This window comes from Convolutriloba macropyga, chromosome 3 (assembly GCF_964194025.1).
Source record: "Convolutriloba macropyga chromosome 3, txConMacr16.3, whole genome shotgun sequence".
Lineage (NCBI taxonomy): Eukaryota > Metazoa > Xenacoelomorpha > Acoela > Convolutidae > Convolutriloba > Convolutriloba macropyga.
Genome location: NC_134470.1, coordinates 9,597,133 through 9,669,221, shown reverse-complemented (window position 1 = coordinate 9,669,221; position 72,089 = coordinate 9,597,133). Strand labels below are relative to the sequence as shown.

The following is a 72,089-nucleotide window of genomic DNA, read 5'->3' as shown; positions in this document are numbered from 1 at the left end:
TTTGGTTATTAAATTGTTACTTCTAGGCTTTGATTTTGTACCTTTAGCGCAATAGAGCAGCAAAAATGGCCTTTTCTGCGTTCCAAAAATAGGTAGTTGAGGCTAAAATTCAAAACATTTCTTGTTTTGAGTGCCAGTGGTTGTTTAACCTACACAAAAAAAAACAAATTTTCAGAGAAATTCGTCTCGACAATTTTTTTTACAGAAGCTTCCTTAAGTTAAACTACATACGCATGGATGCAATTTGAACGAAATTACTCATTCTTTTGACTCATACGATCCATTTTTTGGAGTACAAAACCAGATCTAGAGCACAAATCAATTCGTAAATTGGTCATAAACCAGAAATATCGTCTTCGTAATGGTTACTACTAAAACTAGATTAACAGTAGATAGAAAAAGTAGATTAGCAGAGACTGAATAGAGTAATTTTAAGCTACAAAGGGCAGAAGTGAATACCAAAGATAGCCATAACTGATTGTGATGTAATATAACTCAGAACTAACGGTGACAAGACCTGCTTCTCCCCCCCCCCCCCGACTCAGATTTTTCCTTTGAAAAATGGCGGTTTCGATTGGATCATTTAAAGATTAAAACACACCACAACAATTTATGCTGACAACTTAAAATTATCAGTTATAAATTAGTAATTTTTCTCCGATTGTTTTCTGAGGAGCTGGGAAAAGGAAGCAGTCACTTTTGGGATCTATTCTGCCCCCCCCCCCCCCAGTGTTTTTTATTACCCCCAGTTACAAATTATATGTTGTTATATAGCACGTTACTATGTAAGAAAATAGCACGTGCGCCTGGGGGTCATAAAAAATTTATGCTCACTAAGCTGGGGGGAGGGGGGCCGAAACAGAATAGATCCCACTTTTGATTAAAAACAGTTCACATTACTCGGAATTCTTTAAAGATATATGATGATATTGATTATTTCAGGCAATTCTGTTCAGCATCAGTTCAGACTAGCTTGTAGTTGTTTCCATAGCAGCGGTTCTGTCTCCCACAATGCCGACGTACATTAGCATCTCGAGCACATAAGGGGGGAAGTAAACACAGAATGTGTAAAGTGACATTAACAACATGCAGAATAGAATGCAGTTGAACATTCGTACCTCCCATGGCTCCAACATGTACAGACCGAAGTTGATAGAGTAGGTGAAGTACAGGTGATTGAGAAAGCCTTCTAGTCCTGGCTTTCGTAGCTTTTCACATGAGTGTGTCGAATCAGTTCCTGAGGGATTAGCCATTTTAAACCTAGAAAAAACCGCCATTCAAATTTCGAATGAAACCAGAACTGACAAAATGAGAACCGCGCAGGCTTTCAGATGATCAACAGAAAGGATTGTTACAAAAAATAAACGCATGTTCTCCGTTTGTAACCCCCCCCCCCCCCTCCCAGCTTAGTGGGTGCATAATATTTGCACTCTTCAGACGCACGTGGCATATGTTTACGTAATGACATACTATAAACCGACACCTGCTCTGTAACTGGGGGGAGGGGTTTCTAAATTAACTGGTTTGAAATTTTAACAATACCACCTTATGCATCAAGTGTAATATTTATCCATCTCATTTTAAAATTTACTAAAATTCAAATTCCGAAGTGTTCTCTTTGTCATGCTTCAAAAAATCCGAGTAATTAGGAAATCACGTTACCAGTTAGCAAAAAATGCAAGAAAATTTTGGTATTTATACACCACTTTGACTTGACATCAACTTCAAAAAATTGTAAAAAAAATCATTCTTTCAAAAAATTAAAGTGTTTACGGATTAAACTTAAAACTAATGTCTTATTTTTATCAACTGCCTATTCTGTTACCCTAGATGACACAGCGATACCTTCTCAGTGAACAAACGTCCATAGTTATCGCGCCGAGAAGCTACCAGGCTAGGCTATGGGGGCGGGTCTAGGAAAAAAACTTTGAATTTTTTCATGATAAACTCTTTTGTTGTGATAGTTTTACAACAAGTCCCACGGGCTCGTTACAGGTCAATTGGGGTTTAATTCCGTTGGGGTTTATTTCCTATCTAAAAATATGTTGTAGGTTTTTCGGTGGCTTTTTCCGAAACCGCATCGGAGCGGCTGATTCTTGGAAATATGTATTGTACGATGACAAATACTCACAAAAACACTGGGGGACCAAAACAGAATAGATAGCTCCGAATATTGTTTGTCCTCTCTAGTGTTGCTATGATGGGCGGTGTATTCAAAAAACAACACTGAAATCCGAACCATACTAAGGAGTATACAACTGATGTTAGTCCGGCAGTGCGGATGTTCACATTTTCGTCTAGATAATGCTGACCTGAATGCCCAGTTTAACTGTTATTCCAAGGATATTGATATTAATAGAATCAGCTCAATTGCGTGAATGAAAACTGCTCAGTAGTGCAAATGACTTAAAGAAGTGCATTAAAGACGAGCCTTTATCATTTAAAAACTATCCCGATCGACAGTCAATTGTTTTGATTTTGGAGTTAACAATTTGTCTGCTAACGTGATAATTTATTGTCATTTCTGAAGAAAAACTTCTTAAGTGGAGCGTTTTTTTGTGAGTGCTGCCAAAAAACTTGACAAAAACTTGTAGCATAGAATCCGAGTTGATATAAAACGAGTTTGTGCCAGTTTTGTTGTTCAAGGCAGCTTTCAAAATCAAGTACACCATAGTTTTCAGAGTAAAATGTTTTAAGTGACCATTTTCTACAATGCTATCCTAAATTATATTGTCGTTTATAAGTCAGTATTCAGTAATAATGTTATCGATGAGGCTTTCACTGTTGTTCGCCCGGCTCAAACGAGTAAGAATGGTATTGTTCTTGACATGCAAGCCATACTGAAGTATTACTGTTTCGAGCTAATATTTTTCCAAGTTATCTAAATAGTTAATGTTATCACCCGGAAGTATTATCTTTCAATTTTTTATAATTGCATTATCAATGTTATTTGCTAGTTGTTCCAAAAATTCATTGCCATTTTGTTTATTGGGAATCTTGGTTACATGCAATAATACAGAATTGTCCGTAATCGAATTTATCCGTAAAGAGATTCAAATCATTTCGAACTTTTGGAGGAAAAATCTTTGCCTTCAGCCTCGTGACTCCAACAACTTTTTTTTGGTTTTCACTCCGACCGAGGAGATACGGTCAGTTCTAGAACAACAGTATTCTTCTTTGTCAGGATTCAAAACTTTTCTAACCAGAAGATGAATTATAATAACAAACAACTCAACCTATAAAGAGTAACCTTGTTTGTGGAAGGCACATTAAAGCGTTGTCGAAGCCTTTGATAAACGTTTTTTTTTTTGTTTTCAGGCAGCATAATTGCCACTATTGACGCGGTTATATTTGGAGCCAACAGTAGCAAACCTGAATAAAACATTTTGATTATTGCGTTGACTAAGAAAATGCTCAATGTCATTTATTATAAACAATTGCAACAACAGTTATCAAAATCATAAGTATTACAAGAATGTGTTATTGGAATGGGGGTCTTTTGCTAGGATTGGGCATAATAATTGGAAGCAACTCTATAGTTTAGCGCAGAAAATGTTTGATTTACAGGCTGATAATTATCATTGGAGGTCATGAAACATTTCTTGCCTGTTTAGGGGTTGTTATATGGTTTATTCCGAAAGATGCAACTGTAATTTTATGAAGGAGCTTTATTAAGCTTTTGCTTTGGTAGAGTCCCTTGGGACTGATGCTACCATTTGATGTTAAAAGAAGATGAGAAAGCAACCTTTAGAAATGAAATCTTGGAGGAGGGTTTATTGGAATAGTACAAATTAATAAGATTTTTAATTAATAAAATTAATAAAATTAATAATTTCGTCGATTTTTCTATTTTTCCCCTATACTGCAATGTATTTCAGCGGTGGTATTTCACAAACAACACAAACATCTGGATTTAATTTTTTAATGCATAAATTATTCAGTTTCTTGTGTTCCAAGAAATGGCAAGAAGCACAAACGTTCTCTTGTTTCTAGGTATCATAATTTCCACTATTGATGCGGTTATTGTGCCCGTTGTTGGTACAGTCTTGAATCACTTAAAGCTCATTCTTTTGGGTCATATTTGTTCCAAACATCAATTTTCTCGTTGATAGTGGACCCTCGAAAAGCATCGATTGCGCCGTCGATAGCAATGGATTTGTCAATTTCAAGCTTGCCTATCATGCTACTGTCAATCACGAGATTTTCTCATTCTGGTGCCAGTTCTTTTTTTGGGAATTCTTGAACCAATTCGTTTGCCTCTGTCATGGTGCCTATTGTTTTGCATTCTTTTTGAATTGTAACACCAACCCTTTACCTTCTCACCACTACCGGTCGGCCATTAGCCATATACAAACCGGACTCCATCATCTTCTTAAAATTTGTTAATTGTTTTCCCTATAAGTTTCTCCTTTAACTACAAGTTTTTGTAAGTTTTAACAAAGAGTTGGTAATCATCTTGCTTGACAGAGCCAGGTTTCTGTGATACAAAATGCAGCTTGGTCCCAGATCGTGTACTAGAGTGAGTAGTTCTTTATTGTTGAGAATGCTGACTACATTTCGATGATACAAAGCATCAATTGCGCGTAATTTTTCAGATGATAAATGGTCAGCATAAGGGCTTTCGATTGCGTTGATAGTAAATATCCCTTCTTATTGTGAAAATATTAGCCTCGATGCTGACCCGAGTACAATAGCACATCTTACTTCAGTTAATCAGTGCAAAATCGTAAACTTTTAACAACAGAGCCCCCTTATGTATCTATAATTTTTGCTCATCCATTTAAACGAAACGGATTTTCTAACAGAACAAATTTTCTTAAATTTCCTCGAAATGGTAACGAATCAAGTCCAACAAAATCAACAGACCCCACCCAATGAATGACATGAAAATCCATCAATTCGGATCCTATTCTCACATACTGCAATTAATTGCTGTTTACATAGGAAAACAAAACGTAGGCAAGTTCGCAATCTATCAGCTGAGCCAACACGTCAATCCATCATTTTTGAATTGCTTAACGCAATTTGCAAGGAAAAACTGGCCAAAAACATTTACTCGGCAATTGTCTTCTGGCAGCTATACTGTTTATATCAACTCGTACTATAACTTTCAAAAAGCGAATCAGACTAACAACTTTTGCCAAAATTAAACTTCAGTCTTTCTCTACAAAACACAAATTTTAATCTATTAGAAAAACGGGGAAAATAATATTCTGCCGATTAACGTTTATTATAAACGAATGATCAGGCTTCTTAGTGTGGACTCATATTTTTCTGAGATTAAGAGATATTTTTTATTCATCTGAATGAAAACATAGACAAGTACTTTTTTGTCTAAGAAGTTCTTAACAATCAGTCAAGAAAATTGTCCAAAAACTGCTTTAAATTCCGCCTTATTACTGCAAAAAAATAAAAGCAAGTAAACTACAGTAACTTTCACCAACACCAGCTAATCCAACCAGCCAGAGATCTCTTTTCCGGAAAACCAAAGAAATGCAAATATGATAAACGTTTTCTTTCAAAAAGTCGACATTGTAACTTTTACATTTGCACCTTGTAACATCCTGCATCTCAAAAATTGTCTGATATTATTTGAGAGGAAAACCATATTTCCAAAATTCAATATGGTTTTAACTAAAAAATATCTCACAGACGCCTCATGTATTATACAGAATCAATTCTCGTAAAACCGATAAAAACTTACTTTACTGAGAATTCACTTATATTATCCAAGACTTCGATTTACGATCGAATTATAAAAGAAAAACATCAATCTGCAGGTTTTATTCAGCCTCGAGAGGTTCATTAATTAGAATTTCTTTCACAGAGGCAGCAGCGAGTCAAACTAGGTGATACCAAATCAGATCATAAAGAACTATTTAGAGGTGTTCCCACAGAACGGTGCTTGTACATTTTCCTTTGTGTTTTTGTTGTAGCTGTCGCACACAATTGCAATTCTCAAGTAATTTTGGCGTGCTATCGGCTCTTATTGCCGTTTTTAACTGGTACCCTAGTTACATTTGTATCATAATAAAAATAGATATATTAGTGGTAGTCTGTGACTGCCTATACACATCTTGCTTCTGGTGCGGCGACCTTCTTGAATCTACGCCATGGTGAATGACATGCGGTCCCCGGGTTAGGGGGTCAGGAGGGTCATCGTTAACATCTGGGGAAAGAGGTAAGGAAGGCGGACTATTCTGAGCAGTGTGGTCGTCTTGGACTAATGGTATTAAGTCCAGACAGTTGGCTACCTCTACTGGTCTTTCCCACGGGTCAATCACTTTCAGGTACGTGGTGTTCTTACTGGAGCAGTTGAAATGTGATTTACTTCATGTGGTGCTACATCCCATTTGGGACAGCGGTTATCAGCGTGATCACAGATCTTACTCAGGTAAGAGTTCAGCAGCGGATAGTATCTAGTTCTCAGTTGTGCCAATCGGATACGTGCAATTCGTGGCAGCGTTTGTTCACCTTCTGCGATCTTTGATGGAGGATTACCTAGTTGTTTGCTGTCTTTGTTCAATTGAGTATGGAACGTGTGTCGATGGATACTTTTGAGCGCATTTTTGTATTCTTTGCAATTTAATTGCTGTTTATTGTTTGTGTGTTGTTTCGAGCGGTCCCTATAAGTATCATTTAGAGTCAGCATTTCAGCCTCACTGTGTAAGTCGACAGGCAGATTATCACACTCATTGTGTACCTCATTGATGTCAGACATTTTTACACAACCAGTAATTGTGCGAGGAGCAATGTTGTTGCGTTTGCAGGTGGTTCGTTTGTTTTGCTGATTGCGGAAGCCCAAATGCGAGCACCATAGTTAAAGACGCTCCGACCGATAGCTTTGTAAGTCACTGTGAGTGTCTCTTTTGCGCAGCCCCAGTCGCTACCCGCAATCTTTTTAAGTATGTTATTGCGCCTTTGTAATTTTTCTTTGTTGCTTCTTACCTGTTCTCCAAAATTGAGCATATTATCATAGGTAACACCTAGTAAATTGACTTCGGACATTACTGGTATTGTTGAATTGTTGACAGTGAGAACAACTTCAAACATAAAATATTGAGTTCCAATCCAGAATACTTTTCCTCCGAAAGGCACTGATTGACTGCTTTAAATTCCGCCTTATTACTGCAAAAAAATAAAAGCAAGTAAACCACAGTAACTTTCACCAACACCAGATAATCCAACCAGCCAGAATTTTCTATTCCGGAAAACCTAAGAAATGCAAATATGATTAACGTTTTCTTTCAAAAAGTCGACATTTTAACTTTTACATTTGCACCTTGTAACTTCCTGCATCTCAAAAATTGTCTGATATTAATTGAGAGGAAAACCATATTTCCAAAATTCAATATGGTTTTAACTACAAAATATCTCACAGACGCCTCATGTATTATACAGAATCAATTCTCGTAAAACCGATAAAAACTTACTTTACTGAGGATTCACTTATATTATCCAAGGCTTCGATTTACGATCGAATTATAAAAGAAAAAACATCAATCTGTAGGTTTTATTCACATCTTGCTTGTGGTGCGGCGACCTTTCTGAATCTACGCCATGGCTGTGGAAGCCCAAATGCGAGCACCGTAGTTAAAGACGCTCAGACCGATTGCTTTGTAAGTCACTGTGAGTGTCTCTTTTGCGCAGCCCGTCGCTACCAGCAATCTTTCTAAGTATGTTATTGCGCTTTTCTAATTTTTCTTTGTTGCTTCTTACATGTTCTCCAAAATTGAGCATTATATCATAGGTAACACCTAGTACTTTGACTTCGGACTTCACTGTTATTGTTGATAGTGAGGTGTGGGTCAAACTTGGCCTCCTTGCTACAGGTTTTAAACACAAGTTATACTTGATTTCTCGGCTGATAACTTTAGTTTTCTTGAATCTGGCCAGTCACGTTTCCTTCAATTTTATTCGGGGAAGTCAAAAGACTGATGAACACGGACATTAAGCTGGACCATATCACTATCCTGCGCAAGAAACCAAGAAACACTTGGGTCTCCACATGGACAGGTCAATTAACTTCTAATCAGAAGCAAAGCACATTTTGAAGAAGTGAAAAAAACAATATGGAATTAGATGTTGCACTCACTCCCAATAAACTGGGGCAATTAATTCTCAAGTCTCTGGTGCTAAGTCATGTCTTCTATTCGGCCGCTATTATCCAGTCTCCAATTTAAAGTCGTCCTCTAGCCATAAAATACTAAATTGTACAGTGAAGGCGAGCGAGTTTCTTCAGAAAAAGTTTATCGAACAACTTCAAACAAAAAATATTGAGTTCCAATCCAGAACACTTTTTCTCCGAAAGGCACTGATTGACTGGAACTCACTGCCCAATGCATAAAAAAACACTAAGCAATATCTTAGCTTCAAAGTTTAAATTATAAGAAACAACTTTTGGGGTTAAATCGACTAAACGTATTTTTTGTGTACACATAAGCTTTTATTTGTATGCTGTGGTATAAAAATTTGCACTGCCAAATTGATCTGTACATAGCTCGCTAATCATCAAACAGATTAATAAGAGAAATCAAAATTGCGCAATCAAGATTTAGGCTAATTTATGCCGTTTTGTAATAAATGATAATTTCTATTAATAATGCAGTTCAAGTTCTACTTTTGGTAAAGATGTTTTCAGAATTTTTTTCAACTGCCTTCAATGAAAGCTAACCTGAGCTCATCTGATCTCAAAAACCCGAATGAGAACAAATACAAAACAACCAAAATCAAATCGGAGAGGTAAATGGCCACTAGAAAACTTAACACTATGAAATGAAAATGAAATTTAATGTGTTCAATTAGCAGTGAACTGCTAATTGCGATTTCTCAGGTAGTAGTTTACACCACCTTTTAAACCGCGCTTTCAATTTGGTTTTCATCCGGTTTTGGTATTTTCGTTGGTTTCTTGTGGTTTATATTGGGTTCCTGTCTGGAGGAGGGAGGCAGGGAGGTTGGTTTGGATCGAATGCTTGGTTGAGGAGTGGAAGAACGGAGGGGGCGGGGGTGACAGCAAGGGTGTTTTAGAGGGAGTTTGGGAGAGGGAGTCGGGGAGAGAGTGAAGGAGTAGGGTCTTTAGAGAAGTGGATCGAAGGAAAAGACAGTGGATCGAAGGAAAAGAAAAAGAGTAAAGAAAAAGGAAAGAAGAGAGGCACCCCCAGTGCACCCCCGGCAGCCAGTCCCCCCTTTCAGGGAACCGGCAACCGGCTTGTGCGCTGGGAGTACGGTGACTTGTCATTGGTTTTGATGTTTATAGTGAGAAAGAGAGGCACTCTCAGTGCACAACCGGCAGCCAGCCCTCCCTTTCAGAGGACGAGCAGCCGGCACGTGCACTGAGAGTACAAAGGCTTGTAGTTTATACCTCTTATTGAGGCGGTTATTTTCGCCCTTGCGGGGGTGAGTGGTTGTTCCCAAGCGGTATCAAGGCCAGTATCAAGGCCTCAGCATGATTCCCGCGATCATGCTGCCCTCCCTTACTGGTGCCCTGGAGTTAGAGTGTGGGGCCAGCATCAAGGCCTCAGCATGATTCCCACGATCATGCTTACCTCCCTTACTGGTACCCTGGAGTAAGAGTTAGATCAGCTTCAAGACCTAGACTGATTCCCGTGATCAGTCTAGTCTCCCACACTGATCAGTCATCAGCAGTTTCGGTCCCTTCTTTCTGCTGTCTGTGGGGGTGTGCTGAACTAAAATAAGAACGAGAAAAGAAAAGAAGAAATGAGAAAAAAATAATAATAATAATAATAACATTTATAAATATAAAAATATATACATACATATATATTCAAAAAAAATAAATACATATATATATATATATATATATATATATATCCAAAAAAAGACTCTTGGGTGGTGTGGTTAGTGGTGTGGTTAGAACAATTCTAGTGAGAGTTACTTTATTTGATTGGTTGCTTTTGATCTTTATTTGTTACTTTATTTGTTTGGTTACTTTTATTTGTTTGGTTGTCACTTTTTCTATAATTTCGATGTAGCATCGTTTATTCTATATATACTTTTTCCGTTGTGTCATTTATTCTATATTTTGAGTTGTAGTGTTTTTTATTCGAAATAATAATAAAAAAAGAGAACCATGTTCGGTGCGAGGTGTTGTTAGAGTGTGGGTCAATATCGGGGTCACAGCATAATTCCCGTGATCATGCTGCCCTCCCTTACTGGTACCTTGGGGTTAGATCAGCTTCAAGACCTAGACTGATTCCCATGATCAGTCTAGTCTCCCACACTGATCTTTCTTGATGCCATGTCCATCAGTTCTTTACATATTAGGCATCTAGGTACACATTCATATATGTAAGCAAAAAAAAGGAAAACCTAACCAGAGTTTAGTCCGGGCAGTGTGTTTTTTTGAATTTTGCCCTAGGTTTGTTTTTATTCTTTTTCATTTTGAATGGCTTCAGCTAACGCCTCGAGTCATACCCCAAGACATCCGCATCCACCTTTGATTTGAAGTTTGTCCAAATTTTGTTTGTTTTTGTCCTTTTTCACTTTGGTTGGCTTCAGCTAACGCCTCGAGTCATACCCCAAGACATCCGCATCGACCTTTGTTTTGAATTTTGCCCTAATTTTGTTTGTTTTAATTCTTTTTCACTTTTAGTGGCTTCAGCTAACGCCTCGAGTCATACATACCCCAAGACATCCGCATCCACCTTTTGTTTTGAATTTTGTACAAATTTCGTTTGTTCTTGTTCTTTTTCACTTTGGTTGGCTTCAACTAACGCCTCGAGTCATACCCCAAGACATCCGCATCCACCTTTGTTTTGAATTTTGCCTTATTTTTGTTTGTTTTAATTTTTTTTTTGCTGTTGGTTTGTAGAAAGTCGATTTCGACACCCGAATCGCCAGCTAACTAGGGCGGCTCACTATATTTTCTCGCAATGTGATTGGTTGAGAGCTGATACCTTCAAAAACCCCTATTTCAACTTAAAACGAGCCATAGTGATACCTTTCAAGAACCCATATTTCGCTCGGCCAATCAGAGAGCGAGAAAATCAAGAACGCATAGAACAAGCGTTTCTGCAGCTAGGGAGCTTCCGAAGGCCGAGGTAACCTACTCGTACATTATTCAGACTCCGAGGTAGCTTGCTCGTACCTTACAGCTGCTAGAAGCTGCATAAACACCCATTCTACTCACTCCCGACCCCCCCCCCCCCGCCCCCCGATTGGCCGAATTAAATATGGGTTTTAGAAAATGTTGGGATACCTCAACTCAAGCTCAAAATAAGAGCTATAAGCTGTTTTGAGCTTATTATTAGCTAGCTTGAAGCTAGTTAGTTAACTTGCAAGGTTTGGTGGCCTTTAAAAAGGCCGTTTTGGGTTGGAGAGCTCATAGCTTTTTAAGCTCGCTCTCCTCTGATTCGCCTGGCGAGCTGGATGTCCTTGGGCATGATCGTAACTCGCTTGGCGTGGATGGCGCACAAAAGGACACTAACTTAACACTAATACCGGTGACGTCTCAGCAAATAGACGTACCAAAATATAGAATTTTCAACGAATCTGATTGGTCGAGAAATGTATAACACTACAATTTGTGCGTTCAATTAACCTAAGTTCGGCATCGCCTCAATCTAGATTCTATATTTTACCACATGTGGCATGTCTTGAGCCATGCATCAGCGGACCGCGGGACTTGATATGAAACTATCACGACCGAACCTGATATCCCTTTCCCCGCGAAATACTTTCTTTTTCGGCAACGCGATTTCTGAGCATATTTTATGAGTGCTTTATGGAGCAATCAGCCAATCGTAAAACAGTATTAACCGTTTCTCAATTCTGATTGGCCAGCAATAAAGTTTCTATATTTTGATACGTCTGCAATTTTTACTAGTACCAATGATTCAAGCAACAAGTACCAGTACCAATGGTTCAAGCAACAACAGGCCAGGCCTTTATTTGAAATTTTGGTACAGCTGCTTTGAACACTGGAACGACAAAGTATTGTAATTGTAAAACTAATGGCTCAGCGAAAACAATGTTTGTTTCAATACAGGAATCAACAATTGGGATTTCATAAACAACTTTAAAACTACATATTCCATTTCAAATCGCTTTTCAAAAACCACTTTGAGAAACGGCAGAGGAATGACACTTCTCAGCGTGTTTAACAAGACTCGATTCGAGCTGAAATTTTTTATCACAATATCGACATTCAAATGGCTTCTCTGAAGAAGTATGTCTTTGTTTGTGACTTGACAAACCCAGCTTCGATTTGAACTTGCTGCCACAAATGTCGCACTCGAGCAGTTCTGTATCTCGAAGTTTGTTCTTTGAGCTGTGAAGGTTAACTAAATGACGCTGCAAAGACTGAAAGGTTGAGAGGGATTTCGGGCACAAGTGGCAAGCGAACCTTCGCTGTTTCATCTGACCGGCTTCATCTTTTGCGCAGTGAAGTGCAGCATTGTATTTATTCGCAAAAGCTGAAAACAATCGGAGCATAATTTACTTTTAAAATTATGGGTCTGAACTTAACCACTGTGCGAGTATATGGTTGTACTTTTTGGGCTTGAGGGTGAGGATAGGGTCATTTCATGATTGCAGTAACCTGTTGAAATGCATCAATCGGAAAAAGGAGTCATTAAGAATCTACTGAAGGGAGGAGGTTTGGCACTTAAAATGTATCTTTTCCGGTATTGGGCCCTGGCACAGCCAAGATCAAAACTCAACCATCCAGAAGAATTACTTTGTTTCTTTTAATATTGAGCCAGAGGTTTACTGAAGTTAGAGTTGAGGAGTTAGAAATAGAAATATATCGCTTTATGGTGAGTCTTAACGGTCCGCGACATTAAACATGAGCTTTACGTATTTCAACTTTAACTGCTGCACTATAGCAAGCCCGGCTAGCTCAGTCGGTAGAGCATGGGACTCTTAATCCCAGGGTCGTGGGTTCGAGCCCCACGTTGGGCGTACTTTTTGTACTAAACAATTATCTCAATTTTATCACGCAGCTTAAATATTACAGACACCGCCGATAAATTAATAACTCACATTACGATTTTATCACACACATTACAGACAACCCGATAAATTGATAAATCGAACATATAAACAGAGTAGTCATATAAACAGAGTAGTCGAGAATATAAACAGAGTAGTCGAGAATATAAACAGAGTAGTCGAGAAACCAAAAACTCCTCTTTCAGGATTCTTGAAAAGTACGAATTGACCAAAAACTGCAGAACTGTCCAGTTTTTTCCAAAGAATAAGTGCCAATCCAAATGGAGTGACAGGTCACTGATCAGAAATTTTTCTAGGAAATGGAATAATTTGCCAATTGAAATCCGAAAAGAGAAAACTAAAAACAAATTTAAGGAAAAACTAAGCAGCGAAATGGTCAAACTGCATGAACGTGTTCCAATAGATAGACAAGTAAGAGGCTTTACGAAATTTTTCTACTGAAGTATAAAGACCAAACTATTCATATATTTACGAGGCGATTTTGAAAATGTAAATATTTAACCAAACGTTCTTGTTGTGGTTATAACTTTAAATTTACATTTTTGAAGATTAAAAAAAAATATCACATTATTATTTTAACAATTATATGACTATATTTAATGCCTGCTTTCAATTGATACTTAATGTCGAACTTAAAGACAATGAAAAATTCCGCCCCACAAGGGACTCGAACCCTTGACCGTTGGATTAAAAGTCCAACGCTCTACCGACTGAGCTAGCAGGGCTCCATTTAAGCAACGGCTACATGTGACATATTGCTAAAGAACTAAAGTATAGTTTGCTTCAACTTAAATAACAAGCACAATGCTACACAATTTAAACAATTTAGTGCAGCATCTTTCGAAAGACGGCTAAGTATTGTTTTTGTTTTCAGCTTAGTCGGCTAGATAGAGGCAAGATGCACACAGTTTGCGTTGTAAGAAATAATTAAACAAACAGACGGTTCCAGTCACTTCTCTTTCGTGTGGGAACAAAATTTGGCTCTTTCCCATTATAGCCCCCCCCCCCCCCCCCCCGTTTAGTGGTCAGATAACCTATAGCCCCCCATCATGGTAATTATACCATTAATGGGGGGCTATAATTTCATGGGGGGTTATAATGGGAAAGACCCCAAAATTTTGTTTTGTTTCACGGTCCACGCACCCTTTAGTGGGTTCATATTTGCAACTTTAAACCCTAAAGTGCCGGTGTGTCATATTTTTACAAAAATGATTTAATATTTAGTGATATGTAATTACGGAGTGGATGTACAAACGGAGAATATCCGCCCATTTTTATATTAGATGTCAGAGACTAGCCAAAACATGTTATCTGACAGGTACAATTCGGATCTAACCTAATTCAACTGACCCTAATCAATAGAAAATTACATTTTCCTAGTTGAGACCAGACTTTTTTTTCTCGACTAGGGTACTCTAAGTTTTTAATTGGATCTTATCAACAATCTACCCCTTTTGCATAATAGCGATATAATTAAATGCGATGACAAAAACAGGGTTTGAGTAAATCAATTCCATCAAAATAATTTATTTTCGGTCTTTTCGAATGTCCAAACAACCAGAACACGTGTTGACTGTTTTCAGCAAGCCGTCTATTCCTTATACTTACGCATGAACTCAAGGTGAATGGTTATCACAGAAGGTCAATCATATGACGATCTTGATGATTGAGGACCGTTAAAAATTAAAAAAAAACTTCAAAAGCCATGAAAATTTCAAGTTTTTCTTATGCAGATTGTTTGCGAGAGCGGTTTTAATCAAAACTATTGGTGGCCAAAAAAGATTAGAAGAAAAGATATTCACCAGCCAAATACAAAAAATATCTATACAAAAAACTACGAAATGATATAGGAAAAATCTTATTCCTAGGGGCACCCGATTGCTCCTAGGAATTCAAAATATAAACGGAATTAAACAGATTTAATAAATTTACTATTGAGTCAATTTGGTGGGGAAAACACAAAGGTTTGCAGTTACGAACATGGAAAAATGAAAGAGTGAACTGAATAAAGAAGGTAGTTGAACAGTTCCTTTGTAAGTTTATTTAGGATGAGCCGTCGTATAATAGGGTGCTTTAAAGTTCCTGCTGTTAGAAGCTGTCAAATAAATACCCTAGAACAAAAGGCGGCATTTTCATCAATTTAAAGAGCAATAGACACAAAATATAACACTCAACTTGATCAATTTAATTTCATCCGTTCACCTTTCAAAGTAACCGAAAACTTCGATGGCAAGTTTAGTTCACCATAAATCGAATATGAAGAAATCTTAAACTTTGAAGGTGACCTTATATTAAAAGAGCTCTTCTTTTTTTATTCAGTAGTAGTAAATCACCTTCACTATTCTTTTTTGTGGAATTTCCAATAATCTGGCAGATTAATCTCTTGAAAAACACTAGGCAATAAAAAATTTTCTATCGTTTCTATCGTAAAACTAACCAGATTCTCGCTTGAACTTAAAGAAAAACAATCGATAAACCTAGTATATTTCAGTGATTTTAAAATTTTTTTTGAATTTTCGAAACAGGTAAGCTACAGCGTTTCAAAATTCACAACTCCAGACATCTAGTGTCCCAGACATGCTAAAAAACCGACATGATTTATTTTCCAGAAAATTCGATAGCTTTTTTGACAAATATTTCTTCGAAGCGGTTTTTAATTTGCTGAACACCTTACTTGCAGAGCTAAAATAAAATAATGGAAGAAACTCAAGTATTGAACGGAAACAAAATTTACATGCATAGAAAAATTCTGGGGTACCAACAAATAATGTTTTTTTGCGTTTTAAAGAAGGAAAACTGTTCAATATTCAACATGGCGTAGGATATTAGGCGAGACCTCGATAGGGCGAAAGGAAATTTTGTGACCAGTAGATGAAAAAACTGTTCACTTTTGATCAGTTTCCGTGTGCAAAAGTACAGTTTTTGTGGAAAACGTGCGTACATTAAAACACATGAGGATAGTATTTCAGGAAGTACTTGAGGCTATGAAGAACCCAAGTGTCACCAATTTTATTTGCAGGACAATGAGCTCGAAAATAGAGTGAGAAATTTTATGATATTGAGCATTGTAGTTTAGGTTCATCACCCATTAAAGCCAGCAATATTATGGAATTTTTTGCACCCCTCAAATTTTATATATAACGCAACACAATTTTTAATTAGGTTCTTTACTACTTTTGCCAAACTCCTTTCCGCAGATTTGCAGAAACGATGCAATAGTTGCAAAAAATACTTTTCTAAAAACACAATTAAAGACGTGTTAGTCATGTAAGGACAATTGTTAGGGACATCGAGTACTTTATAGCGTCAAGTGGATACTGAAGTACTGTCTTCAAGTCTTTTAATTGGTCTACGAAAGTTTTCCAGAGAAATTCAATGAACATTTTCGCTTAACGGCTACAAAATTTTCTTTCGCCTAATCGAGTTCTAACCTAATATGCTCAGCCATAAATGTTAAATATTGAACAAAGTTTTCTGACTTTTTTACGCAATCTTTTACCAATCACAACAGCGATATGATATGCTACGTTTTGTCGTTACAGTATTTTCAGTGTTAATTAGTTTTGGTAACTTTAAATCTAAGGAATGCCAAATATTTCGAGCAAAACTTTTCGATAAGAATTGAGGTCAAAACGCCGATAAGAATTGAGGTCACAACCAGGTCACAATAATATCTACCAACACCGCCATTTTATAAACATTTTGCTTTTAAGGTTGATACCTATGCGAATATGCATGAAACTTAACGCATGATATCTAAGCAAAAATTTCAACAAGGTTGATGACGAAAAGAAATTCAACCGTACTTATTTTAAAAGTGAGTGAAAACATAACGGTACCACAAAAACTTATGTATCGTACAATTATTTTCAATGAGCCCCAAGACTACAGGAAAAAATTCTGGTTTTGCATTATTTCTGACACTGTTAGAAAAAAATTAAAACTAAGTCAGTTCGTGGAGCGCAAACACCTTGCAATTTTATTTTGGTACCACTGAACAATTTTTTGAGTTTTTAAAAAGCAGGATTAAACAAATTGCAATACTAAGATTTACCACAGAACCACCTTAAACATAGTCAGCACTGTTTAAAAACAGCTACCCTAATTTTTTAGTATAGGTAACCAAAAAACACAAAATTAAGTAAAATGATACAAAGTAATAAACATAACTGGTAGATTACCAGAAAATAGCAGCAAAAGCTTTGTAGATCTGCAGTCTCGAAAAGATATTAAAAGAAACAGACCAAACAAAATCTTTATGATAAAATGTTGAGATGTTGAAAATAGGTATAACTTATTGCTGCTTCTATTAGCTGCTCTCAGATAATCTTCACTCACTTGACCTTACCTTATCCTAATAAAGTAAAGTCAATTTCAGAGTGCGGAAGTCATTAACACAAAATTACTGAACATTTTATGAAACCAAATAGTGCCAAAACAAAAAAAGATCAACTAATCACAGAGATCTGAACACTTGCAGCTATATACAAATAGAACCATCAACTTTTTATAGCATGTGAAAAGAAGAACCACAAAATTAAAATCAGCAGTTCAATTAGGGCAAGTGAAAAAATTCTCTCAAAGGACTTGATTCTCTCAACTTGAAAACGACTTGCTTTCCACTTTTTTACAATGGCCCCACTAAAATCGCGACTGCAAAATGACTGCTCTCTCACCTCAAAAACCAGAAATGTGTAAATAAACTGAAAACCATACAGCACACCAACAAAATCGGAAAATATTTGTTTGTAAAAAGGGGAGAGAGCCTAGAGAAAAAAGTTTGAGCAGCCGACAGCGTTTATCAAAAAAATGAGCAGAATGAAACTTGTCAAAACTATTAATTTAAAACTATTAGATTCAAAGAAAATGATTTTCGCAACATTTCGAATGGAAAATTAATCAGGTCCAATAAAAATCGGCTTCAACTCTGCAAAATTTATAGTTATCAACAAGAATTTTTAGCACAAGCAGAAATTTATTTTAAATTGACACTCTGTCATCTTATGCCACAGTTTGCTTTCAATGTCATGAGCATCTAAGGGTTTGATAACTATGCGAATGTGCAGTGAACAGAGCTAAAATCTCAATATTGTTTATGTCCAAAAGACATAGAACAAGCATTTTTATTAGCCCGCAGGGTGCAGGAAAAATTATTGTTTTTTGCATGATTTTTGACACACAATTAGAAAAAGATTAAAACTACGCGCGTTCGAGGAGCGCTAAAATGATGCATTTTATTTTCGGCGCTCGTGGCAATTTGCCGCATCTTTTTAGAAACAAGGATTAAAAATCGCAATACCTTATTCTTTGGGTATTTATTCTCTCTCTCAAAAACCAGATAACTGTTTGGATCATTATTCGTTACTCGTTATTCTTTAAAAGTAGTTTAAGACCAATTAAACACCGAAAATTACTTACTCCTCTCTTTTTAGTACATCGGCGTGGCTAATATAACAGCCCAGGCAATTTGACTTTGCATTCACATCAAAAACAAAAACAATTCAAAAACACGACAACCTTAAAAACTAATTTCGAAAACGGACAGCACTCGAAATCAAATGTCTCAAGATTGTAAAAAAGGGGAGATCATCTTAACAAAATTGAGCAGCCGCCAGGTCTCACAAAAATGAACCAAATGAAACAATTGAAAAATATTGACTAAAACCATTAGACTCAAGGAAAATAAATTTTGCAATACTCGAGATGGGAACAAACACAACGATCAATGTCGAAAAAGATTAGATAAGAAACGAGTATCGAAAACGGTAGCTAAACCGAATCACAGTTTTTATATTGAAATTGTGAGATTACTTCTACTTATTTCAGATTAACATATCGATTAACAACAAAAGCAGAAAAAAGAAAAAGAATTGAGCAGAAATTTAAAAAAGTATCGATTATCCGAAGAACTTTGATTATACTACGTCCTTGCAGCATTAGCTGCTCATGAATAAGGTTAAATTGAAAAGATCTGTATAAAGACTTTTCCAAGACTTTATAATCATAACTTGAATTCACACTTGGTTTTTTTGCCGATCTGCTCACATGTGGCTTATCTTAATCCCATGGCTAAATTGATCAGATCAGCAGAAAAATTTTTTTTAGAAGATAGAAAAAAAATTTCCAAAGTTTTTTATATGTAAGCCTTTTCCTAGTATGCAGTCATCTATTACAAGCAACGCTTGCCTTAATAAATAAAAGTGGACAAATCGAACTCAATCCTGGGCTGCTCTCGACTCAAAAGGACGTGTATGAATTTTGAAAAACATATCAGACAACTTTGAAAAATTCCACTTAACTGCTCGTAGCATAACTAAATAAATAGTAACCAGTGATATTGGGAATAATTGTATATCTGGATTAACAGAAAAACGGCTTGAGTGACTGAATCGTCATAAAAAAACTCAATTATTTCGGAAAAGATCGAGAAACAGGCAAAGGGGAGGAGCACTTCTTTTAATTCCAAATAAGTTCCACGGTTAAGTAAGAACAGGTTTATACCAGCAAATTCAAAAATTTGAAAGCATGTGGGTAGAAATTAAATTAGGGGAACAAGCAAGCATTGTTTAACATTGAGTAATGTCCCAAAAAAACTCGGTGATCTTCTGGACTAGTTGACAGTAAACATTATTGAAAACAAGCCATTAACTCTAATGGGCGACTATAATTTTGTCTCTGCAAAAATAAAGAAACTTTCTCTGCAAAAATAAAGAAATTTGAAACCTTAAGATTTAAATCCAATAAATGTTGACAACCTCACAAAAATCCTAAGCGACATTAATAGCTGCCACTTTCGACTCATTGAACTGTAGTGCTCATTTGGCTCAACTACTCAGTTCTTGCAAAAAACAGGACAGGCTCTTAATTGAATGTGAATGGATTACTTTTGGGAAAAACAAAAGCACCTTAGGTTCAACTTTTCAAAATTATTTTTGCTCTTTTCAAAAACAGCTTATTCAAACATCCACATCTGAGCGTCTAAACCGGAATTTAATTAATAAAGTTAGAGATTGCAGTAAAACAGTCACATTATTAAAAGTTTGAAACAAATCATTCGGTAAACTTATAACAGAGAAGAAAAGAGCAAATCTATTGAATTATAAATATTGCAGGCTAGGTGACGTTATTCAAGATCCTCCATCTTTAAAGCAAATTTTCAATCAAGTTGAAAATAAAAACTACCTTTATTCCCTTACAAAATAAACAAAGTCTGCTGAACCCATCTAAACCTTCAGGACCGACAACATTGCCAGCATGGGCTTTCAGTGATGCTGCGGAAGTTTTAGCAAGACCACTCACAGAACTATTCAACGCTTACCTTACCTCAGAATAGAAATTATCCAATAAGATTACCCTGTAGAGAAAAGAGAAACGGATAATTCAACTAATTGTAGACCAATTTCTATTACAACTGTTTTGAAACCACACAAAGCAAAGATGGAAGATTATTTGCATGCAAAAAAACTATTATCAGCAGAATTTGGTTTCCGGAAATATTCGAGCGCGTTAAAAAAAACTGACTGAGAACCAGTTTACTACACGTGCTCTGCTTGATCTCTAAAGCCTTCGACTCAATAAATCATACTATACTATTTAAAAAAAATGAAATGCCTAGGATTCAATGATCCATCAGTAAAAATTTTGGTAGCAATTAGAAGTTTAGAATTTGCTCTAGAAGACGAGCATTCAATAATTACCCAGCATTCATTAGACCAAATGAAATCTCGTTACCTAGCTTTAACTGCTATAAACATCAAAGTGAAATTTTTTTCCATCAAACAGTTAGTAGGAGCAAGCACTACGACAAAAGCCTAATCCAAAGAAGTCTTGAAGTTTTGAACAAGTTACCTAGGAACAAGATATGAACAAGTCCTGAAAAACAATGCAAAGAATTGAATGAAAAACTCAGAACTACTGTCCATCAGATCACTTGAACAATGACAGCCAAAACAAAAACAAAACTAAACGTTGAGAAACTAAAGGAATGAAAGAAATTGAACAATACAATTATCGCTAAAACTCTTGAAAATTGTACCATCAAGGCCCAATTTGAACTCTTCAAATATACCCATTAACCCACGCAGAAGCCTTGCACTTTATTTGCCAATAAAGATAGAAAAAATATAGAAAAATGACAAAAACTTGGAAGCTCCTTAAGTTTACTTAAGCTCCTTTTTTCACAAAATTAGGCCAAATTTGTGTCTTTCAAATCTGCCCAGTAACCCATCCGCAAGATCTAAATAAGTTTTATGGGCCCGTAAATACCGGGAAAAAATCGAAAACAATTGCAAATTTTACTGAAATATTGCTAACTTTGGAAATATTAACTTCTTCAGAACCATTTTATTGTCCTCAAAGGCTATCCAGTAACCCAAATTCAAGCATTTAAAAGTTAAATTGGCTAATAAAGACCGATATAATCGGAACATAAAAATTTTCAGATAATTTTAAAAAAAACTTCAAATTTCATCAAAAAAATTAAAAAATTCATGTTAAAATGTTTAAAACCTTTCCATTGCCCCAAGCAACTATGCAGTAACATAATATCAAACCCAATAGGAGGTTATCTGGCCACTGAGGCAAGAAAAAGTGAACAAACGAAACATTTTCAAGAAAAATCCAGCAAATGAAAAGTTTTATTAAAGCAGTAGTAAAACTTGTCTATTATAATGTTAAAAACCATTTCAATGCCCCATTTCAATTTGTACAACCATAGTAAAAAAAAGCTAAAATTCGTGCTATTCAAATCTTTAAGACCATTCAATTGCCACACAAAACTGCAGTAACCTATCATCAAAGCTTAGAGTAGGTTGTCTGGACCAGGAGGCGCGAGAAAATCAATAAATGGCAAAATTTCAATTTGAAAAAAATTGCTTAAGTTCGTGTTATTAAAATCTTATGAACCATTCCATTGACCCAATCAACTATGCGTTAACATTATCAAACACTGGAGGAGGATCTTTGGCCACAGGGGATAGAAACTTGAAAACAAATTTCCTAAAAAAATAGAAAAATCCGTCTATTTTTGCAGTACCAAAACATATGGCTCACAAAATGGTCATAAACAGTAATAATGTCTTCAAAACAACTTAATCAATTTTGACAAGCGTCAATTCAGAAATAATTAAACAAAAACTCAAAAATGACGAAAAAACGTGAAAAATTGCAACATTTTGGGCTTTAAAACTCAGGAAAAAGACCATTTAACCTTAAATTAAGGCCTTCACAGCAGCTGCACCACTCTCAGCACTACTAAAATCATCTAAGGGCCTCTAATGAAACTTGATGTCCGCTGAGCTTTACCTGTTTTGAAAGCTTAAAGTCCTTGAAAAAGGTGTGAAAACATTACAAAAAAAAACAGCCGAAAGACTCCGGAATCGACTCCAATTAAGAGATTATCAGGGGGAAAAAGCAAACTACAAAAAGATTTTCTTGGAACGTTTCTGTAATATAACTTCAGAAGGATTTTATTTGATAGCTCGTCAAATGAATCTAAATTTTGTTCAACAACTATTCATCGAACGGTGGGATAAATATAACCGATGATATATCTCAAAGGAGAGGAGAATCGAGCAAAAAGAAAATCAAAAACAAAACGTAAAAATGTAAATTTTTTTCATTATTTTATGAAAAAGACAGAAACTCAATAACTTTTTTCAGCAAACCTCAGCAAAACAATTCCTGTGTATGTATAGAGCACCTAAGCGATACCCAAACCCACTGTAAAACACTAAAAAAGGAGATGTGCTATCAAACCTTTAATTGTTGATCATGTTAACCTCAAAGCTGTCAACAACTCTAAGTAAACAGTTAAATATGAACAAATCATTGAAAGGCAGAAAAAATAAAGCAAAATGGTTAAAAAGCAGCAAAATTAAGCGAAAAAACCTTTAAAAATAGATTATTTAAATTTCTTAAAAACAAACTTAAACTGATATTGCCGAAATAAAAAAGCCACAGGAACCAACGCAAGAGCAAATTTCAACAAAAATGTAACACGGGACACTGAAAACGAAAAAGATGACAAAACCCACAAAAAAGTCTGAAACGGCAACATCCTAAAAAAAGCTCAAGATTGCATATAAAACACCTGTATATGATTGCGATGGTCAAAAATGCTCTCAAACGTATAGGAACTTCTAATTATGGTTAAAAAAACACCTAACCCAAAATAGTCAAGTACAAACTGAAAAACTGCTTCGAAAAAGCCAAAGGGGATCAAAAATCTTTCGCTCGCTCAGCAAAAATTTTTTTCACACCTACTTTTATCACTCTCTCAAAAACGCGATTTGAACGAAATTCACTCTCTTCTCTTCAATTCGTTCAGCCGTTTGACCTAAATAATTAGTTATCGTATGCAACATTGACTTTTACATTCTGTTTTACATACACTCAAAAACCTAGTAGGAGGTTATCAGGCCACTGAGGCAAGAAAAACTGAACAAAAGAAACATTTTCAAGAAATCCAACAAACGAAAAAAGTTTTATTAAAGCAGTAGTAAAACTTGTCTATTGTAGTGTTGAAAACCATTTCAATGCCCCTATAAACTATACAATAAACTACAATTGCAGACTAGAGATAGTTGCAAGGCCCCTGAGGCTGGAGAAACTTAAAAACAAAAAAATTAAAACAACTTGAAAAAAATTGCAAGGTTTAGTGAAAAAACGCTAAAATTCGTACTATTCAAACCTTGAAGACCATTCAATTGCCACAGAAAACTATGCAGTAGCCTATCATCAAAGCTAAGAGTAGGCTGTCAGGACCAGGAGGCGATATATCTCAAAGGAGAGGAGAATCGAGCAAAAAGAAATAAATCAAAAACAAAACGTAAAAATTCTGTAATTTTTTTCATTATTTTATGAAAAAGACAAAAACTCAATAACTGTTTTCAGCAAACCTCAGCAAAACAATTCCTGCCCAATATTTTGGGCTTAAAAGCTCAGTAAAAAGACCATTTTACATTAAATTAAGGCCTCCACAGCAGCTGCACCACTCTCAGCACTACTAAAATCAGCTAAGGGCCTCTAATGAAACTTGATGTCCGCTGAGCTTTACCTGTTTATCTCGTTTTGAAAACTTAAAGTCATTGAAAAAGGTGTGAAAACATATTACAAAAAAACATAGCCGGAAGACTCCGGAATCGACTCCAATTAAGAAATTATCAGGGGAAAAAGCAAACTACAAAAAGATTTTCTTGGAACGTTTCTGTAATTTATAACTTCAGAAGGATTTTTATTGGATAGCTCGTCAAATGAATCTAAATTTTGTTCAACAACTATTCATCAAACGGTGGGATAAATACAACCGATATACAACGGATATATCTCAAAGGAGAGGAGAATCGAGCGAAAAGAAATAAATCAAAAACAAAACGTAAAAATTCTGTAAATTTTTTTTATTATCTTATGAAAAAGACGAAAACTCAATAAATGTTTTTAGCAAACCTCAGCAAAACAATTTCTGATGATGTATAGAGCAACTAAGCGACACCCAAACGCACTATAAAACACTAAAAAGAAGGAGATGTGCTATCAAAACCTTTAATTTTTGCTCATATTGACCACAAAGCTGTCAACAACTCTTAAGTTAACAGTTAATTATAAAAAAATCATTGAAAGGCAGAAGAAATAAAGCAAAATGGTTGAAAACAGAAAAATTAAGCGAAAAAATCTTTAAAAATAGATTGTTTAAATTTCTTAAAAACAAACTTAAACTGACATTGCCGAAATAAAAAAGCCACAGAAACCAACGTAAAAGCAAATTTCAACAAACATGTAACACGGGACACTGAAAACGAAAAAGATGACAAAAACCACTAAAAAGTCTGAAACGGCAACATCACAAAAAAGCTCAAGATTGCATATAAAACACCTATATATGATAGATAGGAACTTATATATAAACGTATAGGAACTTGTTATTATGGTTTAAAAAAACCACCTAACCCAAAATAGTCAAGTACAAACTGAAAAACTGCTTCGAAAAAGCCGCAAGTGATCAAAAATCTTTCGCTCGCTCAGCAAAAAACTTTTCACACATACTGTCGCTCTCTCAAAAATGCGATATGAACGAATTTCACTCTCTCTTCTCTTCAATTCGTTAAGCCGTTTGACCTAACCAAATAGTTTTCGTATGCTGCAATGACTTTTACATTCTGTTTCAAATACACTCAACAAAATCATCGATCAAAAAAGGCGCTACACCAATACTTCTCTTCGAGTCGTAAAAGACAGAGCACCAATACAATCCAATTCTTTGATTGTAAAAAGACAGAGCATCATTACTGTTTTCCTGAAGCGAAAACTGATAAAATTTTTACTGATAAAAAAGTTTACAGAATAGTTTCTCTCAACTTTTAACAAAGAGACAGACAGTGAACACAAGAAGAAATAAAATTCCATCAGTAATTTAAAATTTTTATCTGTAAAAAATTGGTCACATTCATTGTAGGTAGTAGTGTTTAAAAAAGGCTATCCAGCCACTACTGTATAAAAATACAGCAAAAAGTCTGGATGGACTTTTTTTCATTAATATATAAACATCAATTAAAATCGCAACCTTTGCTATATTTTTTACACAGTAGTGGTTGGATAGCCCCTTTTTAAACACTACTAAAACATGAGCAGGCTTTTATCCACTGACGTCATAAAACAAAAAAGTTCATGCCATTAAATAGTCTCAAGATCTATAACTTGGCTGTCTCCTGTTTAATTTTCATTTTCGCCCCTCTGGGCTTCATCTTTCTAGCCAAAATTAGGTAGAAACGAGCCAATGAGCTGCGAGTCACAGCACTGTCGAATCTTTGTGACTTTAATGTACGTGTTTCACCTTTGAACTGAAACAAAAAATTATGCAGACCGAAAAAACAAGCCGAACAAAAACTATACCTCGCCAAAAATGAGCGGTAAATACCAAATCGATGAAAAAACTAGTCTGAAGAAAGACTTGTTAAACTTTAAAAATCGATACCAACCCCTAGAGCAGTTCGGACATGAATAGGGTTTCAGGTCAAAATGTGTGAACAAATGTCTCTGTAAACTCTCGTTACACGCCTTCTTCATCCCACATAACGGACATCGAAATGACAAATGCTTTTTCTTGTGACTCATAAAGGTCGTGATTCTTGCAAACATTTTGCTGCAGGCGTGACAATAAAGTATTTTCCTCTGAATGGGGTCAAATTTTGCTGCAATGCCATTGGTGCTGTTTAAAATTTTTCCACATTGAATGCAAATAATTGAGTTTGTTTGAGGGTGTTTGAATGTTGATATGTGCACTATAGGTTCTCGGTCGGTAGGGATAGATATAGAATCAATTGCATCGTTTAGACTGCTGTCTTTTTTCACGCATTGGTACTTGTTTAAAAGGAAAACGCGTTCTCTGACGGGGTAAAAACGATTTGTAGTAGACATCAAACTAACCTGAAAGAGCCACTTTGGTCACATTTGAGAATGCGCCTGTTGATCTATCATAATTCTGATCGAGTTCAAGCTGTTTTACTTTCAACAAGATACATACGTCTTCAAATTAACCAGAAAAACAGATTATATTTCTGAAACTTTCTGTTATGCTAAACAACAACGGCTCAGAATGTTCCAACATACTTCTCCAGTTAGTCGAAACCTTCTCGTTGTTCTCAGACGAAAAATTCTTTTGACTGTCAATTTTTCGAAGCTAAAATTAAGCATTTTTTCCATAACAACCTAGATTACGTTTTTATTTTGAAAAAAATCAACAATTAAGCTCTACCATGCTAATGTAAATTTGCCAGATGAAAAACCCATTGCGTTGTCAATTATTTTGCAATACAATACAGATTTTTACCGCAAATTAAAGTTCGAAAAGAGAACAGCACCAGTTGAAACTAATGTCGGGTTTCTTCTTTTTGGCAAGATTAAGCTATTTCAATTCAAGTGTCCTGTATTCGCACAATTTAAAAATTTGTACCATTCACAGCACAACAAACAAAGGGATTTTAACTGTCGTTCAATGTTTACTCAACAAATCGAAGAAAAAGTAAAGTTTTTCAAAAAAAAATATTTTTATAACTGAAAAACGGACGTTTTGTATAACAATTAAATCACGCGGATTCTGGTGTATGTCGATATCACGTTTCAATCAATTTTGGATCAATTGGAGAAAGTGTTTAAACGATAACCAGCAATCATCATTTAAATGGAGCAGTGTTGAAAAACAAATCTTATTTCTCCGTTATTTCTCCAATATTATTTTCTGATGCTGTGAAATGTTTCCTTATGTGGTCAATTCAACTAAGAGTCAAATGGAACGCTTAACTTCCTGGTTGACATGGTTTTGGAAAGTATTCTGCAGTAATTATGACAAATATGTTTTTCTACTTCACTAAAATTAAACATTTATTTGAAATGCAAACATTGAAAGAACTCACAAAGACACTTTCTGCTGATAAAAACAGGCCTAGCATTTTGTCTCTAAAATAATAAAAGCTCCTTTTGCGGGATATGAAACTTCACCTGTGTAAGAATGTAAAGATACGCAGAAAAATTGCGGAATTTAACACTAAGAACTAAAAGCGCAGACGGTCTAGTTTCATCAAGGAGACCAACCAATCATATTTGATAAACAAAAGGTAGCTACATAAAAAAAATGAATATGCATTTGGTTTCTGCAACCTTCGAAAATTCTGCTTTTAGAGACAAGAAATTTTGGCCTTTAAATTCAAGCAAAATCATGGTCTATTTGAGTCTGGAATGACATCGAAAAATCTCTTCAAAAGTTTACGTATCAAGATTCATTAAAACCAATGCTCAATATCAATATTCACAAAACCAAAAATGTACGTGTCAAAATTCATTTTCAGTTTTTGTATTTATGCAGCTACCTTTTGTTCATCAAATATGATCAGATCACCTATTTTGCGTAAAATATTGATCGGCAAATTCTTCAAGGAACCAAACAAATTCCTCGACAAAAATATCCTGCTGTAATTGTTAATTAATAATTGTTAAAAATTAACAACTGCTTATTGCAAAACAATTGCTGAAAAACGCAACACCAAATTAGTGTGATGACATCAACGCCTAGGCTCAATTGGCGAATAGTAATTCTGGTACAAATTTTTGGAAAATAATGTCCCGAAGATAATGAAACGAAGTTTTTGTTCAGAAATTTTGGACGATCAAAAATCGCATCACATCATTGACCAGAAAACTCACGCCAAATACAGTAAGAAAATGGTGCCACATAATTTCAATACTTGAGCGATAGAAGTCACTGACATAACTTGGGATCATGTGCCCCCTGATTATTTGCACTGCCAGATGCATGTGCCGTATTTTTGCATAATGATTTATAATGTAATGGCACGTGCTCCGTATGAGGGGTGAATAAGGTACTGGGGGGGGGGGCACAAACGAAACAGCAAAATTGATGTTTCTTGTGCCGTGATCAAAGGAAAAAATCAAGGCAGAAGACAAGTTTCGTTTCGGAAATTTAGTTTTCACAGCGCAGCTCTTGTACCTTAAACAACTGTAGCAAGCTTGACGATCGTAAGAAAATACACTGTAGCTTGCACTAACTAGTGTGTGATTTAAAATAATTTTAGCAAGACGCTTGGTAATGATATAAGGGCCTAATACAGACCACTAAAATAAATCCAACTTCCAAACATAGCTGGCAGATAGCCAGAAAATAGCCGCAATAGCTTTGCAGATCTGTACTCTCAAAAAGATAGTAAAAAAAGCCGATGAAAAAAAATCTTTTAAATGCTCAGATGTTATATTTTGATTACGAATATAACTTATTGCTGCTCCTATTAGGTACTCTCAAATAACCTTCAATTAAAGTTTAAAAAAGTCAATTTAGTGAGGAAGTCATTTTTGAGAGTGAGGTAAGTCACTTAAGACCAAAAATTGCATCACGCGAATGAACAGAACAACTCGCTCCGATAAGAGAAAGAAATAACGTCAAGCACGCAATTCAGTTGAAATTGCATGAACGATTGAACAATAACAAGATTTGAAGTGGTTGTGACGTCGTATGTTCGTAACAAAAATCTTGAGGACGAAATAAGACATAGCAGGACAAGGCCTGACATAAAATTCAAAGAATTTTCATTGACTAAACAAAAAAAACTAGACCTAGGATGGACAATGATTGGATTAAGAAAACAACTTAGAAAAAAAATTGATCCAAAAAAATAAAAAAAAAACAGTAAAAAGCATGGTCAAAATGCCACATGTGAACAAAAAACTAGCAAGAAAGCAATTTTTGTTCACACACCATTTTCTCACTCTATTTAAAATAAGAGTGAAGAAATCTTACGCCAAAAAACCACTTGCTCTCTTGCCCAACTTCATATTTTGGTGCGATCAAAAGTATCACTCCAATTTGACAAAAATCATTCAAATGTGTGACGATCTTAAAAAATACAGCGCTCCAATACAAATCAAATTTTTTGAATTGTAAAAAACCAAGAGAAGGCCAATAATAGCCCCAGCTATCGCTGTGCGGATATTTGGTGCGCTTTTATAGGATATTTAATAGAAAACTGTCACCAATTGCATTCAGCAACTTGGAATTGTGACTGGGAGAGCAATTTAGATTTCGCAAAAGCGAAAAAGTCGAAACGAAAAGTCTAAACTCATTCGAAGAAAAATTTTGCGTTAAAAAGACACACATGACCACAATACTTGCTTCAAACTTCGCTCGAAAGCAATCAAATACGTTCTTTTGCATATGATTGATACAGAAATTAGTCTAGGAAAACACACATTTCGAATTTATCAAAATATTTGTCCTAGGACACATAGACGACGGCTTCCAGCGCTTAAGTGAACTTCCCGAAAACATCAAACTTCATATTTGCGGATCCTAGTGATGTTGTCTCGATTTTTAGCACTAATTTCCCATATTGTCAGAAGTGTTGAATACAAAAAATGAATTTAAAATTATAAAACTATTTATCAAATCGGCCGTCTAAATGCTAATAAATAGACCAGTATAATGTGGTTGTGTTGGTGTTTTTGGGTGAAACACGAAATTTAACTAGCACAGCTCCGAAACTTGAGCATTCGTTCAGAAGTCAATCACTCATTCAACGCAATTCAATTTTAACTTCACTCAAAGTAACAGATTTCAGGTTGCATGAGTTGGTATTATGCGTTGGTGGTTGTGGTATATCAGGGCAACTTTTGAAGTGAGGGCTAATTATTTGCTCTCTTTCTCGCACTTGACCGTGAACATGAGACGTCGTTCAATATCAAATGACCTTATTTATAACTTATTGGTAGTCAAACAGAGCAACTAATCTCATCAAACCCTGAACATATACTTTCAATCGGTTTAAGTTCAATTATTTCGCAAAATTATCAACGATTCGGGGCATGAAATCATGACAGAATCAGGCAAAATAATATCTTGCTTTAAACGCTGCAAATAGCGAAATTAAGTCATCGCTTAAATAAACAACCACGCAACCCAAAAAAGTAATACGACTATTTTTCCGACAATTCGGTGGAAAATTATCATCTAACTATACAGTTTACAATAGAGTCACTTCAAAGTGAAAATGATCGACAATTTTAAGCATGAAAAGAGGAAGAATAATGGGGGGCACAATTTATAAACATCGGGTTCTCAGAGATTCAATATCAATGAAACATCACAAAATATTTGTCTGACGCATAACAACAGTTACAATATTCATCATCAGTTCAACTGATAACAATCAAGAGACGTGATTGGCTGATTTAGGTTAGGTCAGAAATCGTGGTTAAGTGTGTGAAATACAACAACATTTCACTACTTCAGCATCAGTTTTCACGCCGTTACAATATAAGCACGTAGTATTGCGACGGAGGGTACGTATATCTGGGGCGTAATAGCACAGTTTCAATGTGTGCGTGTAATGGTAGCAGGGAGCCCAAAAGTGGTTGAAGATGTTTTGCAACAAAAAGGGTTATTTCTGCCACCGCGTGATTGATTTGAGGCGCAATATTTAGGGGAGGAAGGCAGAGGAGAATGTTATCATTCGCCTATAAATCATAGTCATAACAATTGCCCATTATGAGGGCTGTAAACCATACCAACCGTGAAAATTTTCATCAGTTTCAAACAACGCCCAGACATAATTTGAAAAAGCTAGGTTTTACACAACGTATTTGAACTTGACCTACTCCTTGCAGCAATTTAAGATAACTCATTCGCTTATTAACATAAAAAAGATATCGTTGAAGATAAACTTGCAAAATGTAGGCGTGACTATCCGAAAAATCCTATTCCCCGAGTAATTTTTATAATATACTTCTTGTCAGTTTTATGACTATGATTTTCTCGACTCAACTAATAAATTCACAGAGCTATATCTCAATAGAAATTTGGATGTCGGTCGGATACTCCATACTAATCCCGATACTTCGTGGATGAAATTTCAAAACAAACTTCTACGATAGTTTTCCATAATTAAATTACGACTTCGTGATGCAAATAAATTAGTCCGTGCCATCCACTACCACAAAAAATCACAAAAAAGTCGTATAAGAGTTGTCAAAATGGAATCAGTTGTCAAAATGGTTTGAAGTGATAACTGTTCTGTTCAGAACTGGTTACTGTCAAAATGGTTTTAGATCTGTGTGACTTGCATCTGTTCATATTTTTGATTGCGGGTTCAACATACGCCTAGTTTTGAACACGATTTGTTGAAGCTGTTCAAAACTTTGACCTAAAGTGTTCAAAATTAAAGAGGTAGTGCAAACAGTGCTCAGAGGTCAGCAACCAGTTAGCTTAATATGATCGTAGGCTATTTCTTAGTTAGAGTAATTATAATCTGTCTTTTTTTAATTACGGTTTATGAAGTCGTAATCATTATGAAGGCAATAAATGGCTGATAGGTCCTCTGTATAAGTTTTCTCACATAGGAAGTTATAAGTTAAACTGGTATGAGTTTTATTAATGGAGGAAGTTATTAGTTACATTGTTTCTTATGGAGCATCCTTAATTATGTTTTTTTCCTAATCTACAATATGAACAAAAATATTTGACAATTTGAAAAGAGATGAGTGAAGGTGCACATTTGGTTGCCAGTCAGTTTGTGAAGAAGCGCTATGAAAATAATCTTAAATCTATCAAAATATTTTCAACATCATACAACATATATTTTATATGGATTCGATTGTTAATCAACTATAGTTTGAGGTCATTAATAACTCCCCTCAATCCCACCCCACCCCACCCCACCCCACCCCCCCACCCCCTCCAGCAAGCACAAAGAACGCGGACCTTTATGAAAACATGCCGATTTGGTTTTGATAAGAATGAATCACTTTGGCATAGTTTTAAGATCCAACTTGCCTTATTTTAGCTTTAGTTTGGAAAACGTAAAATGTTTCTGCCCATTTAACGGCCAAAAAAGAAGCTGCACGGAGGTTTGGTGGGAGGGGTGGGGGTTGTAAATGCGGGGGAAGGAGGAAGAGGGGGGAGTGGTTACCCAAAAAGCAAGTTGCACCAAAATAAGTCACAAAACGAGAGAATGTCAGGTATCGAAGCACTTCTTTCTCAGCACTTTTGCTCATTAGTTGGACAATTTTATACAAAACGCCATGCAAACTCAAAATTGACAGCGCCATTAATCAAAATACACAATTTAAGAAACTAACCGCTAATAACACAGCTGAAAAATGGCACCACTGTCAGAAATGGTGAAATAAATCGATTTACAGGATTAATTTATAGCTTCAAGCAACCCCAATCATTGCGAACTAACCAAAAGGTAGTAAAATTAGTCAGAAAACAATTTTGAACTATTGGCCAACAATAAATTTATCAAACGTACAGAATTTAAGGCTAATTCTGAAGTTACTTCTTAAACATCTTTTTGATTTTTCGGTTAGGCTTCAAAGAGTTTGTGGAGCTGTTTACGTTTCCTGATAGACCTGAAGCCGCCCCGCTGTCCGAATGCAATAACTGTTCGTCCAATAACCTCTCGCTTTCCAACTTCTGAACTAGCTGATTTTTTTCTTCCACAACCTGAATAATCTCTTGTAGCAGCTGTTTCTCGCGCTCTACCTGTTCTTTATTTTTATCCTTATCAGGAATCAACATCAAATCTCGGATCTCCTGTTTTAGATTATAATGCCTCACGTCTAATATTAACTGTTCACGAGTATACACTAATTCTGATATTTCTGCAGTAGTGTTGTCTAACTCCTGTTTAACTTCTACCCATTTTTGAGTAAGCTCAGGTTTGTCTTTTTTCTTCAACTTTTTATCCAACAAGCTCTTCTCAATTGCTTCGCCTCGCTCGCTGATTGTTTTCAAAATAACCTCCTTTTCAGCAATTTCGCGAGTTACGCGTTCTAGATTCTGACATCGGTTGACGTGCTCCAAATTTTCCATTCTTTTCGCAATAATTTCCATTTGGACCAATTCCTTCTCCCGATGCCCATTTTCGATTCCATTCGTCTTACCGTTTACATTCGCATCACCTGGAACGTCGTTCTCAAGAAGGATTTCAAATGATTGCAAGGTCCGATCAGTTAGCTTTTCCATAGATCTCCTCAAATCGGTCTGTTTGTAGTATGGCAAATCCTTTTCAGTGCTCGCCACTTCATTGTACAGATCATCCAGGTCTTTGTTCACACCAGACGTCCGCCTTCCAGAGCAGAAATCAGTTATTGAATCGATTTTCGAATCCAGAGTTCCCGGCAGATATTTCAAGCCTAATTTCAGCTGCATCTGTTTTATCTTTTCTTTCTGTTTCGTTTGGCGAGCTTTCCTATTGCTTTTCAAAATCTCCGCTGCAACTTTGTTTTCGTTTTTGTTTCCAGTTGGGGTTTCGGGTCGCACTTCTGGAGTCTTTTCTGGAGATGCGGGAGGTTGTTTCTTTGCTGGTTTCTCATCTTCGACTTTTGTTTCTGGTTCCGCTAACGGAGCATCGGTTCGCAGTTCGAAGTCTTTCTTTGATGCCGGTTCTGGCGAACCCTTTTGAGCTCCTGACTCCGGCAGACTTGCAGGGAAAGGAAGCTCCTTCCTTTCGTTAACTGGAGTATCATCGGAAGGAGCTGGGGATGACGCTATAGTCGGAACCCTTTTCTCTGTGACGGGAGTATCATCGGATGGTGTTGGTGTCGACATTGGAGCAGGTTCCGACTTACGTTCTGCTCTTCTTTTCTCGCTTTGACTTGTGGGCTTTTCCCTAAATGACTGCGATGACTTTCGCTGATGACCAGTGCCAACGTGCAATCCAAGTTTGGAGTCTGACTTGTTGCTCTCTTTATTTGGCATCCCTCCGAGCTTCTCGTTTTTCAACGTCGCCGACTTGATGCGAAAGTGACTAGTAAAGAAATTTTTGTCTTTCTTGGCAAACAAATTAGGGCTGCTAGTTTCAGCTCCAAGAGTTTTCGTCTTTTCTTGTTGCTCATCTAAGTAATTTGCACCATCGTTCAAGGCAGGTGTGGATTTCTGATGCTTCATTTTGGCCAGTTTCGATTCTTTATCGGATGAAAAGCTAGATTTGAACTTTTTGAAGAATTTCATGCTTCCACTTTTCGGTGACTTGACCTGGGCAGTATCAGATACGATTCCAGGATCGTCCAGATCTGTCAGACACACCTGAGATTTCCGATCTAGAGTATCTTTATCCTCTTTCTTTTCTGTTTTGTAGCTCAGAATAGGCTGCGGCCTTGAATCAAGAAGAGTTACCTTTACTGTAGAATTGAGCTTTGTGTGTTTCACCTGTTGAGACTCGGTTCCGACTGGGGTGCCAGCAGTGGACACCGGACGACTTGACAATTCGGAAGTCGAGTTGGACCCCGACAGGACGCTCTCACTGCCGGGGGACACCGCTAAAGGGTTACTATTTGGTACGGATTTCGAAACAGTATCAACAGTCGCTTTAGTTCCTTTAGCGGGTGACTTTTGTGGAGCTTTTTGCACTCCACTGGGCGGCCTCGAATCTGACATTGACGATGTTCGAGATCCAAAAAGCGACGATGAGAACGCCGAAATTGAGGAGCTCGGACTCTTGGTTTGTGATCCGGTTGGCGACTTCATGCTTTTCGGTTCGGTCACTTTGGGTTCACTAAGGGCGGGTGATATAGGTGAAGGACCTTCCAAAGCTTTCGGTTGGTTGCTAGATGAAACTGAAGCAACTGGAGAGCTAATATTAACACTCATAGGTCTCATTGTAGCCTTTGACTCTATAGATTTATTACTTTCAATTATTTGACCAGTTTTCGTCATTTTTGCGGTCTCGGTTGCACTCTGTTGCAGGATCAACTTTCCCGTATCTTTCGATATTGTCAAACCTGTTGTCTTGATGGGCACATGAATAGAGCTATTAAACTTGTTCTCAACATTTATTGTACTTGAGCCGGGCAATTTTGTGAACTCTTTCGACATATACGTTGTCATTTTGAAAGGTTTCACAACTGGGACCGTTGGTGATGTCGGGCTCAAAGGTCCCGGTTTCTGAGCATTGGTGGTGCTAACTTTAAGTTCACTTTCGGGAACTCTTTTCACAATTTCATTGCCACTAGCTCCAGCACCAAAATGGGCAGCTTTCAAACTCGCCATCCTCGCTTTCCTCTCAGCTCGCTCCTCCTCACGAGTCTTGGAACCCAGTGCCTTTCTGACAGAGTTCTCGATGTTGACTCGAGGGTCAAAAGCGGGCACAGGCGGGGATTCCTTCATCTCACTGATCTTCTCTTCAGGTGGTGGAGTTACGATTCGCACCTGTTCAGAAAAGCATTAAATTTAAATTTGGTTAGATTTACTACAATTCACATCTTTGTTTGGTTAATTCACATCAGCAGATCTTCACTTTTTTGAGTATTCGTTTAACATTGAAATAGACCGTAAAAACGCCAGATGCGGCAGAAGAGTATTTATATCTTAAGCTTCTTTTTACTAATAGCTGAAAGAATTTAACAAGTCCACGTGGTCCTCGTGGAAACAGGTGACACGTGATTGTCATCTGTTTCCACGAGAGTTATGAAAAATAATATTAATCAGACTTGAATCCAAGCAAGATAATTTTGCTTAATATCTATAAAATTCTTTGAAATTAAAAAAAAAACATTTAAAATGCTCAGTACCCCCCCCCCCTCTTTCTTTACTTTCGGCGTCTAACCTGCTTTAAAGGTTCCACGGGCTGAACTGGTTTCTCCTCCTGTTTAAACTGCTTGTATGTTTGGTCCAGCTGCTCCATGAGAGTGAGAGCCGAGGACTGCGGGATGTAGTCCAAAGTCTTCTTCACAATCTCTTCTTGAGCTGCGGTCGCAACTCCAGCTGCACCTCCAGACGCAGTAGACGGTTTTCTCACTGCACTTGTTTTTTCTGGCTGGTCGGTTTCGGGTGCCTTTGAGACAACATCACTCTTGACATCACTTTTGAAAGCCGTATCATTGTCAACGTCTATAGGTGCCTCGCTGGGTTTATTGTTCGCAGAGGCACTGATATTCTCATTAGAAATACTAGTAACAATTTCTGGCTTTTTCTGCGCTTCTAAGAAATTGCTTCTTATTTTGATTACTTCGCGTCTGTGTACTATACTGCTGTGGGAAGGAGGGACGGGTATATCCGGCGAGGTATCGTTCATGCTCTTTGTAAACCGGTTCGGATCTGAAGTTTGGTTATTGCCGCCACCTAAGAGCACATCCAGGCTCATTGGTTCCGGCTGCACGTCTGTTTTAAGCCTGATTTCTGCAGGGGTCACTTTCATCACTCGTTCCTTTGCAGGACGAGGTCTTCGAGCTCGTCGACGTTTGAAGTTCTTGACTCTATCACCCTCGACTTCAGTTTCAGAGTCCTCGGGCTGAACTCGCTTCGCACTAATGGGAAGTTTGACCCGCGGAGGCTTCGATTTCTTCTTTATCGGCGATGCATGCTTTCCAGGAACGGGGACCGAAGCTGCAAATCGGGTTTCAGGCTCTGACATTTCCTGAGCTGTGTCTGGACTGCTTTCCTCGGATGCGCTTTCGTCCGAGCTTTCATCTGAAGGTTTGTTTTCGACTTCGGTTCCACTGTCATTCTCTTCGTTATCACTTCGCTCAATTTCAGTATCGCCTTCGTCATCAGCATCGTCTTCAGATTCAACTTGCTTTCGCTTGTTCCGAACTGAGAATCCACCATCTCCTGATTTGCCATTCTTCGCCTTGTCATCGTTAGCCGATGGCGGTTTAGCGCCGGATAGAAATTTCCTGGCGCTGTACATTTCACGCCAGTTGGACATTGCATCGGGGGACAAAACAGCCGAATCTAAGAGATTACTCGCGTTCAAATCAGACGCTTCATCGCTTGATGTTTCGCTTTTGTTTTCCGCTGTCTGATAACCAGGTCCGTAATTAAAGTCTGACATTTCCTCTTCTGTAAGCTCCTTCTTAGCAGCTGGGCGAGCCTTGGAGACTTCGATTTGTATTCTTTCCACTGGTTTTACTGCTTGCTGGATCGGGATGTCTGTCAGAAGCGCGGCCAATCCTCCAGCCTTTTTCCGCTCGGGTCCAGGCACGGTCACTGTACCCTTGTACCCGGGCAACTTCTCTGCAACTTGGGTTGGAGGGCCGATGTAGCCTTCGGTTCGCCATCTATGATGGGTACTGCAGTAGAAATGATTCGTTTCACCATCTTCACTTTTGAAGTAACAATACGTTTGTTCTGTGAGCACCTTTTTGCAGTAAATGCATCTGAAACAGCTTCTGTGAAAGTAAAGGCTCTCTAATAGCATTCGGTCCAACATTAGCACGTCTTCTTTGCAGTAAAGACACTTCACCTTCTCTGCTCCTGGTTTTTTAACACCTGGTTTTGAATATTTTGAGGGCGAATTTGATGGACTAGAGGAGTGATCAGATTCATCTCCTCCAATCACATCCTCGGAACCCCCTGCCGATCTCAACGCTCGTCTAGGTTTTGACCGTTTCTCATTTGCCGTCACTCGTGTCGATTTACTGAACGCATCGTCATTCAAAGATTCCAGCCATTTGTTGTCTGTCAAGTCCAGTTTCTTAATCTGGCCAGTTGGCTTCGAGTTCTTGCTGGTTTTAGACGCGGACTTGGGTACTGAGCTTTCTCTGGCAAAGAGGGGAATAGTCGAGTCGCCTGTTCCCTTTGAGGAGGGGGAAGGGTTGACGGAAGTATTGCGGTAGTGGTGGTGCTGGAGCAGCTGTCTGTGGTGATGGTTATGGCGGCTTTTGCGCTCATCTCCCGACTTGGAGCTGTGAGGAATTGCAAACTCGGAATTATTGTCAATGATTTTGTTGTACTTCGGCAGTTGGCTGGCGGGAACGGCATCTCGAAACCTAGTACAACAATGTAAAGATTGCAGGACGAATTAGCCAAACATACCCTGCAGATTAAGCTTACCCATGCTTCTAAATGAGAGTATAGAAGGATGGCAACGTATGGTCAGATGTTTGATAGGTAGGTGGTTGGTGTGTGTGTGTGGGGGGGGGGGGGGGGGCAGGGGGTAGAAAGGTGCTCAAGGGGTGGGTAGATAAGTGGGGAGGGGGGGCAGGCAGGGGTTTGATAGGTAGGTGATTGATTTGGAGCTTAAACAGGTAAGGGGGGGGGGGCTTATATGGGATCAACAATCCTCAAAATGAACATATCGACTTCAATATTACCAGCAATTCCTTATTACCAAACATTACAAACTATACAAACTAAGCTACCGTTAAAGTCCAACAAGGCGGCTCGGTAAAGTGCGTTCGCACATTAAGTTCCGACCCCGCTCATCTACATTTTTCACTTAATTGTCTACCAAATGAGGAAGAGATAAAAAAAATTAACATATCAACATATCGTTCAACAAACTACTAAAAGAATTAAAAAATCTACTCTAGAGGGCCTACGAGACCAGAAGCTACAATAATATGACTACCAGAAAAGACGGCAAAAAAATCAAATAGTTAAAAATATTAATTGCGACCAAAACGCCTTGTCCATTTTTTGAAAACCACTAACCAAATCAAAATGGCATCAGATAAAATTTATACTAAGAGGATTAACCGGTACCTTTTTGGAACAAAATATGGGACTTTTCCTCAATGCAACTTGGCAACAAGTCGACTAGAAATGAGAAAAAGGGGCAGAATTTATTAAAACATTGCTTTTTTAAAAAAAGAATTAAATTCGAACTGATCAGAAAGATTACGCATCAAATGAAATCTTTGAGAGAGTCTTTTAAACCTCAATAGAGAGCGACTGAGGCCTTTCATCATCGGGGAAATGTCATACGGCTACAAAAAGAACGACAAATAGACAAAAACGAAAATTATGCAAAAATTTGCACGAAAAATTATGCACGAAAACGATGTCCCCCCAATCAATTAAATATTAAGCTGATCACTAAAAACAATAAAAATCTTCGTTTGCATTTTTTGCAGGTGACAACTATTGTAAATCAAATGACGCCCATTGTTGTGATACTGTGAAAAGAAAACAAAAACCTACAAAAATGGGGCAAATATACAAAAATCACGAAAATTGGTTTTATGAAAAGTGGTTGTTCCAAGAAGAAAGACCATTTGAGGAAAATAAAACCTTTATGAAGAGCACACTGTATTTCAATAGATAAATGATGTGAATTGTATAAAGAGATGCTTAGCTAAAATTTAACAGAAATAAAATTGGCAGATCTCAAAAATCTATCACTTTTTTTTTAATTAAAAACAAATATTTTCAAAATTCATAGCCAACAAAAGCTTTCGACTAAAGGAGTAGACAGTTTGTCTTGCAAATACTTGGAAAACTAATCGCGACTGTTATTAATGAGACTAAATAATAAGACTATAAAATAACATTAATTACAAGCTGAACTAATAACTTTTACAAACAACTTTTCGAAACCACAGTTTTGAAGCCATTAAATTTATAAGATATTAACCGCGAGAACATAACATCTTCATTTGCGTCTCCTTTGATTATTATAACGTCTTTTTGTAAAACGTATATCACAAAATGACAACAAAAAGAACCACAAAATCTGAAAAGTAACTAAACTTCACAAAACTGCTGAAACAAATTGTCTAAGCCCTGAAGACATCATTTAAAAATTTAAAACGTTTAAACAACAGAAAAATTATTGTTTGATTCAACAAAATATTAAAAACAATTCTAAACAATGAGGCTAATTTACGAAAATGATACAATATAGTAAAATAGGAAGAAAAAAACGCAAACCAGAACAAAAAGTGATAAGTTGAAGAATACTATTACTCTTTTTTAGAAAGTTAATTTGCAAGTCAAAATAACCATTGGCTATCTACCGCTATCAAATATTAAGTTCATTTGTTTATCTATAGTTGGCCACTGAGACCTTTAATTATACAATATTTGGCATATGACAACAAAAATTAACAACAAATAAAGGGCAAAAATAAAAAAACTCTACCAATTTCTGCAAGAGGACGGTGTCGCAGCCCTTTAAACCATATGTTATGAAACCAAAAAAATGTTCAGTGTCAAATGTTGTAAAGCTTCTTTCAGTTAGATTGTTAAATAATGTGACAATTTACAGAAGAAACAAAAACAACAGCCAAAATGGGCAATTATGCACAAAAATCAGAAAATTTTGAATGAAAACTCGTAGTAACAAAAGCAAGAAAACCTTCTGTTAAAACAATCGGCCACAAAATTAGTTTCTATTTCTTAGGGAGGAAAGGGTGACCTGTACTTCCTGTGAATAAACAAAATGTTGTCTAAATTAATACAAAAAATTGACAAGTTCAAAAAATCACAGAAATTTCCTTAAAACAAATACTTTCAATAACATAAGAGACATTAGGTAACAACCGAATGAATAGAAAAGGTTAACCTGCACCTCCTATGGAAGAACTTTAGATCACTGAGTGGTTAAATTTAAAAATCACACTGCCAAAAGAATAGCAATTGAAGGCAAAAGACAAGAATTCAGTTAAATTTTACAAAAACTATTCCTCAAAGCCATAAAAACCCTTTGGTTCTCTGAAAACAAACTGTCTATACATTCAGACTCAAATTTACGTAAATTGTAATTGTCATTAACGGAGCCGCGAATAAAAAAATTTGTCAGTAATTAACATTAAAAAAAAAGCAAAATATTTTGAAAAAGGCACAATCAAAATTAAAACCAAAAAGTCTCTGATTCTAAGAATCCATGATATTATCGAACCTCTCCCTGATTTTGTCTCGCGCCCAGCTAACCGACCAAGTGTTCCAAGTGTTTGCGAATTAGACCATTTGTTGAGTGGAGTTCTTCAAATATTAAAAAAAAAACAACGATGCATTTTGTATAATTATCGAGTTAAATCTGCAAAAAACGGCAAAGTTTTAATTCCAGAAGACTGTCATACGTAGCCTAATTGCAACTAGCGCTCTTTTTGAGATTAGGGAGTCTGTGTTAAGGTTTCTAGTTTACTAAGTCTGGCAAACTTTAATAAAGTGGACCAAAAAAGCACATTTTGTGCCATTTTGATGAAAAAAGTTTGAATTTTGAAAAAAAATATCAAAAATTTTAGCCAAAAAAAACTTCAATCAAACAATTCAGCCACGCTCTTCTATCTCTAACGGTAACAACAACAATCTGCCGTTAAAAATTTTAACTTATTTCGAATTATATTAGCGAAATTTGTGCCAAATTTTAGCAAAAATTACTGAAAATGTGAACAAAAACAGTTGAATGTTCACAAAACTTTAAACCTCGATAACTCCCTGTAAAAAACGAAAATCGAAAAAATCTTTTTAATTCCGTATTGTACACTGGACGGGCTTTTAATGATACCACTCACAATTCTCTACGATGAATATATCGATCGGCCAAAATTGACTGAACAAAAAAAAACCCAGTTGAGTATATAGTTCCTCCCTCCCCACTAAAGTGGGGGTCGGAACAATAAACGAACACAGAAGTCAACGTTCAAAAACAGGGGTAGATGTTTGAAAACAAAGAAGTCAAAATTCAAGTCATGAACAAAGTTGCTTCAGCTAAAAAAAAAAACTGTAATAGCAGTAGTCCTCTTTGAGAGTAATGAAAAGACAAACATGTTTAAAATATTTATTTCAAACTTAGTTTGAGAGCAATTAATAACAACGATGCGCATTCCCTCTAGCAATTGAGAACATTAAATTGCAGACACAATTCTTGAAATCAAAAATATTTAACCCAATATTTATCAAAAAAACTTTTAACGGTTTAAAACCAATCGTACAATTAATTAAGTCTATAGCCTATTTAAGATTTTTCAGCAAAGAAATTTAACTTAAATATAGAAAACTGCTGAAATTTTGCTCCTTAGAGAAAGTTTTTTCACACCTAAATTTGTCGCTTTCGGAAAGCGCTGTATAAAAAAATTACTACGTTTATCACATATTTTCAGCAGTAATTCCTGTTTCAAATTGCCTTCTTCAAATTTGCTTCAGAATTAATGATAAAAAACATGCCTTCCGGAAGTGACTGTCAAGCTGATTTCTTGAATGAATCCCGTATAAAAATAGCAGTTAAAAAAAACAAAAACACGGCAAAGAGATTGGAACTGTCACTCACTACAAAGCACCAAAACGTAAATAGATTAGAAATACAGCCTAAATTAGAATATTCGGCGGATAAAATAAAGTGTGTTGAAATTTTAGGCACAACAAGGCAAAAAAATGAAGCGGGGTCTCAGGGGTGAGGTCAAGCCAGTGCGGTTGAGGTGGACGCGGGGGGTCCAAATCACTGGTTAGAGGAAGGCGTACGGGGTAGGTGGTGAGGGGGGCTGACTGAGGGGGGGGGGGGGGGGGGACTGTTAAGAACATAGCTGACACATTGCTAGAAAATAGCTTCATAAACCTGCAGTCTCAAAAGAAGTAAAAAAAGACAGACCAAAAAATAAATTGATTCATTTCATTAAGGTCAGAGATGCTAAATTTTGTTTAAGAATATGTATAACTTATTGCTGTTTCTATTAGCTGCTCTTAAATAACCTTCAATTAGAGTGATATACACTCACTTGACCTCATATGATTGAATTAAAGTAAAGAATAGTCAATTTCAGTGTGAGGAATTCATTTTTGAGAGTGAGGTAAGTCACATGTGAACAAATACTTAATCACGTCACTGAAAAAATCGCCCCACTAAGAGTGAAAAATGACGTCACGCACGCAATTCAGTTGAAATTGCATGAACGAAGGAGCAAAAAGCAGTCTTGAAGTGTTTGTGACGTCATATGGTCTTAACAAAAATCTTGACGAAATAAAAAAAAAACATAGCAGGACAAGTCCTGACGTACAATTCAAAGAATTTTCATTGACTAAACAAAACACTAGACCTAGAAGACACTAAGAGTGAATTGGGAAAACCATTTCCAAAGAATTCAAATAAAAAAACAGAAAATCAATGTCAAAATGCCGCATGGGAACAAAAAAACCACTGGCGAGAAAAGGAAATTTATTTCAAACAAAAAACTAGGCCTAGAATGAACTATGTTTGGATTAGGAAAATCATTTACAAAAAATCCTAACCACAAAATTGAAAAAAAATCAAAGTAAAAATTCCGCATATGAAAAAAAACCACTAGAGAGAAAACAAATTTTTGTTCAAACACCACTTTCTCACTCTACTTTAAAATTAGAGCGGAAAAACCCTCGCGTCGCAATACCACTCGCTTTTTCTCTCTACTTCCTGGTTCGGCGTTGGTAAAATCACGAATCCAATTTGACTTCAAAAATCATGAAAATATGTGAACAGATCTTAAAAAATAAAAACATAGCAGGACATGTCCTAACGTGCAATTCAAAGAATTTTCAATGACTAAAAAACACTAGACCTAGAACGGACTATGAGTGAATTGCGAAAACCATTTCCAAAGAAATCAGATAAAAATTCAAAAAAAACTGAAAATCAATGTCAAAATGCCGCATGTGACCAAAAAAACAACTAGCGAGAAAAAGAAATTTGGTCCAAACAAAAAACTAGGCCTAGAATGAACTATGGATGGATTGGGGAAAACCATTTAGAAAATAATCTGATCTAAATATCGAAAAAACCAGTAAAAACCAAAGTGAAATTGCCGCATGTGAACAAAAAACCACTAGCTAGAAAACGAATTTCTGTTCAAACACCGCTTTATCACTCTACTTTAAAATTAGAGTGAAAAAACTCGCCTTTTCGCTCCATTTCCTGTTTCGACGTGACCAAAATCACTACTCCAATTTGATTTCAAAAAACATGAAAATGTGCGAACAGATCTTTAACATAGCTGGCAGATTGCTAGAAAATAGCCGCAATAGGTTCGTAGATCGGCAGTCTAAAAAAAACTGTAAAAAAGACAGACCAAAAAAATTGTCTTTTCATTGAAAGCTGATCTGTTATATTTTGATTAAAAATCTGTATAAGTTATTGCTGCCTCTACTAGCTGATCTCAAATAACCTTCATTTAGAGTAACACACACCCATTTGACCTTATCTCTTTGAATTAAAGTAAATAAAAGTCAATTTCAAAGTGAGGAAGTCATTTTTGAGAGTGAGGTAAGTCAAGTGTGACCAAAAATTTAATCACGCGAATGAACAAAAAAACTCGCTCCACTAAGAGCGAAAAATGACGTCACGCATGCAATTCAGTCGAAATTGCATGAACGAATGAACAAAAAGTGGCTGTGACGTCATATGGTCGTAACAAAAATCATGACGAAATAAAAAAAAACCAAGAGAAGGCCAAAAATAGCCCCAGCTATCGCTGTGCGGCTATTAAAAAAATACAGCGCTCCAATACGATTCAAATTCATTGAATTGTAAAAACCAAGAGAAGGCCATAATAGCCTCAGCGATCGCTTCGCAGCTATTAATTGAGAATCGCCCGTCGTTCCATAAATTGATGTCTTCTCAACAGTTTCGGTGAATGTCGTACTTAGAGACCAGTAAAGCGTAAGGCTCAGTGATTTGCTCAGCCAATTAATGTCCACCGCGTTTTACCTGTTTATCCCCTTTTTGAGGTCGAACGAAAAATCGGTCAAGACCGCAGGACTAACATAATTGCTACAAGCTCCATTTGAGAACCATGTCAAAACTTTTGTAAAGCACAAAAAACTGAAATAGGACGAAAATTTTGACCTAATTTAATGGCTTAGCAAAAAAATTGAAATCGATAGCGATAAAAATCAAGATGTGACTGAGTATTTGGCTTGACAGGAATTTTGTAATAGGCCTAAATTCCATGCGCCCACTTGATATTCTAACAGGAAAAAAAACCTCGTGATGAGATCAAAAATGTCCTCAGTTATTGAGAGCTCTTGAAAACACCTTACCTATGATAAAGCGGCACGAGAATGGATAGGACCGAGAGTTCATCCGGCACTTCTGCGATGAATTCCGAGTGACTCAATCCGGGATAAATTCCGACTGCTGGCAATTTATTGAACACCATCTCTGCCATCTCGTCAATGGTCAATGCTCGTGCCCTCTCAATATTTATCAGCTCAGGTTGAAATATGTGCAACAGTACTGCAAACCCTCGTGTGTCTTGCCACGAATGAGTGAGGTCGTCAATTTTGACAAAGTCAGAATAATTCTGTTCACATTTTAAAAGTGTCTTCTGGACCCACTGGAGCAGTAGGTTGTGGTCTAACTGACGCTGTGGCATCACTTCGCCTTCAGCTTCATTTGAGATTTCTGATTGGTCAGAGACAAACAGTTTTTTCACATCTCGTAAAGAAGGCATGCTTAGATTGTGGTACCTGAAGCAAATGGCAGTTAATCGGTTACACACTATAAAAACTTGTTAAGATGCAGTATTTGTTCCACTAAAAAGACGCAGACCATATTTTACTCAGATCCGCCGCTTAGCAAACTGAACGAACCCAGTTTTTGCATTAGCCTGATTTCTTTCAGTTCTCAGGTCGTTTTTGGAAAAATGAAAGGAGACTTAAATCACGCACGTGCACGTTATAAAATGCCGAAAGACTACAATGCCAGAAGTTAAAATGCCAGAAGTTGCTATGTATACATAGACAGAAATTGACTTTCATTGACTTGCGTCATTTTGAAACGTGCAAATTGCGTGTTTTCAGCAAGGTTACGGCACTGCAGAAGTCACTTCGAAAGTCTCGTTTAATAATATCTCGAACCGGTGAGTACCACTTTTCCACGAATACCGTATCATTTTTTTCAAGCATTAAATTCTCTGTATAATTTCATAGTTCTAAGAATAATGAAGCGGCGACCGCACGCACACGCGTATAAACCAAACTGGTTACTTACTAGAAAAAGTATTATTCTGAGTTTTCAGCTATAAGTAAACTCTTTTATACTACTCAAAACTGAAAAAAAGTAATCTAAAGTAGTCATACAGCAACTTAGTAAATCCGAGTAACTTCAACCAATTCTCTTTTGTGCTTGGAAATCACAGTGCTGGAAACCAAATCCCAGTGCCTACACGTGAATGAAAAATGTCATCAGTTTTCTGATTAATTGTCTCATCAGAGACTGGAAAAACCCACAAAAGAGGCTCTCAATCAATTTACAACCTAGGTGAAATGGGCGGGAGGTATTAGAAGGGAGTTAATTTCCTAGATGGGGGTTTCTCGAACCATTTAAAATGCTTTCAAAATGTTACCTGGCAAAAGGGTCGATAGGGTAGAACTGTTTGGCAGGCAGCGACTTCAGTTTGTCAGAGGACAGCAGTGAGAAAAGGCTTTTGTACGAGGCTTCATGCTCTGACAGAATCTGATTCACACTGCACGAACCGCTGCACCAATTCTTCACAGACCAGGCCGCGTCGAACGAACTCAAGAACCCTTTGCCTATTCCGGAACCAGTGGGCCAGAAGGGTTCTATCAGGGAATCCCCAACCATCAGTTTCATAAGGAACTTTCCATGTTGTTTGTAAATCCTAGCAGCATGGTCCGAATAATACATAGACGTGAAGTCAAACATTGCGACGTCTGGTTGATTGTAATGGTTCTTAGCGAAGGCTAACGGCAGCCGGTGGTCTGTGGCCAGATCTGCCGCATCTTGGGCAAATTTTAACAATTCTTCCTGGTTTATGTTAGACTCTGACAACAAAACGTCCGTTTCTGCGTGATCCGACATCAACACACCTCGTTCGAGCAAACTTGCCTTATGTGCTGTCATGATGAAGTAATGTGTTGCATCTTTATAGTAAACGATGTTCTCCAAATTGATTTTGTGAGAGGCCAGTTTCTGGAACAGCTCTGGTTTAGCATATGATGTAACACCAGCAATTTCCGGAACTGAGTTTTCGTCATTTGTGTGTCCGTTTTTGAAGTTTGCTGTGATTGCTATTGCTAGCTTTGCTCGATTAGCATATCGTTTGAAATCTGAGAACGAATTCCTCCTCCCGTCCGCGCCTATTAAAACGTCGAAAGCGTACTGATTAAGCCGCTTTTCAGTCTCTGAATCTGCGCATGAAAGTTGTGCTTTCCACTGTTCGGTTTCCGATTCAGGAGAAACGACGTCTTCGTAGGTCACCGAATGGTGGATCTCAACCCCGAGAAGGAGGGCAATTTTCAGCAATATCAACTGAAGCTGTCGAATGCTGATATGATCAATTGAGGATATACAGAACTTCTTGTACAGCTTCTTAGCACCCAAAGAATTCAGATCCCTGATCACGACATCCCACAGATGCAGAACGTTGTTCCTCGTGAATGCATCTCGTTTTTCAATCAGCACAACTTTTGCTCCTAGGAACGCACACTCGATCGCTGTTCGAAGCCCACAAGGTCCGGCACCGATTATTAGAACTTTCGAATTGATTGCCGCATTGCCTTTTTGGTATACTGGATCGCTGGCTCGTTTCGACAACTTTGCCCATAAATGCTTGGCTCGCCATGTTAGCACAAGTGAGCTCAACTTAGAGTAAAACTGCCTATGGTCAACATTCGGGTCAATATTCAGCGCATCACACAAGCGCCTGAAGGCTTTTAGAGTTCCTTTAAACGTGCAAGCATTGACCAGTTCTTCGAACACGTTCTGGCCACTTAGTTTCTCTTCCGGTGATCCCAAAACAGGTGGAGGGACTTCTATTTCTGTTGGTTTAGTCTGCTTAGCTCCTTTCAGAGGTGACCCTTCGACACTGTGTGAATCTGAGAACCCGTTTGACAATTCTACGGCCGTCGAGATCTGCGTAGGTGTGGGTGACGAATCCTCTTCACGGTCCTCCATGACAGCACCCCCTATAGTTGAGGTCGAATTGGGAGCCTCTGTAGATGTGTTGGGGAAGAGACCGGCTGATTCATCCATGGAACCATCAACTGCACACGATTTTATTTGGCAACTTTAACTCTGAAATTGCACCACTTTCAAGTCATATCATGAAATCTTCTATCAAAACTATCATTAATTCTATAAAACAATCAACTAATATCCGACAAGTTTGTCTCAAGCGACTCTGGGGGGATAGGAGGAGGCGCGATAGATTAATTCTACCCAAGACAAGACTACTCGTCTGAGTCTGTGTGTGGCAGAGGGAGTCCCAACATAATGCAGTTTGAGAACGAAAAATCAGAAATGAATTTGCTATCACGTTAACACAAACGAATATACGATATCAGACCACCAATCGGCCGCAGCATTAAAAAATAGATACAGTGAACCCTTCATTTAATTTGTTTTTTTTTAAAAAAACAGGAACATATTAAGAGGAACTTAAATTCTAGAGTGAATCACAGCTCCTGCGCTAATAGTTACAAAGCTATCAGTTTAATCAAAGTGTCTTCAGCCAAATGGATTCTATTTTTCAAGATCCTAGCCAAAATTCCTTCATCACAAAAATGTTGACTCATAAAACAGGACTAACAAAAAACACCTGTGGATAAAGTACCACCTGCGGATTTATAAACAGCAGCAAGGTTTTGAAACAAATCATATAGCCCACCACATAATAAAACTTTTTGTAGGAGTAGTTAACTTTTATTTTACCAGTCCTGTCTCTTTTACGAAACTCAGATCCGATTTCTAAACATAGCTTCCTAAACGTAGATCAGAGTTCATGGAAAGTTTCTTGGCAAGCATTTAAATGTTTCTTGGCCAGCATTCAAGCAATTTAAAGGATTACGCTAAAAAAGACCACTAGCCGAGTACTATGCACATCACGGAAAGTTCCAAAATTAAACTGCGATGACGTGATAGCAAGATCAGCGCAGAAGCTACAAAAATTGTGTAAAGTGCAGATTTCAAACGCTTTAAATTTCTTTTGATTTGAAAACAAGAAACTATTCGAGAGCAAATGTCAAATTAATTTCTTTAGATCGCTTGTTATTCCTTGTTTTCATAACAAGAATGAATGAAAAACTGAATCCAACTCACGTTTTTCGTGATCAACATCCATTTATGATATCCAACATTTAAATGAGTTTACTTTCAGACAACCTGGATGAACGATTGATGGGAATCTTTGATTATTTTTTAAAACAACTTCAAAGAAAATGAGTAAAGACTGATATGATCCTAGATAAATCAAAGATTTCAGCCAAAAAAGCCGCAAAATTTGATAAAGCGAAACAATATTCTCTTTAACTAAGGGAAAAAACAGAACATGACAAGTCCAGATCTACAGTTCCAATATAATTGAATGACCTAAATAGCTGACCACCTCAGAGAAGCAGCTTTTGATTGTAAACGAATCGAACAAAAACACATCAACGAAAATAAACAAGAAAAACAAAAACCTAAACAAAACAGTCATCAAATTTTTTCAATATTTCTTGAGAATATAGGGTTGTTAAAGTTCATTCCAAAAAATGTCCAAGACAATTCGTTGCAAAAACATTTAAAATACGGAAATTTAGACGTCAAACAAGACTGAGTGTACAGTTGTATTAGCCATTGAGGACGAAGCATAGGACAAAGCATTTATCAAAAAATCAGCAGGAAATTGAATGAATAAAGGCTTTATCAGGAACAATAATAAAAAGTTAAACACACAAAAAATTAACAACTGCAGGAAACGGTTTAAACTGAAAACTTCGAATCTAGGGGGGGCCACAGTCATGAAAAGCACCAAAAAAACTGTACAAAAAGACAAAGACCTCTCTGATTAGAGAGCGAAAGAGACCTAAAAATTACACTTAGTGAACGAATAAGAGCAGTTTTAAACGCGCAAAAATAAGTTACTCTTTTAAAAATGGCGTGAGGAATGTTGAAACCTAAGAAAAGATCGGAAGATATCAAAAAATCCTAATATGACATATAAAAGTTCAGTTTGAGACCTGTGTTGAGCGAGCTACCAAGTGACAAAACAAAAAAACATAACCGACTGACGTCGGGTGAATTGCTCTCATAGCTTCCTAAACGTAGATCTGAGTTGATGGAAAGTTTCTTGGCAAGCATTTAAAGGTTTCTTGTAAAGCATTCAAGTAACTTAAAGGATTACGCAAAAAAGACCACTCGCCTATTACTATGCACATCACTGAAAGTTCCAACATTAACCTCCAAAGACGTGATAGCAAGATCAGCTCAGAAGCTACAAAAATTGTGTAAAGTGCAGATTTCAAATGCTTTAAATTTCTTTTGATTTGAAAACAAGAAACTCTTCCAGAGCAAATGTCAAAATAATTTCATTAGACTGCTTGTTTTTCTTGGTTTTCATAACCAAAAATGAATGAAAAACTGAATCCATCTGAAAATCAGGTTTTTCGTGATCAACATCCATTTATGATATCCAACATTTTATTGAGTTTACTTTCAGACAACCTGGAAGAACGATTGAAGGGAATCTTTGATTATCTTTTAAAACAACTTCAAAGAAAATGAGTAAAGACTGATATGGTCCTAGATAAATCAAAGATTTCAGCCAAAAAAGCCGCAAAATTTGATAAAGCGAAACAATATTCTCTACAACTAAGGGAAAGAAACAGAACATGACAAGTCCTGATCTACAGTTCCAATATATTGAATGACCTAAAGAGCTGACCACCTTAGAGAAGCAGCTTTTGATTGTAAACGAATCGAACAAAAACACATCAACGAAAATAAACAAGAAAAACAAAAACCTAAACAAAACAGTCATCAAATTTTTTCAATATTTCTTGAGAATATAGGGTTGTTAAAGTTCATTCCAAAAAATGTCCAAGACAATTCGTTGCAAAAACATTTAAAATACGGAAATTTAGACGTCAAACAAGACTGAGTGTACAGTTGTATTAGCCATTGAGGACGAAGCATAGGACAAAGCATTTATCAAAAAATCAGCAGGAAATTGAATGAATAAAGGCTTTATCAGGAACAATAATAAAAAGTTAAACACACAAAAAATTAACAACTGCAGGAAACGGTTTAAACTGAAATTTGTTCGAATCTATGGGTTCACAGTCAAGAAAAGCACTAAAAAACTGTACAAAAAGACAAGGAATTCTCTGATTAGAGAGCGAAAGAGACCTAAAAATTGGACTTAGTGAACGAATAAGAGCAATTTTAAACGCGCAAAAATAAGCCACTCTTTTAAAAATGGCGTCAGAAATGTTAAAACCTAAGGAAAGATCGGAAGATATCAAAAATTCCTAATATGACATATAAAAGTTCAGTTTGAGACCTGTGTTGAGCGAGCTACCAAGTGACAAAACAAAAAAACATAACCGACTGACGTCGGGTGAATTGCTCTCAAACGACCGTCGAGCGGTTAGCTTCGTCAGTAGATAGCCAAAGTTTAGTCAGCTTAGCTATGGCTCGGCTGAAGTGGAGTGAGGTGAGCGCTGCGTGGGCGCACCACAGCGGGGTCCAACATTGGATTGTGGGGGATTGTTTTGGGGGCGGTGGGTGTTGGTATGGGATCAATTTCGAAGAACGACCCTTCACACCATAAGTATAATTCTCCAAAACAGTTTTTGTGAATCGCATACTTGGAGAATAGCGAGCTGAAAGGCTCTAAGCAAACTTAATGCCGACTGGGCGCTACCTTTATACCGTTTCTGATGACGAAAAGTCAAATGGGTCAGACGAAAAATTGGTCAAGCGAAAAATTGCATGAAGAAAAACAAACACAACCGACAAACGTCGGGCAAATAGCTCTCAAACGCCCGGCGAGCAGTTCGCTTTGTCAATAGCTAGCCACGGTTTAGTGTGACTAGCTTAAGATTAATTGAAGGGGCGTAAGGTGAGTTTTTGTAATATTTGTACTAATTTTTGTACCAACTGTGGATATATCAACATCAGCAAGGTTTCGAAACAGCTTATGTAGCCCACCACAGAATATAACTTTTTGTAAGCGCAGTTAACTTTTATTTTTCCAGTCCTGTCTCTATTACCAAACTCTGATCCGATTTCTTAACAGCTTCCTAAACGTAGATCAGAGTTCAAGGAAAGTTTCTTGGCAAGCATTTAAAGGTTTCTTGGCAAGCATTCAAGTATTTAAAGGATTACGCTAAAAAGAACACTCGCCTATTACTATGCACATCACTGAAAGTTCCAACATTAACCTCCAAAGACGTGATAGCAAGATCAGCTCAGAAGCTACAAAAATTGTGTAAAGTGCAGATTTCAAATGCTTTAAATTTCTTTTGATTTGAAAACAAGAAACTCTTCCAGAGCAAATGTCAAAATAATTTCATTAGACTGCTTGTTTTTCTTGGTTTTCATAACCAAAAATGAATGAAAAATTGAATCCAACTGAAAATCAGGTTTTTCGTGATCAACATCCATTTATGATATCCAACATTTTATTGAGTTTACTTTCAGACAACCTGGATGAACGATTGATGGGAATCTTTGATTATCTTTTAAAACAACTTCAAAGAAAATGAGTAAAGACTGATATGATCCCAGATAAATCAAAGATTTCAGCCAAAAAAGCCGCAAAATTTGATAAAGCGAAACAATATTCTCTTCAACTAAGGGAAAAAAACAGAACATGACAAGTCCTGATCTACAGTTCCAATAAATTGAATGACCTAAAGAGCTGACCACCTTAGAGAAGCAGCTTTTGATTGTAAACGAATCGAACAAAAACACATCAACGAAAATAAACAAGAAAAACAAAAATCTAAATAAAACAGTCATCAAATTTTTTCAATATTTCTTGAGAATATAGGGTTGTTAAAGTTCATTCCAAAAAATGTCCAAGACAATTCGTTGCAAAAACATTTAAAATACGGAAATTTAGACGTCAAACAAGACTGAGTGTACAGTTGTATTAGCCATTGAGGACGAAGCATAGGACAAAGCATTTATCAAAAAATAAGCAGGAAATTGAATGAATAAAGGCTTTATCAGGAACAATAATAAAAAGTTAAACACACAAAAAATTAACAACTGCAGGAAACGGTTTAAACTGAAATTTGTTCGAATCTATGGGTTCACAGTCAAGAAAAGCACTAAAAAACTGTACAAAAAGACAAGGAATTCTCTGATTAGAGAGCGAAAGAGACCTAAAAATTGGACTTAGTGAACGAATAAGAGCAATTTTAAACGCGCAAAAATAAGCCACTCTTTTAAAAATGGCGTCAGAAATGTTAAAACCTAAGGAAAGATCGGAAGATATCAAAAATTCCTAATATGACATATAAAAGTTCAGTTTGAGACCTGTGTTGAGCGAGCTACCAAGTGACAAAACAAAAAAACATAACCGACTGACGTCGGGTGAATTGCTCTCAAACGACCGTCGAGCGGTTAGCTTCGTCAGTAGATAGCCAAAGTTTAGTCAGCTTAGCTATGGCTCGGCTGAAGTGGAGTGAGGTGAGCGCTGCGTGGGCGCACCACAGCGGGGTCCAACATTGGATTGTGGGGGATTGTTTTGGGGGCGGTGGGTGTTGGTATGGGATCAATTTCGAAGAACGACCCTTCACACCATAAGTATAATTCTCCAAAACAGTTTTTGTGAATCGCATACTTGGAGAATAGCGAGCTGAAAGGCTCTAAGCAAACTTAATGCCGACTGGGCGCTACCTTTATACCGTTTCTGATGACGAAAAGTCAAATGGGTCAGACGAAAAATTGGTCAAGCGAAAAATTGCATGAAGAAAAACAAACACAACCGACAAACGTCGGGCAAATAGCTCTCAAACGCCCGGCGAGCAGTTCGCTTTGTCAATAGCTAGCCACGGTTTAGTGTGACTAGCTTAAGATTAATTGAAGGGGCGTAAGGTGAGTTTTTGTAATATTTGTACTAATTTTTGTACCAACTGTGGATATATCAACATCAGCAAGGTTTCGAAACAGCTTATGTAGCCCACCACAGAATATAACTTTTTGTAAGCGCAGTTAACTTTTATTTTTCCAGTCCTGTCTCTATTACCAAACTCTGATCCGATTTCTTAACAGCTTCCTAAACGTAGATCAGAGTTCAAGGAAAGTTTCTTGGCAAGCATTTAAAGGTTTCTTGGCAAGCATTCAAGTATTTAAAGGATTACGCTAAAAAGAACACTCGCCTATTACTATGCACATCACTGAAAGTTCCAACATTAACCTCCAAAGACGTGATAGCAAGATCAGCTCAGAAGCTACAAAAATTGTGTAAAGTGCAGATTTCAAATGCTTTAAATTTCTTTTGATTTGAAAACAAGAAACTCTTCCAGAGCAAATGTCAAAATAATTTCATTAGACTGCTTGTTTTTCTTGGTTTTCATAACCAAAAATGAATGAAAAATTGAATCCAACTGAAAATCAGGTTTTTCGTGATCAACATCCATTTATGATATCCAACATTTTATTGAGTTTACTTTCAGACAACCTGGATGAACGATTGATGGGAATCTTTGATTATCTTTTAAAACAACTTCAAAGAAAATGAGTAAAGACTGATATGATCCCAGATAAATCAAAGATTTCAGCCAAAAAAGCCGCAAAATTTGATAAAGCGAAACAATATTCTCTTCAACTAAGGGAAAAAAACAGAACATGACAAGTCCTGATCTACAGTTCCAATAAATTGAATGACCTAAAGAGCTGACCACCTTAGAGAAGCAGCTTTTGATTGTAAACGAATCGAACAAAAACACATCAACGAAAATAAACAAGAAAAACAAAAATCTAAATAAAACAGTCATCAAATTTTTTCAATATTTCTTGAGAATATAGGGTTGTTAAAGTTCATTCCAAAAAATGTCCAAGACAATTCGTTGCAAAAACATTTAAAATACGGAAATTTAGACGTCAAACAAGACTGAGTGTACAGTTGTATTAGCCATTGAGGACGAAGCATAGGACAAAGCATTTATCAAAAAATAAGCAGGAAATTGAATGAATAAAGGCTTTATCAGGAACAATAATAAAAAGTTAAACACACAAAAAATTAACAACTGCAGGAAACGGTTTAAACTGAAATTTGTTCGAATCTATGGGTTTACAGTCAAGAAAAGCACTAAAAAAACTGTACAAAAAGACAAGGAACTCTCTGATTAGAGAGCGAAAGAGACCTAAAAATTGGACTTAGTGAACGAATAAGAGCAATTTTAAACGCGCAAAAATAAGCCACTCTTTTAAAAATGGCGTCAGAAATGTTGAAACCTAAGGAAAGATCGGAAGATATCAAAAATTCCTAATATGACATATAAAAGTTCAGTTTGAGACCTGTGTTGAGCGAGCTACCAAGTGACAAAACAAAAAACATAACCGACTGACGTCGGGTGAATTGCTCTCAAACGACCGTCGAGCGGTTAGCTTCGTCTGTAGATAGCCAAAGTTTAGTCAGCTTAGCTATGGCTCGGCTGAAGTGGAGTGAGGTGAGCGCTGCGTGGGCGCACCACAGCGGGGTGCAACATTGGATTGTGGGGGATTGTTTTGGGGGCGGTGGGTGTTGGTATGGGATCAATTTCGAAGAACGACCCTTCACACCATAAGTATAATTCTCCAAAACAGTTTTTGTGAATCGCATACTTGGAGAATAGCGAGCTGAAAGGCTCTAAGCAAACTTAATGCCGACTGGGCGCTACCTTTATACCGTTTCTGATGACGAAAAGTCAAATGGGTCAGACGAAAAATTGGTCAAGCGAAAAATTGCATGAAGAAAAACAAACACAACCGACAAACGTCGGGCAAATAGCTCTCAAACGCCCGGCGAGCAGTTCGCTTTGTCAATAGCTAGCCACGGTTTAGTGTGACTAGCTTAAGATTAATTGAAGGGGCGTAAGGTGAGTTTTTGTAATATTTGTACTAATTTTTGTACCAACTGTGGATATATCAACATCAGCAAGGTTTCGAAACAGCTTATGTAGCCCACCACAGAATATAACTTTTTGTAAGCGCAGTTAACTTTTATTTTTCCAGTCCTGTCTCTATTACCAAACTCTGATCCGATTTCTTAACAGCTTCCTAAACGTAGATCAGAGTTCAAGGAAAGTTTCTTGGCAAGCATTTAAAGGTTTCTTGGCAAGCATTCAAGTATTTAAAGGATTACGCTAAAAAGAACACTCGCCTAGTACTATGCAGATCACTGAAAGTTCAATTATTAACCTCCGATGACGTGATAGCAAGATCAGGTCAGAAGCTACAAAAAGTGTTTAAAGTGCAGATTTCAAACGCTTTAAATTTCTTTTGATTTGAAAACAAGAAACTATTCGAGAGCAAATGTCAAACTAATTTCTTTAGGCTGCTTGTTATTCCTGGTTTTCATAACAAGAAAAACTGAATCCAACTCAAGTTTTTCGTGATCAACATCCATTTATGATATTCAACATTTTAATGATTTTACATTCAGGCAACTTGGATGAACAATTGATGGGGCTTTTTAATTATCTTTTTAAAACAACTTTCAAGAGAACGAATTAAAACTGAAATCATCCTAGATAAATCCAAGATTTCTGGCAAAAAAGCCGCAAAATTTGATAAAGCGAAACATTTTGTTTAACTATGGAAAAAACAGAACATGACAAGTCCTGATCTACAATTCTAATATATTGAACAACCTAAAGAGCTGACCGTCTTAGAGAAGCAACTTTTGATTGTAAACAAATCGAACAAAAATACTTCAACGAAAATAAACAAGAAAAACAATAATCTAAAAAAACAGTAAAGAAATTTTTTCAACATAGGGTTGTTAAAGTTCATTACAAAAAATGTCCAAAGTTTGTTAAAAAATTTATTGCAAAAACATAGCCACGGTTTAGTGAGGCTAGCTATGACTCAGTTGAAAGGGGAGTGAGGTGAGCGCAGCAGGGGTGCACCGCAGCGGGGATGCAACAGTGGCTTGGGGTCTGTTTTCGGGGCGGTGGGTTGGTGTGGGATCAATTTCGAAGAACGGCCCGTCACAACATAAATATAGGTCTCCAAAACAGTTTCTGTGATCCCATACTTGGAGACCAGTGAGCTGAAATGCTCTAAGCAAACTTAATGTTTGCTACCTCTTTATACCATTTCCAAGGACGAGAAAAGTCAAACGAGTCGGACGAAAAATTGGTCAAGTGAAAAACTGCATGAAGAAAGACAAATATAACCAACATGTTAAGTTATTTATGATGAAAAAAGATTTCCACTACAACTTATTGTTAATGAGGATCAGAGACGATGATATTGAGACACATAACAGCAGCTGATGTGCGGCATAAAAACAAAGAAAGATAGAGTGGAGGTAAAACGTGAACGAGAAAGAGAATGAAAGAAACCCTAACAGACAGAGAGCGCGAGAAAAAGAGATAGTAATATTTTCCGTGACAGGATTCGACTCTGCAACTTCTAATTTTCTAGCGTTGTTAGTAAAATAATCAAAGAAAACAAACTGAAAAAGGCAAAATTAAAAACATTAGTTTTCAACTTCGCATAAAAAGTTTGCAACAAAACTTTGTCCCAAAATTTCTGTCAAGTAACCCATCTCCTAGATATAAAAAGATTCGTTGGTCATTAATAGAAGTTAAACTCAGAAAAGGATTAAAAAAATATTGAAAAACTTTGGAAACAATTGCAAACTTTAACAAAATTTGCTAAAGCCAAAGATATTAATATCTTAAGATGCATTTCATTGTCTCAAGACACTATCCAGTATTCCTGTTTTAAGCATGAAATAGTTTCAGTGGCTCATAAAGATCCATAAACTTGTAAGATGAGAAAAAATTTCGAAAATTGAAAAAGTTTTACATCGAAAAATTACTAAAACTGGACTGATAAAAAAAATGATCACCATTCTATTAACACCAGAAACAATGCAGCAGCTTATTTTCGGACCTTGGAGGGGGTCCCAGGGCCCCTGGTGCCGAAAAAAATCAGAAACACGAAAAGATTGCAAATGTTTTAAAAATTGCTTGAATACGTGATATAAAAATCTTGAAAACATTCCGTAAATATCTATAAACTATGCAGTAACATATTATCAAACCGTAGAGGAAGTTCCTTGGCTCTTGAGGCTAGAGAAACCAAAAAGTGACAAAAAAATTCCAACAAACCTTTTGCGGAAAAACCTAAGAGGCTGAAAAACCTAAAAAATCAAAATTTTCAAACTGGAAAAAAAGCAAGGTTTTTTATTGCTAAAAATTGTGACAATAAAAATTTGACAAAACTATTCCATGGCAAAACAAAATTTGTCAGTAGCTTATTATTAAACCCCTTAGGAGGCTTTCTGGCCCTTGGATCTGGAAGGACCTGAATATGAAAAAATAAATAAAAATTTGAAATTGCACGTTTTGTCAAAAAAATTCTAAAATTCGCGATTTTAAAATGTTGAAACTATTCTATTACCTCTAGAAACTATGCATTAATCTATATTTAAAAGCTAGAGGAGGTTCCTTCACACTTAGGGCTAATGAAAATCAAAATGAAAAATTTTCAAAAAGCTTAAAAATTGTGCAAAATAGTATAAATTTGCGTGTTTTTGGCGAGCAGTTGTTCGTCGATAGCTAAAAACGGGTTGGGATCGCACCGAGAGCTGATGGGGGTTGGAGCAAAAATGGGGTGAGGGGGTAACAGCGCGCGGAGGGGTGGGCGAAATAGTGGGGGGTTCTACAGTGGAGGGGCCTTCAACTCCTACGAACCGCCCTTCACACCATAAGTATAAGTCTCCAAAACAGTTTGAGCTGGAGCAGAGCTGAAAACCTCTAAGAGCACTTAATGCCCGCATGGCGCTACCTGTTTATTCCGTTTTTGAGGACGAAAAGTCAAAAGCGTAGACGAAAAATCGATCAAGCAAAAAATCGCATTAAAAAAGACCGACAGGACTAATATAATTGCTACAAACTTCGTTTGAGAGCAATTAAAACTTATTACTAACAGAAAAATAAAAAAATCAGTAACATTTTTTGAAAACAAATAATTCCAAATATATTATATCAGTAACTAAATCAACGAAAAGAACTCAAAGGAGCTTTATTACAAGGCCAAAAATCTGTCATTGATGAGACGATAGGACAGAACCTAAGTGACAGACCTAGAAAAAAAACTATGCAAAAATAGCAGTACACAGGAATTGTTAAAAGTGAAGAATGAACAAAAACTATCGCATAATAAGTAAAAGGAGAGCCAATGAGACCTTTCCAAGCAGATCTTTGATTGAGAGTACGTGACAGAACTACAAAAACAACTTCAAAGCCCGGCCAAACCAAGAAGTTAACATTTTTTTTTAAAATTTCAATCATTAGGTAAACTCAAAAAATGCTCATGAGAGGGCGCAACTATTGATCATTGAAAAAGAATTTGTAAAACTCTCAGCAAAAAGAATATTGTTAAATTGCTTACTAATATAACCCCCCCCCCCCCGCCCGGAAATAATATCTTTAGGTAACATTAGCTTAATTTTTGGCTATGTAAAAACTCGAATTAGCAAATAACAGTAATTGAAAGTTGAGTGATTGAAATCTGCGGTTGATATCATACGGTACCACTTTTAATTTTCTACGATGCGTTTTAAATTTTCCGGTTTGGCCTGGAAAAGCCATCCTCGCGTATTTAATTCCCCATTTCTAGAGTGTTGGAGCAAACAAAGAAGTAACATCTCAATCAAAGAATCTCTGAAAGAGAAAACCAAATGAAAGTGAAAACGCAAAAATTAATTGGCTTCTCGTTCGTTGTTTCCAAATTTTGAGTAAATTATAGCTGCCAAACGCGAGACACCAGACTAAATATCCCAGCAGTTGATGTGAAGCAAAAATATATGCTTTCATCTATGTCCATTGACAGTATTTCTTTTCACGTTCGACATTTAAGCTATTGTCACAATCCAATCCGATGTCTCTTCTCCATGAACCATCAAATTTGCCTACTTAATGCGAAATGAAAAAATTAACACGGAAGGAATTGATAACTGCAAACGTCTTCAAACATTTTCCAGTTAAGAAATTTATGCAAGCAATGGAAATACTAAATTCACAATCTACACTGCAGCACTTGTGTATAGGCTGAATTCAAGCTTTCGAGCTGCAATCAACTGCTCATTTATTGATTTTTCTTAATACATTTTCGTCAAGATTTTACGAAAAGAAAAAAATCATTCGTCCACCGATGATCAAATTTACCAAAACGAATAATGCCCGCATAATAGATTTGCATATAATTGAGAAACTTAGTAACAAATCTAAGTTATTCCATTTAACCGACTGGGAAGAATTGAAGGAACACAATCTATCCAGTAAAACAGCAGCATAGGATCACATTTTGTTGTGTTGAAATTACCGATGTTTGATAATTGAAGCTGGTAGTCAACTTTGTAATTAAACATGAGAGCGCAATTGAATTGTCGAGCTATCTTCAAAATATTTCATTAAGTTGAAGTGGATCCAATATACCTCTCAAATTCCCGATTTACAAGGGTAATTGCTAGTCTGTAAAATACACATCACCAGCCTCAAAAAAAATGTATCATGCTGGATTTTTGCTGGAAACTTTGCTGGAGTCTGCACTGCTCTGAGAGAACCTTTTATACTGAGTCCTATAAGACGTAACGCTTTACAAGAACAAAAACCCGACATGAAAAATACTTTGGTTCTATAATTTCTCACCTAGAAAGGCATAGAAAATCATTCAACATATGGCTAATAATATTTTTGTTTTGGGTCAACTTAGAGAATCATATAAACAAAGACTCAAATGACTTTTGTTTATTTATTTGCTACCCTTTGAACAATCATCAGCTAACACGAAATGATTGACAGCTTGCCTAGATAATCGCATTTTAACGCAAACTAAGCAACATCAACTTCTGTTTTAGCACTCGCGCAATTCCAAATCATAAAAACTCTGTTTTTAATATTCATTTCTGGACGAATGAAAACGTCCGTGGTTCCTCAAAAACGCGATTGTTTCTTTCAAATACGAAGATAAGATGTCTATATTCACGGTACAAAGAAATTCAGTATGCAATGAATATTTAATGGGGAATGCTGCTAGCTAGCCAGGCAGGTAGCTGATCATGCGACCGTATTTTTAGCCACAGTGCAGTTGAAATAGACAGGTTATAATAAGAAGATACATCTCGTTATGTCCTTTATACAGTCAGATTAGATAAGCGAGGCGCATAGCTACAGCGGAAAAGAACACGGCCATTGCGAATTGGTCTGTGAATGAGGCAATAACGGGCAAAGAGCCACAGGTTCTGTTGCCTCAAAAGGAAAAATGCAAGTTGCATGTCATTTATCGGTTATTGGATGTGTGTTACGAGCTGTTGTAATTCTTTGTACTTTGAACTTGTTTCCGCAAAGCGTATATATGAAGCTTAATGTTTATCTACCATAGTGCATACTGCAGCTATGAAGGTCGTTAGAAAACTGCAATTCAAGTTTTATTGCTAGTGGCTTTGAAATCCGTTTGTTCTAAAAAACAGCAAGAAAGTTGCCGGACATCAAATAGTTTTCGCAATTTCGGTAAGCTTTGATGACACTAGAACCAGCGAAGCAGTCAAGCAAATAGTGATAGCAATTTGGTAACCAAAATTTGATTGGATCAAGGGGGCTAGGATTATAGATGTCTCGGATAAAGGAATTAATGACCGAATCGAAATTTAAAGCGAACTTAAGAACTAAGGACAAAACAGGCTGACTATGATGATTGACCTCTGAAATAAAAAAGACTACAATATCGCTATAGTGTTCAGAAATGCCAGAATGTGTAAGATCGTATGATGCTGAGCGAAACGCTCTCAAGAAATGACCGGGTCTGAGAAAACCGCAACCAATAACACTGCAAGTTCGCCAAGTTGATTTCTTAAAATAGTGAGAAATTTGGTCCAATTGCTTAAGGTTACTAAGGTCTGTTTCGAAGACGTCAAATCAAACTGAAAACAATTTCAGCATGAGCTTTTTAGAAGTTCTCATAATTGAGCACCTACAGACGCCTCACACTGAGTGTAAAGTACTCAATCATGGAACGACAGAAGCATCAGAACGCATCCCAACAAGATTACTCTCAAACGACAGCTGACACCTCTTATAAAACTTAACCTACTACTACTAACGTCAGACGAATTGCTCTCAAACGATGTTTGGTAATATGGGGGCTCTAATGCCAATAACGGAGGTCATATGATGGTATAAGTTATGGCACTTTAGTTTGAGTCGTGGAACTTTTGGTTTGAAATTAGAGGCAGTACTTTGAGGCCATTTTAAGCGAGCAATTTAGATTCGCACATTTAATTCTAAATGGCAAAAATAGACAAGCATCAAAGACGTTAGTAACTAGCGTCGAATAAATTGCTTTCCAACGATTAGCGGGTTGGGGGAAGGGCAATCGGTCAGGGGCTGAATATGCCTGACGTCGTTCAGCTGACAAAAAAATACGTAATTTCCGCCAAACATTTATTTCAAATATCGAAACGGATAATTCTCTTAATTATGATTGGCCCATTCCAAACGAAGTTAAATAAATATAACAATAGACTGGAAACAACAAAATTTACTTTTTGCAAACATCTTTTAGTTTGGCGTTCCTTTTTTGTTCTTTTAACTTCTCCCGGGAACAAACGTCGGCACAGATTTAACATAGTTTTGTTTAACACTTTTCGTTTTCAACAGATCAGTCTATTCAAAGTTTGCTGACCTTAAGCCCCTTCATAAAAATGTGCGGCCCGTTCTTTATCGGAACACCAAATAGTATGCTACAAAAAATTAATAAACATAAGCGATTACACAAAGACCATTGGAGGAAAAAAAATTAGCCAATAAAAATAATAACAATATTAATAATAATAATAATAATAAAAATAATAATAATAATAATAATAATAATAATAAAAATAATAATAATAATAATAATAATAATAATAATAATAAAAATAATAATAAAAATAATAATAATAATAATAATAATAATAATAATAATAATAATAATAATAATAATAATAGTAGTAGTAGTAGTAGTAGTAGTAGTAGTAGTAGTAGTAGTAGTAGTTGAGACTTCTGGATTATGCCCAAGTAGTGTAGTCGAGACTTTAGGGCACAGCCAAGGGTTTTCACCCTTCAGTTCATCAGTGCGTTGCCTTGAAATAAAAATATAACAGGTTCAGAGTTTTGAATGAGGATTGCAGCTACCACAGTTGCACAGAATCGTCCAGCTCCATGTACACAACTCGTTGTACTGTTCCAGGAAGAAGTTTCGGTACAAATAACTCAATTTCGGCTTGTTTAGATCCTCCAAAGGTCCCAACTTTCTCGAGAAGATGTTGACTAACTTGGCAGTTCGATGGAAGAAATTTTCACTAAAACTGTTTCTGTTCACTTTAGGGATTTCGAGTTCATTTCGTGCATCTTGTCTTGTTCTTTTACTCTTTGAGATTCATTTCGTCAGTGGTAGTGTAGTCATACTTGTTTCTTAACAGATCACGCATAAACAAAACATCATGGAGTTCAATGTACATTGATATGGGTAGTTTACCACATTTGATTAGTCGTGTTTTATAGTCAACATTTACTCCCAAGAACCACTTTGTGGCTAGTCTTTGAATTTTTTCCACTTTTCGTAGGCACGTAGAGGTCAAATGAGAGACCTGAGAACTATATACTAGAATGGTGACGACGTATCCGGTGTAAGCGCTCAACTTACCTTGCAGCGAGACATTCTTGCTCAAATTTCCTTTGATTTGATAGTGCTCTCGGGGCCTTGCTGGTTCTTAAGTCGACGTTGCTCGACCATGTTAGGTCACTCCTCACTAACACACCAAGATCTTTCTGCTATTTTACAATTGGTAGTTCAGCTCCGAATATATCAGTTTTCAGGTCCCCTTTGAGCAAGAGCAATGAGCTCTTCTTTGCATTCAGTATCATTCTGTTTTGCAAGCACCAGTTATGTAGTCCGTATCGATTTTTCTCAAGGTCGTGTTGATTTGTAATTACCACCTTAAAGTCAACTGCAAAGCCGCAACACGGATGTGTGATACAATTCGGCAAAACGTTGATAAAAATCAGAAACAGAAGTGGTCCCAACACTGAACCTTGCGGTACACCACTAGAAACTGTTTTTAGGGATGACCTAGCTGTGTTAATCTGTACGAATTGTCGCCTGTTTGTGAGATAGGAGTGAAGTAGCTTAAGAAAGTTTCCTCCGACACCACGACGAGCAAGATTTTCGAGGAGTCTTTCATGACAGACTTTATCGAAGGCCTTAGAAAAATCAAGATATAGGACTGCCAAATGTTTTTCAGTTTCTGAATCCATCGTTTTTTAAATTTTATCGAGGAAAATCAAAAGTTGAAGTACTGAAGATCGATGTTTTCTGAACCCAAATTGACTGGAGTGGAGATTATCTTTTTCAACAATATGAATTTACAAAAAGTTGAGGGGATTCAATATCCCTCTTACAGAAGTCAGGTAATACATATGGAGCATCTAAATGAATAGCGCCAAGAGCACAGGTTAGTCTCTGAATAGTTTTCAAGGACAAAAGACCAGAAGATCGACATGAGCTTTGGCTTGAGGCCCAAGGGCTGGGTAACATCAACTGCTGGTAAATGTTTTATGAGACGGGAAGTTCTCACAAATAATTCTTGGTATTGAAGCTCAGTACTAGGGTATTCAATGTGTGGGATAATTCAGCAGTCGCGAGAACTCGCTCTTCCAAGTTTGAAAGTGAATTGTGGGTCAATGTCATAGCCGCCATTGTACATATGTAGATTGGAATGAAGTTCTTCAAAGACGAAAAATTAAGAAACAGAGGATATTATCAGCGATGAGCTATTGACTTAACAAATGGAAGTTTAGATGCGTTGCGACAATTTTCAATAATCTAATTCCGCAGATTGATAGGAGGCAGTTCCAATCACATTCTCAATCAATGCCTTTTTCTCCACATTTCAAAAGGTATGCTGTAATAACGAAAACTTTTTCAATTGATTACTGCCAAAGCTATTGAAGACAGATTTCAGAAAACAAAGGCTGAGAAGCTTAAAGTCATCGAGGTTTTCAATGAGAGAGATCAATTGAGTAGCAAAGTGATCTATGAGGGAGCAATCGTAAAGTCTTACCTCATACAGCCTCTGTATTTTAGACTTTCAGACTGATACTTACTCAGTAAGATAGCTACAGGCAGCTAAGATCTCAATTTTGAACACCTCTACAAAATGCAGTGGCATAGCCCAGGGAGTAATGAAACTCCAACTAATTAGATGCCACGCTCAGTGCCTCATTTTTTGGCACCAAACTGGATTTCTTTTATATCATGAACCTGAAATCTAAACTAATAGATCCTGGATAGAAACTCAAACGAAAACATACAATGTTGCTGGACAATTTTATGCTTCCCTAAGAATTGTTGAGCAAACTCGATGTTACCTTCGGGAGCAATACTCCCTCTGTCTCAATCTCAATGTTGACAATTTTGCACCGCCTGTGATGCCATAATGTTTAGTGGTACACACCTCAGTTACCTGAAAAAACCCTAGGAATCACATTTCGAAGGCCTAAAAAATATTCTGCCCCCCTCCCCCCCGACTCAGATTTTCCCTTTGAAAAATGGCGGTTTCGATTGGATCATTTAAAGTTTAAAGATTAAAACACACCACAGCAATTCATGCTGAGCACTTAAGCTTAAAATTATCAGTTATAAATTAGTAATTTTTCTCTGATTGTTTTCTGAGGCGCTGGGAAAAGGCAGTCACTTTTGGGATCTATTCTGTTTCGCCGTCCCCCCCCCCCCCGTGTTGTTATGACCCCCAGTTACAAATTATATATTATATCGCGCACGTTACTATGTCAAAAAATAGTACGTGCGCCTGGGGGTCAAAAAAATTATGCTCACTAAGCTGGGGGGGGGGAACAAATTAGATCCGCATCTACAATCAAGTAGACGACGGCGGACGGAGGGTACTTATCACATACCAAGTCCATACATAGGTACAGTTTCTGGTATCGAATTAGGATTCATGCGGATCTACTTAGATAATATAACGGAATGTGAACAAATCTTATTCACAAATTTTGACCTGCAAAGCAATTCAGTGCTATTCAAACGACACCAATACTACAGTGGAAAAACAAAGAGAACAAAAATAATAAAAAAGACCTTATATTGAATTAAAATACAAGGAAAAAAATCAACTTAGATACTGGTAGTCACTATCTTTCCCAGAAAATGAAAAGAAGATAGTACGCATAACATATGATCACGTTGAAAATCAGAAAAATTCATTAACCACTTAAAGATTAGTTGCAAAAGCAAAGCAGCAATACTGACCGCACACTTGGAGGGTCTTTCCCATTATAGCCCCCCAGCTTAGTGGTCAGATAACCTATAGCCCCCCCCCAATCATGGTAAATATACCATAATGGGGGGGCTATAATTTCTGGGGGGGGGGCTATAATGGGAAAGACCCTCATCGATTGAGATGGATTGTTTGTTCGTCGCAACTTTTGTTGCTGTTGTGGCTTTACAGTAAGAAACTGAGGAGAGTTGATCCAGTGTTTGAGCTTAGAAAATTGTCCACGTTTTCTTTCAGTTCTGGCAGTCCCATGCAGTCAGCCAGGTGCAGGAGTTGAGTTCGTCGTAGGTAGCATCTACAACTCTCCAAGATAGCTCGATCAGTCTCCTTTTAGTCTTTTTAGTCCGAAGGGTTCCTCGAAATTTATGTGTTGGTTTACTCTGTTTTCCAAACGGGATGTTCTGAACATGAATTCGTTCCTCATCTTTTCAGTTCTGGTATTGGGAAGCTTGAAGATTTCTTTGGTTCTTGAGGACGCAAATTGCCGCTGCGGTAGAGTGATAGTTGTGTGTTCCTGGTACAAAAATTTGACAAGGTAAGCAGATATAAATTTAGATGTGCATAGGCAACGGCAGGATGTTCAGAAAGCTGAGTTGTTGGCCGTATTTTCCAGTTCCGCATATCCACTTAACAGCTCTTTTCTGGAGTTTCTCTTGTCTGGAGCTCTTGTCTGGAGTTTCTGGAGCTCTTTTCTGGAGATGGATAAGCCGGATGCCATAGAGAAGAATGGACAAAACAAGGGATTTATGGAGTGTGAGTTTGATTCGAGCACCTACAGAGTAAGACACGTTTATTCTTAACAAATAGAGAACACCATTTGCTTTTGCTACTTTCTTGGATATGTGCATGTTCCCAGTGAGATCGCTGGTCATCATAATGCCTAGATCTCTTACGTTGGCTTCGTTTTTCAGTGGTTCTCCGAAGAGCTTGAAGGCCGCGTCCTTACCACTTTTGCTCACTTGTCTATTGCCAGGGCAATTTGGTTTTTCTTTACCCAATTTTCAAATGACTGAAGGTGTTTCGACTTGGAATTCCGATAAGTTAAAGATTGGCGAACAAACGATCAGAGAGACTACTCTCAGTTTACTCGCTTGCTGTGGGTTCCATTTAACTATGCAACATGTTTTTCGGTGATCTCAAATCTGGTAGCAAGAGCCTCAAGGAAGAAACTCAAACATTATGTGACATACCGTTGAGTCAATTCTCCTTCGCTAGTACTGACCAGTAGAGCCTTGAAGCTTCGTAATTTTGATTCAATAACTCGGTTTACATTTTTCTCAGCTGATGTTTGTATATTATGATTTTATTGTTACATTTGAACAATACGAAATGCTTTCTTAAGACGTAGCGCTGGGAGGGCCCCGGACCAGGCAAAAATCAAACGGTGAGAGACATTTCATAATTTGGCTTTCGTTTTAAAAAAATCTATGTGCAGTGGCTTTATTCGTTCATTGGTTTCATCAGAACGCGCTGACTTACTAGCATGCTAAATTTCAGAACAATTTTGATATAAACTTGAGGTCTCCTGTGTTACGTAATCAGTCGAATACCTCATTCATAACCCCATTACTTAAAATGGTTCAGCGCAAGATAACTAATTAAATAGTTTCCTTTTGTGTAATGCCTGATACACGGTCAAGACTGGCCTCAAAGCAAGATGAGATCTGTCAACATTGAAGTAAAGCAACAGGACAGAACTGGCTTATACGTGAGTTCTGCCATTAATGGACACACAGTGATTGTATGGGTTATATTAAAGATGGTTACAAGTTGGTGGAAAAAGCATGAAACATTGTGTTCTTCTGTAACCCATCTTTACCATCGGTCAAGGGGAACATGGCTAGCAATGCAATATCCCATGAGGTGACGGAAAACGTTTCCGAGCTCAAGCGTACAGTTGAGTCTGTAGAGGAGGGGGTCATCGAGCTTGGATCAACTGTGCCTCATACTGCAGCCCGGCCTAAAAATTTCGAAGCTAAGTATCTAATACTAAAAGCTCAATTGATTATCCGTTCGAAATAAGTTTTAGTGGAAAACCTGATCTCAAAAAGACAAACTTAAACAGATTTGACATTTTGCGCATGATGAGAAGCTATTACTATACGCCGTTAGTAATCTCGGAATAAGGGCGGACGAAATAGGCAGCGTTTATTGGCTTGAAAAGTTCAAACCAGACAAAATAGGAGTGAAGTAGCTTAAGAAAGTTTCCTCCGACACCACGACGAGCAAGATTTTCGAGGAGTCTTTCATTACAGACTTTATCGAAGGCCTTAGAAAAATCAAGATATAGGACTGCCAAATGTTTTTCAGTTTCTGAATCCATCGTTTTTTAAATTTTATCGAGGAAAATCAAAAGTTGAAGTACTGAAGATCGATGTTTTCTGAACCCAAATTGACTGGAGTGGAGATTATCTTTTTCAACAATATGAATTTACAAAAAGTTGAGGGGATTCAATATCCCTCTTACAGAAGTCAGGTAATACATATGGAGCATCTAAATGAATAGCGCCAAGAGCACAGGTTAGTCTCTGAATAGTTTTCAAGGACAAAAGACCAGAAGATCGACATGAGCTTTGGCTTGAGGCCCAAGGGCTGGGTAACATCAACTGCTGGTAAATGTTTTATGAGACGGGAAGTTCTCACAAATAATTCTTGGTATTGAAGCTCAGTACTAGGGTATTCAATGTGTGGGATAATTCAGCAGTCGCGAGAACTCGCTCTTCCAAGTTTGAAAGTGAATTGTGGGTCAATGTCATAGCCGCCATTGTACATATGTAGATTGGAATGAAGTTCTTCAAAGACGAAAAATTAAGAAACAGAGGATATTATCAGCGATGAGCTATTGACTTAACAAATGGAAGTTTAGATGCGTTGCGACAATTTTCAATAATCTAATTCCGCAGATTGATAGGAGGCAGTTCCAATCACATTCTCAATCAATGCCTTTTTCTCCACATTTCAAAAGGTATGCTGTAATAACGAAAACTTTTTCAGTTGATTACTGCCAAAGCTATTGAAGACAGATTTCAGAAAACAAAGGCTGAGAAGCTTAAAGTCATCGAGGTTTTCAATGAGAGAGATCAATTGAGTAGCAAAGTGATCTATGAGGGAGCAATCGTAAAGTCTTACCTCATACAGCCTCTGTATTTTAGACTTTCAGACTGATACTTACTCAGTAAGATAGCTACAGGCAGCTAAGATCTCAATTTTGAACACCTCTACAAAATGCAGTGGCATAACCCAGGGAGTAATGAAACTCCAACTAATTAGATGCCACGCTCAGTGCCTCATTTTTTGGCACCAAACTGGATTTCTTTTATATCATGAACCTGAAATCTAAACTAATAGATCCTGGATAGAAACTCAAACGAAAACATACAATGTTGCTGGACAATTTTATGCTTCCCTAAGAATTGTTGAGCAAACTCGATGTTACCTTCGGGAGCAATACTCCCTCTGTCTCAATCTCAATGTTGACAATTTTGCACCGCCTGTGATGCCATAATGTTTAGTGGTACACACCTCAGTTACCTGAAAAAACCCTAGGAATCACATTTCGAAGGCCTAAAAAATATTCTGCCCCCCTCCCCCCCGACTCAGATTTTCCCTTTGAAAAATGGCGGTTTCGATTGGATCATTTAAAGTTTAAAGATTAAAACACACCACAGCAATTCATGCTGAGCACTTAAGCTTAAAATTATCAGTTATAAATTAGTAATTTTTCTCTGATTGTTTTCTGAGGCGCTGGGAAAAGGCAGTCACTTTTGGGATCTATTCTGTTTCGCCGTCCCCCCCCCCCCCCCCCCCGTGTTGTTATGACCCCCAGTTACAAATTATATGTTATATCGCGCACGTTACTATGTCAAAAAATAGTACGTGCGCCTGGGGGTCAAAAAAATTATGCTCACTAAGCTGGGGGGGGGGGGGGGAACAAATTAGATCCGCATCTACAATCAAGTAGACGACGGCGGACGAAGGGTACTTATCACATACCAAGTCCATACATAGGTACAGTTTCTGGTATCGAATTAGGATTCATGCGGATCTACTTAGATAATATAACGGAATGTGAACAAATCTTATTCACAAATTTTGACCTGCAAAGCAATTCAGTGCTATTCAAACGACACCAATACTACAGTGGAAAAACAAAGAGAACAAAAATAATAAAAAAGACCTTATATTGAATTAAAATACAAGGAAAAAAATCAACTTAGATACTGGTAGTCACTATCTTTCCCAGAAAATGAAAAGAAGATAGTACGCATAACATATGATCACGTTGAAAATCAGAAAAATTCATTAACCACTTAAAGATTAGTTGCAAAAGCAAAGCAGCAATACTGACCGCACACTTGGAGGGTCTTTCCCATTATAGCCCCCCAGCTTAGTGGTCAGATAACCTATAGCCCCCCCCCAATCATGGTAAATATACCATAATGGGGGGGCTATAATTTCTGGGGGGGGGGGGGCTATAATGGGAAAGACCCTCATCGATTGAGATGGATTGTTTGTTCGTCGCAACTTTTGTTGCTGTTGTGGCTTTACAGTAAGAAACTGAGGAGAGTTGATCCAGTGTTTGAGCTTAGAAAATTGTCCACGTTTTCTTTCAGTTCTGGCAGTCCCATGCAGTCAGCCAGGTGCAGGAGTTGAGTTCGTCGTAGGTAGCATCTACAACTCTCCAAGATAGCTCGATCAGTCTCCTTTTAGTCTTTTTAGTCCGAAGGGTTCCTCGAAATTTATGTGTTGGTTTACTCTGTTTTCCAAACGGGATGTTCTGAACATGAATTCGTTCCTCATCTTTTCAGTTCTGGTATTGGGAAGCTTGAAGATTTCTTTGGTTCTTGAGGACGCAAATTGCCGCTGCGGTAGAGTGATAGTTGTGTGTTCCTGGTACAAAAATTTGACAAGGTAAGCAGATATAAATTTAGATGTGCATAGGCAACGCCAGGATGTTCAGAAAGCTGAGTTGTTGGCCGTATTTTCCAGTTCCGCATATCCACTTAACAGCTCTTTTCTGGAGTTTCTCTTGTCTGGAGCTCTTGTCTGGAGTTTCTGGAGCTCTTTTCTGGAGATGGATAAGCCGGATGCCATAGAGAAGAATGGACAAAACAAGGGATTTATGGAGTGTGAGTTTGATTCGAGCACCTACAGAGTAAGACACGTTTATTCTTAACAAATAGAGAACACCATTTGCTTTTGCTACTTTCTTGGATATGTGCATGTTCCCAGTGAGATCGCTGGTCATCATAATGCCTAGATCTCTTACGTTGGCTTCGTTTTTCAGTGGTTCTCCGAAGAGCTTGAAGGCCGCGTCCTTACCACTTTTGCTCACTTGTCTATTGCCAGGGCAATTTGGTTTTTCTTTACCCAATTTTCAAATGACTGAAGGTGTTTCGACTTGGAATTCCGATAAGTTAAAGATTGGCGAACAAACGATCAGAGAGACTACTCTCAGTTTACTCGCTTGCTGTGGGTTCCATTTAACTATGCAACATGTTTTTCGGTGATCTCAAATCTGGTAGCAAGAGCCTCAAGGAAGAAACTCAAACATTATGTGACATACCGTTGAGTCAATTCTCCTTCGCTAGTACTGACCAGTAGAGCCTTGAAGCTTCGTAATTTTGATTCAATAA

The 72,089-nt window shown here is 37.0% G+C and overlaps 1 protein-coding gene and 2 non-coding genes across 3 annotated transcripts; 1 reads left to right on the top strand and 2 right to left on the bottom strand.

The window, feature by feature from the left end:
* The first annotated feature begins 12,848 nt into the window (after positions 1-12,848).
* Positions 12,849-12,921, top strand: Trnak-cuu (transfer RNA lysine (anticodon CUU)). Its single transcript has one exon. It is a non-coding gene; the product is annotated as a tRNA-Lys (tRNA).
* A 703-nt stretch (positions 12,922-13,624) lies between these two features.
* Trnak-uuu (transfer RNA lysine (anticodon UUU)) lies at positions 13,625-13,697 on the bottom strand. The gene has a single exon. It is a non-coding gene; the product is annotated as a tRNA-Lys (tRNA).
* An 18,661-nt stretch (positions 13,698-32,358) lies between these two features.
* LOC142335914 (uncharacterized) lies at positions 32,359-48,233 on the bottom strand. The gene is made up of 4 exons (XM_075384297.1): positions 46,513-48,233; positions 45,206-45,634; positions 36,081-38,244; positions 32,359-35,683 (listed from the first exon to the last, which is right to left on the bottom strand). The coding sequence occupies exons 1-4, from the start codon at positions 48,159-48,161 to the stop codon at positions 32,807-32,809; spliced, it is 7,119 nt and encodes a 2,372-aa protein (XP_075240412.1). The 5' UTR covers positions 48,162-48,233; the 3' UTR covers positions 32,359-32,806.
* Positions 48,234-72,089: the final 23,856 nt, after the last annotated feature.

Coding starts and splice junctions, on each gene's coding strand:
- LOC142335914 (XM_075384297.1), bottom strand. CDS start 48,161: ATGGATGAATCAGCCGGTCTCTTCCCCAACACATCTACAGAGGCTCCC. Junction 45,635..46,512: donor CCTATCGACCCTTTTGCCAG/GTAACATTTTGA, acceptor CATTTGCTTCAG/GTACCACAATCTAAGCATGC. Junction 38,245..45,205: donor CTCGTGCCGCTTTATCATAG/GTAAGGTGTTTT, acceptor TTGTTGTACTAG/GTTTCGAGATGCCGTTCCCG.